This window comes from Pipra filicauda, unplaced genomic scaffold, assembly GCF_003945595.2.
Source record: "Pipra filicauda isolate LSUMZ 115617 unplaced genomic scaffold, ASM394559v2 scaffold811_size88088_pilon, whole genome shotgun sequence".
NCBI classification, from domain to species: Eukaryota; Metazoa; Chordata; class Aves; order Passeriformes; family Pipridae; genus Pipra; species Pipra filicauda.
Window position 1 is genome coordinate 1 of NW_024104989.1, and position 69,357 is coordinate 69,357.

A 69,357-nucleotide genomic window follows, 5' to 3' on the forward strand; every position below is an offset into this window, starting at 1 on the left:
ATTGGTAAGTATTTCTTCATTTTATCAAATATAAAGCTCCCCTATTTTAGTTCAAAACCATTGCCCCATGTTGTGCCACTACAGACCTTGGTAAAATGTATCCATGTAACTTAGACCATGTTTTCATCTGCAGACACCTTGGAGAGTGCTCAGAGATGTCCCAGGAAGGGGGTTGGAGGTCTCAAACATATGACCACTCTACAGGGGCAAAAGAGTCGTGGGTTCAGTGGTGTGCAGAGGACAGCAGAGAAGAACCCTGGGAGTGCTTGAAGAGTCTCTTCGGAGACGGGGGTTGCTTTTGTCGTAGCAGAAAACAGAACGAGAAAGAAAGAATTAATGCCAAGTGCAGCTGGGGAGGTCCCGAGTGGACATGAGGGAAAAGGAATTTCACTCCATGGCCTCCTTGTCCCTGCTCAGCAACCTGGCAGGTGCCACCCCATGGTCCTGCCCTTAGCATTGCACATCCCACATCCCAGTGCCCCAGGAAGAGCCCTGAGGAATGAGGCAGGGATAGGATCTGTCTTCCCAGGGGCTGGGGGTCAGGCCTTGGCCCATTGGATGAAGGGAACAAGTCAAGGTTTATTCAGCATTAGAGCCACCATTCCCTTGCTTGTCCATCCTTATCATCACTGTCTGCAGATTTCTGTTCCAGCTGGAACTTGGGTTCCATGTGACATCCCCAGTGATCATGAGAGCTGTCCCAAAGCAGCTCCATGTTGGCACTGCAGCAGAGCAAAGTTGAGTCCTCGGCAACCCATTGTCAGAGCTCCTGCTCCTCACAGCAGCCTCAGAGAGCACAAACCAGGGAAAAGAAATACCTTGACTTGGAGGGGATTTCCCTGAAAACTGCTCTGGCTTTGCTGAGAGGGGGCTATCTTAATTGTTCCCTGTGCTTTCCTTTTCTGAACAGACCTGTCTTAAGGAACAGCAAATGTGCAACAGCAGCTCCATGCCCCAGTTCCTCCTGCTGACATTGGCAGACAGGCGGGAGCTGCAGCTCCTGCACTTCTGGCTCTTCCTGGCCATCTCCCTGGTTGCCCTCCTGGCCAACGGCCTCATTCTCAGCGCCGTAGCCTGCGACCACCACCTGCACACCCACATGGGCTTCTTCCTGCTCCACCTCTCTCTCACAGACCTGGGTTGCCTCTGCACCACTGTCCCCAAAGCCATGCACAATTCCCTCCATAACACCACAACCATCTCCTACACGGGATGTGCTGCACAGGCCTTTTTCTTTCTATTCTTCATCTCAGCAGAGCTTTGTCTCCTCACCATCATGTGCTACGACCGCTACGTTGCCATCTGCAAACCCCTGCACTACGGGACCCTCCTGGGCAGCAGAGCTTGTGCCCACATGGCAGCAGCTGCCTGGGCCACTGGCTTTCTCACTGCTCTGCTGCACACAGCCAGTATATTTTCCCTGCCCCTGTGCCAGGGTAATGCCCTGGGCCAGTTCTTCTGTGAAATCCCACACATCCTCAAGCTCTCCTGCTCACACTCAGGCTACTTCAGAGAAATTGGGCTCATTGGGGTTAATGCCTGTTTAGCACTTGTTTTTTTCTTTTTCATTGTGTTCTCCTATGTGCAGATCTTCAGGGCTGTGCTGAGGATCCCCTCTGAGCAGGGACAGCACAAAGCCTTTTCCATGTGCCTCCCTCACCTGGCCGTGGTCTCAATCTTTGACAGCACTGGCACATTTGCCTTCCTGAAACCCCCCTTCATCTCCTCCCCATCCCTGGACCTGGTTCTGTCAGTTCTGTACTCAGTGGTACCTGCAGCACTGAACCCCTTCATCTACAGCCTCAGGAACCAGGAGCTCAAGGATGCCCTGAGGAAGATGATGACTTGATGCTCTTCAGGGGCAATAAAGTGCCAGTTTTCTGCTTTGTAGCATTCAGAATGGGACTCCTTAATGGCCCAGCCTTCCTTCTCAGGATTTTGGTGGCAGTCATCGGGTTCTTCTTGCAAGAATTTTCTGTGCAATTAATTATTATTATGCAGCTGCCTTCTAATTTAGTGTCTACCCATTGAGTTTGACCCAGAGATGTATAAATGATGAATTGTGCTGTCTGGCTATTTAAACAAAATAAAGGACCTTGCCGTGCCTTCTTTGGCCAAGACCCTTCTTCTTAGATGTTCCTAAAGGACAGCACACTGCAGGACAGGGTGTATTTGCAAATGGGAAGGGGACAAGAATCCCAGCCCAACAGCACTGCCAGGGAGCAGCAGTGCTTGGTCTTTCCAGAGCTGCTCTCTTGCCACTTGCACACCGTCCTCCTGAGGCCCTTTCTCGCTGTAAGGCCTGAGTGCTCTCTGAGCACAGTCCTGTGGGCTGGAAGCCCTTGGAGCACAGGCAGGGACAGGCACTCTGAACTTGTGAAGCAGAGCTGGGCTCCCTTCCAGCATCTCCAGGATGCTGTGGGATCTTCTGAGGCCACTGCATGGACTGGGTCACTTCTTCTGTGACCTTGCTCCAGGGCTGGAACTCTCCTGCAGTGACACCATGCTACTCCTACTCTCTGCTTCCCAGGTTTCATTTTTAGAACCAGCCTCCCCCTTCCTGTTCACAGGGACATCCTGGGAGTGCTTCAGAGCTGCCATCCTGAGGTAGCTCCTGCCCAGCGTGGGCAGGCACAAGGTCTCTCCACCTGCTCCTCTCACCTCCCCAGTGTCACAGTTTTCTGCAGCCTCCCCATCCTTGCCCAGCACAGCCCTCCTGGCACAGTTGGACACAGCCCTTGTTCTACACCCTCCTCAGGCACCTGCCCAACCACCTCAGCTCCAGCCTGATGGCCAGAAACCTTCAGGGCAGGGAAGCACTGGGGAAAATGCTGAGGAAACCTTTCAGTTGCCCTCAAATCCAATTGGAGGGGTTGGCCTCAAGGAAGAAATCCCTTCTCATTCTCCAGAAACACCAGGACAACTTGTGTTTTGTCCTGGGCACTCCTCTGGAAGTGTAGGATATGGAACAGGTTTTGGTGTCAGGGATATTGAGAAGGATAGGTAGTGTCACTGGGAGACCTCTCCCAAACCCTTGGAAAGGCCAGAGCCATCCCAGAGCTTCCTGGGGCCTTGGCAAAGGCAGACATTGAAGCAGTTTGCAAACAGGGCAGCAAGGAGGGTTGGCAGAGTTCCAGACTGCTCAGGCTCAGCAGGGAAGTGGATAAGGCAAGTCCTCCTGCAACCATTCCCAGGCATGGGAAGGACAAGGTAGGGATTGCAGAACCCCTGTGGGAGGGAAGAGAAGAGGATGTTGTGTGCCCAGACTTTATCAAGGCCCTTGATATGGTCTCCTGTGGCCTCTTAGAGCCACATTGGTGAGAACTGGACTGAAGAAGAGGAAGGTGTGGTGGGTGGGAAGTTGGCTGAATGAAGAGTGCCAAATAAAATCCATGATACCAAGTCTTCTTGGTAGCAAATCCCTCAGTCACCAGTCCTTGAACACCACTATAGAACATCTTTATTATCTCTCTGTACAATGGGACAAAATGTATTTTCAATTCCTTTGGGAATGATGTGAAATTTCAGGGAGCCCTTGAGCAACCTGTCCTGGTTTAAAGACACATATTGGGTCAGGAACTCCAATAAGATGAACTCACTCCTCTTTTATTCCCCACCAATACAGGGAGACAAAATAGAAGGAGGTGTAAGTGAAAAATATAACAGTTTTCTTACAAGAAATTTAGCAGCATAAGAACAATACCAACCGAAAGTTCAAAGCAACAGCAGAGACAGAAATTGCCTCCTCTCTCCCCCTTGCCCCAACTCCCTTTTGTAAACAGATAAAAACAGGGATCAACACGTGCCTCCCTTCCCTTTTTTCCCCCTGAATGAACAAAGAACAAAAAACAAAACCAGGGGAAAGAGAGGGCAAGCAAAACTGGGAAACTCTCTGGTTTAAGTTGTGCTGCCCAAGAACACGCTGGCTCCAGAGGTGTCCAAGCGGGGCAGAGCCGGCAACTCCGGTCCGTGCGGCGGCAGGGGGGAGGCAGCGGCTCTGCTTGATTCCATGGAGTTCTGGGGAGGCACAGTGGGTGCCATGAGACTCTTCACTGTCACTATGGCCCCTGGGTTCCATGAGGCTCTGAGATGTCTCAGGGTTCCTTTTGTTCCAAAGAGACCCCGTTGTCACAATGACCCCTTGGTTCCAGGAGATCCCACAGTGTCCCTGCATTCCTTTGGTTCCATGAGGCCCTGCAGGGTCACAGGGTCACTTGATTCCGTGACGTTGCAAAGAATCAGAATGCCCCCTTGACTTAAGGCCAACTGCACATGGGGCTGCCTTAGGGGGAGTGTGGGCACCCAGACAAGGGAGTTGTCACCCCCCTGGACTCAGCCCTGGGGTCTCCACAGCTGGACCGATCTGTCTGTCTGTCTGTGAGGTTCCCCATTGTGGAGGAATGAGGAAGAATGGGAGAGGGTCTAGAGGAGATCTGACAGGATGGAGCTTTTCTCCGTTTTAGAAATAGAATGAAATCTCCACAAAGAGTAGCATGGAAGGTTCAGACTGAAGGTGAGGAAAAAGAAATATCACTCAGTGGGAACCTTTGTGGTGCAAGAGGTCACCCAGAGGGAGTCAGGATCAGCCCGTGGCTTTTTGTTCCAGGGAACAGCCAGAGCTGGTGCAGAGCCATCAGGGAGGGTCTAGAAATGCTGCTGGGAGGGGGGTGGGAAAGCAGGAGGGGTGGGTGCAGCCTGCAAGGCCAGAGCAGCAGCAGGGCCAGGGCAGGACAGCCTGCAGGAGAGATGGTCAAGGGCTCTGGCAGGGCTGCAAGGCCCAAAGGCACCCAGGCCTTTGTCCCCTTGCCTCTGGCAGCTGCCTCTGCCACTCAGGCCACCACAAGCAACTTTCCTTTCAGGTTCTGCACTTGGTTTCTGCCTCACCCCTCCCTGAGGAGCCTGGCAGGGGTTGCCCAGTTTTGGGCCTTTGTTGTTCCTCCCCCTCCCATCCCAGTGCCCCCCAAACAGCCCTGAGCCAGCCGGGAGGGACAGGATCTGCTGGACCAGGGCCTGGGGCTCAAGTCTTGGCCTTTCTGCTCCACAAAACCAAGCCAGGTTTTGCTCAGCATTGCAGGGGCCTGCCCAGAGCCTTTGTCTGCCTGCACTCCTGGCCTCCAAGGAGCTGCTCCAAGGAGTCCCTGGGGAGGCTTTGTCAGTGCCTGCCCTCAGTGGGGCCCAGCAATGCTTCAAGGGACTTGGAGTTTGGTTTCTGACTTCTTGAGCAGCTTCTTCAATCTTCTCTCAGTACCTCAGGATCATGGGCTGGGCTGCAAACACACCGTGAGGCTCATTAAAATCCAGAAATCCCTCAGGATCTCTTTGTCTTCCTTTAATTGTTTTCAAGGCAATTTCAAAACAAGTCTTCAAAGTTTGTGCCTTTCTTTTCTTTTTTTAATTCAAGGATGGATATTTTTTAGTTCAGAGGAGAGGTGATAGAGGTGTTCTCCAAGTGATCTTGATGTTGAGTGTCTCCTCAGGAGATCCACACTGACCCTGGATGATCAACCTTGCTCCTCACCCCCCAACCTCCCCAGTTCTGACATGGCCCATCTTGGACTGACAGCTGATGCAGCTCCAAACACACCGTGGGGCTCATTAAAACACTGACAAACAAATTATTTCCCTTCCTTTCATTGTCTTCATGTCTTCAAGACATCAACAACTAATTAGAGTTGTTTTGCAGTTTAGCTAAGCAGGAAGATTTTAAAGTGGACGTCACAAAATCAACATTTTTTTTTTTAAAGGGAATGATTTAACCAGAGCCTTGGGATGCAAGAGGGTCAGGGTGCAAAGGATTTGGATCCAAAGATAAGGGAGCAAGAGATTAGTAGCATTTAATCATTGAGCAGTTGAACAGTTATCAAGTAATTCAATAGCATTTTCTACAATTTTAACAGTGACTGAATTATAGATTCACAATAACAACCTTCACACCACAGTCAATTCACACCCACACTCAGGCAGAGATGTGTGGACACATCAATAGCTGGGTGTGGAAAGGTCCTTCTCCGAAATTCCCCTTGTTGTCAGGGGAACACTCCCGCCAATCCCTTTGTGTTTCCCAACAGACAAGGGTCGCAGCTGGAGGAGTGTTTGTTGAGGGGGATCAGAATTGTCCTGGGCATCAGCGACAGTCTTTGGAGCCCACCAAGGCTCTCTCACTTCTCCTCCCTCTCCACTGCCCTTGGTGCCTGCAGGGTTGTTTCTCCCACATTTCTCTCACTTCTCTCTGGGTTACAGCACCCTGGATTTTATCCTTTCTCCAAAGGGTTATCACAGAGGTGCCTCTGGAATTGTCTTTTGGCTCAGTTTTGGGCACGGGCTGGTCCATTTTGGAGCCACCTGAAGCTGGCTCTCTCTGACACAGAGTCGACTCTTGATCTCCTCTTCCCTAGGGAAACCTGCAACCCCCTCCCTGCTACCAAACCTGATGCACAGGGTCATTCAAGTGCCCAGGAATACAGGAGATCATTGAGCCCATTTATTTCTCAGGCTGGTTAAACAAGACTTTGTCCTCTTGCTGTCCCTGACTGCAGGTTCTTTCTGTCAGAGCAGAGCTGGGCTGGACCTCAGTCGTGCTTCGCTCCAGAGCCTGCTGGGGTGGGGGCAGATGGCAATGAAGAGTTGGCTTGGGCTGGATGATCCTTGTGGGTCCCTTCTAGCTCAGTATATTCTGTCATTCTGTGTTTGTTTGGCTTTGGTTTGGTTGTGTTTGGTCTTTCTGCCCCCCTTTTGAATTCCCTTTCCTCTGACCCATGAGTTTTTTCTTCATTGTCTTGGGCCTTGGTGGGCACTTGATGGCAAGACAAGTTTATCCAACTCAGTCATCTTGACCACATTTTTTCTACGGTCACCATTAGCTAGATGAGGTTTCCCACAGACTCCCTGCAACTTGGTATCATCCACAAAGGAGTGGGAAGTGCATTTAATCCCATCATCCAGAGACATAAGAAAGATGTTCCAGAGGAATGGTCAAGGACTGGTCCCTGATGGATGTCACCTGAGAGTTGCTGCCAAGAGGAATTTGTTCCATGACTTTTGACCCTCATCAGTCGTTCAACTTCCCATTCACCACATGTTTCACTTGTCCGGTCCTGCTCTCACCAGTCTGACTCCGTCTAGGGAGACCACAGGAGACCATGTCAAAGGCCTTGCTGAAGTCTGGGCACACAACATCCCCTTCTTTTCCCTCCCACAGGGGTTCTGCAATCCCTGCCTTGTCCTTCCCATGCCTGGGAAGGGCTGCAGGAGGACTTGCCAGCCCTTCGCAGCCTGAGCAGTCTGGAACTCTCCCAACCCTCCTTGCTGCCCTGTTTGCAGACTGCTTCCATGTCTGCCTTTACCAAGGCCCCAGGAAGCTCTGGGATGGCTCTGGTCTTTCCAATTGTTTGGGAGAGGTCTCCCAGTGACACTGCCTATCCTTCTCAATATCCCTGACACCAAAACCTTTTCAATATCCCACAGTTCCAGTTTAGTGCTCAGGACACAACACATATTCTCATGGTTCTTCAGAATATTAGAAGTGATTTCATTAGAGAGGTCAACTGGTGGAGCAGCCCAGTCTGGTCTGGCCCCACAGCAGTGCCCAGTCCAGGGGGCTGCAGAGCTCTGGGCACTCCCCTCACAGCCCCAGCCCCTCTGAAGGGCACAGCAGCTCCTGGGGCACAGAGAGGAGTCTCAGCATCCCCATCAGATCAGGGGCTGGACACTCAGCATGGCAGGAGGAAATGCAGGTCAGGGAAACTGCAGGACCCCTGTTGTCACCTCCAGGAGATGCCCAGCACAGCCTGACTGTGCCCCTCAGTGCCAGTCCCTCTGCCCAGCCCAGCAGAGTCCTGGCCCAGGGACAGAGCAACCTGTCCCCGGGGGGGCTGCAGAAAGAGGTTTCTCTGTGTCATGGATTCCTCTCTGCAGGCCCAGAAATGCTCCCTTGCTCTTCTCCAGGGACAAACATTTCCCCAGCTCAGTGTGTCCAGGCTGTCTTGGCAGGGCCAGTTGCAGGGCCCTGAGCTGGAGGTGCTGCTCTGCACCGGGAGGGGCTGTGGTACCCTGGGCTGACCCTGCACTGGCCATACTGGTCAGGGTGGGGAGCAGACCTAGCAGGATTGGGATCACTCCTCTCCACCCTCTGCCATAGTCCTGGAAGGCTCAGTAGCCAAGCACAAGACTGGGCAGGACCATGGGCAGTTTCCAATGGCACAAAGGGCAGGGCAGGGCTCCACTCAATTCATCCTGTGGGCTGGAGGGTTCTTCAGGACACCCTCCTGGAAAGCCCTCCCTGAACTGGGGAGGCACAAGGGGAGTTCACTGCGGGTGAGACGAGTCACTCACCAGAGTTCTTTCTCTGTTCCTGCTGCATCCCCTGGGGTTCCAGAACTCTCCTTTACCAGTTCAGAGAGAAATTTAGTACTTGATCTCTGGTGACTCCACTCTGGGCAGGATTCTTCTCCAGGCCTCCATTCCCGGCTGACTGCATGGGCCGGGCTGTCCCTGCAGATCCTCAGACAAGTCCTCACCTGCCATCAGAGCCCTCAGAACTGCAGAGCCCCAGGCAGGTGACTTGGAGACCATCTGCCACTGGCCACCAGCACAGAACATCTGAGCCAGCCCTCAGTCCCTCAGGTACTCCAGTGAGTCGCTTCTCTCACTGCAGGGACTGAATGGGGAAACAAGCAAAGCAATGAGACTTTGGAGAGTCTATTCCTTGACCTTGTTCTTTACACCAACCTTTCAAAAAGAACAAAGTCTTCAGGAACTGCCCAGGGGGATTCCCTTTCCTGATGGAAATTGATGTTAAGGAGCCCAGCTCTGTCCCAGCAGTGCCCAGGGCCTGTCCCTGCCCATGGTCACAGGACTGACACACAGCAGGGACTGAGCTACCAGAGCACTCAGGCCTTGGGCAAGGAGCAGGAAGGAGAGGGAGGCAGTGGAAAAAGAGCATCTCTGAAAAGCCCAAGAGCTGCTGCTCCCTGGCAGTGCTCCTGTACCAGGACTCTTTGCCCCTTCTCCTCTGCACACAGGCACTGCCCTCCAGCTTCAGGGAAGTTCTTGGAGGGGGAATCTGGAAAAAAGAATTCAAGTCCTTTATTATACTCAGAGATTGTGATTCCTCATGTGCAGAATAACAAAGGCAGGATGTTTGACAAAGAAGTTGTTTTGTTTAAATGCACACAGAGAATGATTCCTCATTTACACAATTGAGGGTCAAAACAAAGAGTTAGAAAGTGAATTAGGTATGAGATGAAGAAAAAATTTCTGTGTTAACGACATTAAAAGAGGAAAAAAATATAGGAAACAGGTCCCCACCACCACTCTCAAAAGATTTAGAAAGCAGGTTGGGCCAGTAAAGGGTTACACAATGAGTATTCTGCAGAAGAAAAAAGGCAGGTTGTTGCTCTTGAGAAGCATCCAGTCATCATTTTCCATATGGCATCCTTGAGCTCCTGGTTCCTGAGGCTGTAGATGAAGGGGTTCAGTGCTGGAGGTACCACTGAGTACAGAACTGACACAATCAGATCCAGGGATGGGGAGGAGATGGAGGGGGGCTTCAGGTCGGAAAATGTGGCAGTACTGACAAACAGGGAGAGCACGGTCAGGTGAGGGAGGCACGTGGAAAAGGCTTTGTGCCGTCCCTGCTGAGAGGGGATCCTCAGCACAGCCCTGAAGATCTGCACATAGGAGAAAACAATGAAAATGAAACAACCAAACACTAAACAGACACTAATCCCAATGAGCCCAATTTCCCTGAGGTAGCCTGAGTGTGAGCAGGAGAGCTTGAGGATGTGTGGGAGCTCACAGAAGAACTGGCCCAGGGCATTGCCCTGGCACAGGGGCAGGGAAAATGTACTGGCTGTGTGCAGCAGAGCAGTGAGAAAGCCAGTGGCCCAGGCAGCTGCTGCCATGTGGGCACAAGCTCTGCTGCCCAGGAGGGTCCCGTAGTGCAGGGGTTTGCAGATGGCAACGTAGCGGTCGTAGCACATGATGGTGAGGAGGAAATACTCTGCTGACATGAAGAAGACAAAGAAAAAGGCCTGTGCAGCACATCCCGTGTAGGAGATGGTTGTGGTGTTATGGAGGGAATTGTGCATGGCTTTGGGGACAGTGGTGCAGATGCAACCCAGGTCTGTGAGGGAGAGGTGGAGCAGGAAGAAGCCCATGGGGGTGTGCAGGTGGTGGTCGCAGGCTACGGCGCTGAGGATGAGGCCGTTGGCCAGGAGGGCAGCCAGGGAGATGGCCAGGAAGAACCAGAAGTGCAGGAGCTGCAGCTCCTGCCTGTCTGCCAATGCCAGCAGGAGGAACTGGGGCATGGAGCTGCTGTTGGGCATTTGCTCCTTCCCCAGGGTATTTTGATCTGTTGAGGAGGAAAAGTTACTGCTGAGTTAGACCAGGCTTCTGCAGCCGAACATTACAGGTCTCACAGCCACCCCACTCTCAGGTTCTCTCTCCTCACTCAGACCTCCCTGCAGCTACCTCCCCTGAGCTCTGGTTTTTGCTGGCTGAGGGGACCATTGGAAGCAGGAACTCTGTGATGGGCTCCCAAGGACTCCTTCTTGCTCTGCTGGGAGAGGGAACTTGGAATGCAGGGTGATCTCAAATTAAATGTATTCATGATACATCAAAGAGCTTCTCAGCTTTGCTCTTTGCAATTTGTCCAAATGAAGGACTGAGCTGAGGGAATTCTTTTTATTTGTTCACCCAGTTGCACCTGCCACACTTAGGAGCGGTTGTGGAGGTTTGAAATCCCTGACATTTCCATTGCACTGCAGGCCAAGTCTTGTGGGTTCTGAGGGGCACAGGGATGGCCCCTTAGTGCAGAGAGAAGAGCTGCTCTGCCCATCAGTCCTGTGCTTGGTTGCCTTGTGCTGGCAGCTTGGAGCTGGAGGAGCATCACAGTCAACTGTTCCCCTACAGAGAAACTGCACAGATATCCAGGAATGCATGTCCAAAGAACAGACTGACACATTCCTCACCTTTTCATCTCTCCCCTCCCGGAGTGAGACACAAAATGCTCATTGCAGCTGCCCAGAGCATTTCCATGGAGTTAGCACTGAGGAGTTTTCTCCATGGGGATCTTGTGCAGCACAGAGATACTATGGCAGAGATACTGCAGGGCAATGCACAGCCCAGCCCCCGTGGGCCTGAGGGCACAGGTTCTGCTTAGGCTGGGAAAGGAGCCCAGGGAGGAGCTGCTCAGGGAAGGGGTCTGTGCCACAGGGACAGCAGGGAGGGGCCCACATCCCCCTGCCCAGCACTCGTGGCAGCAGCTCCCTTTCCCTGCCTGCCTGTCTCTGGGTGAGGAGCTGTTCCTGCCAGCAGCCCCTGCCAGTGCCCAGCTCAGTCAGCTCCCTACCAGTGCTCCCAGAGCCATCCCCAGCCCACTGCCCAGGGGCAGCTCTGCCTGAGCAGGGGCTGCAGAGCAGATCCCAGACACCCTGCGGTGGCTGGGGTGGGGGAGGTGTTCTGCAGGGATGTGCTTCCTGAGAAGGGCCCCTGAAACTGGAGGAGGTGGAGTTGAAGCTGTGAGGAGCCCTGACCCTGCAGCTGAAGGGCCCTGCCCAGCCCTGCCCTGCCATGAGGGGTCAGTCCTTCCACCAACACCTTCTCCCTGCAGGGCCGTGGCAGAGAGCTGGGCTGAGAGCTGACTCTGGCAGGCAGCAGAAAGCCCTGCCCCAGCACACAGAGCCCTGGGGGCAGGACCCTGCTCTACACCACAGCCCTGGGCACCCCTGGCTGCACCCCCACCTTCCCACCCCACAGCCAGCCCTGGCACAGGGAACCTTCTTGCCCTGGGCCTCTGAGGGGGCAGCAGCAAGTCCTGCTCTGCAGCAGCTTCTCCTGATGCACCCCAGCAAATCCAGCAGAGCCATCCTGACAGCTCCTGCCACTGGGGGCATTTGGCAGCTGGCAGAGGCACTTGCAGGAACTCACCTGCACTGCTCTGCAGCCACAGCCTGACCGTGGCAAAGGGCTGGCAAGGTTCCTCCCCTGAGCAGCTCTGCCCTGTCCTCCCACCCCAGGATCCCTTGAACCTCCTGCTCCCCTCTCCTCTGTGCCCTTGCTGCCTGCAGCTCCTGCCCTGCTCTACCATATGGCCACTTCCCCTGCACTGCAGCAACTGGGAGAGTCCTCCTGAAAGATCCTAGAAGCTGTGGGATGTGCCAGTTTTAGGAGATGCCTCCAGGAAGGGAAGTTGAACTTTCCTACAGCCAGAGAATTCTTCATTCAAATCCTGGGAAGGTTTCTCCCGTAGTGAGAACTCAGTCACCTCCCAGTCCAGGCTGCCTCTCCTCTCTCTCCCTTCTCTCCTGTGCCCTGGGTGCTGCAGGCAGTGCCCTCAGCCCTGCTGGGCTGTGCAGAGGAGCTGCTCACCAGCAGAGCTGTCTCTTTGAAGCTCTTCTTGCTTGCCAGGAGCTCCCTGTGTGCCAGGAGCCCGGCCCAGCTCAGCAGCACAGCAACAACCCCAGGCAGCCCTTTCTCTGCCCCTCTGGGCTCCCTCCAGCTCTCCCTGGGACTCCAGGAGAACCTGCTGGCACACAGCTGAAGGAAATAAGGATGTTCCTTCTCTCAGCTGGGCACAGACACTTCTTTCAGCAGGGTCATTTCTCCAGACAGACACAGAGTTAAGTCCAAGAGTCCCCTTTTCATGTCCCATCATTAGACAGGAAAGCCAGACAGTGCCCAGGAGGGATCTCCTTCACCTGCACTGAGGGAAGGGACTCAGCTGAGTCAACAGAGGTGTCTCCTTGTGGCTCTGCAGACCTGGGGCCAGAAGGACACTCAGCTCTCTCCACAACCCTCATGGTCTGGGATTCCTCCTGCCCCACTTCAGTGGGCCCAAAACAGGCACCTGCAGGTGACTCCTTGTCCCAGCTCCCATGGCAATGAATGAAGACCAAAGCCAGGAGTGACCTGCTGGGACACAAAGCCCTGGTTCCTCCTGAGGGGCCAGAGGTGACCGAGATTCCTGCTGGGAACTGCAGGCTCCAATGGAGCAGTTCCTAGGGACAGGGCAACAGCTGTGGGATCTTCTTGGAGGCTGCTGGGACATTGCTTTGGCCAACTTCAGTGGCAGAAGGTGCCCACATGTAGGACAGGGGAACCTGTCACTGTTCCTTCTGTCCAGGGCAGCCCATAGAGGTGTTCAGGTGACCAAATGGAGTCAGGTGGCACAGGGAGAGAGGTCTCTCTCCTGTTCTTTATCAGGGTATTTTCTACATGTCCTCAGAGTACAATGGCAGTTGTCTCCCGGGCATCCCTTCACTGCTGAACCTGATTCAGGGCAGCTGAGCCTGGATTGAATAGCCAAAGAGGGGCCTGTAGTGCCAGGGGAGGTGCCAGGGCTCTGCAGCACAAGTGCAGCAGCTGCCATGGACAGCACAGGGTCTGTGCAGGAAGCCCGTCCCCATTCCCAGCAGTTGTGTGACAGGCACCACCCAGGGCTTCTCAGACCCATTGGGGGCCTTTGGGGCAGGGAGTGAATCCCAGCCCTGCAGGGACACAAAGGCTGTCCCTTCTCTGCCCAGCCAAGGCCGGGCCAGGCACGAGTCCAAAGCACATCAGCCCAGGCTGTCCACACTTGTTTCCTCCCTCTGCTGGCTCTCCTCTCCCCCAGCATTTCAGCAGCATGTGCTGATCTCCTCAGGGATCAGGCCTGTGATTTTCCCCCTGGGCCTGAGTCCCAGCATGTCCACCCACAAGGCCACTGTCAGCAAAGCCTCTGCAAACCCCAGCTCTCGGGGCTTTCACAGCAGCTTTCCCCACTGCAAGTCTGTTCTTAGCCCCGGTGCCCCCACTGAGGGGCTGCAGCCAGACAGGCCCCAATGCCCTGCGTGTGGGCCACAGGCAGGAGGAGCTGCAGCCTCAAGTCTCTGTTCATTCCACTTGGAGGCAATAACAGCCCAGGCCTGCTGAGACAGTTCCCAGGTTGCAGGGCTGTGATGGGTTGGGAGAGAAGGACAAGGAGACACAGGATAGAAAGAGCAGGAGAGAGGTGTCCTCTGCGGGAAGGAGCTTCTTGGACCTGCAGAGCTGCTCTAGAGGATGAACAAATTGGGTGAACTTTTGTAGGTGAGGGTCAGAGGAGAGACTATTTGGGTGACATTGTGGAGCGAGAGAAAGAGCCCATTCAAGTTGGCTTTGCTAACCCTGGAATTCACTGGAAAGGCACCATGACAGGATGCCAAGAGTCCCAGAGGTTTGTGCAGGGTCTTGGTCAGGACCCCCCTTGGGACACAGGCCTTTAGAGCACAACTGCCAGGCTGGTGGACAACAGGGAGGCTCATTTGCATCTGCTTCTCTCCAAGAGGAACCAAGAGGTTATCATAGAAACTGACCGTAACGACGGGAATGTATGGTGGTTGCCATGGTAACTGACCATAGCAATGGTACTGTAGGATGGTTGCCATGGTAACTGACTGAAGCAACAGGAATGTGTAATGGTTGCCATTGTAACCAACTGTACCAGTGAGAAGTATGATGTTGCCATGGTGACTGACTGTAGCAACGGGACTGTATGATGGTTGCCATGGTAACTGACCATAGAAACAGAAATGTGTGATGGTTGCCATGGTAACTTACCGTAGAAAAGGCAATGTATTCTGTTTGCCATGGTAACTGACTATAGCAATGGGAATGTATGATAGTTGCCATTGTAACTGACCGTAGGAACGGGAATGTCTGATGGTTGCCATGGTAACTGACCGTAGCAATTGGAATGTATAATCGTTGCCATCGTAACTGCCACTAGCAATGGGAATGTGTGATGGTTGCCATGGTAACTCACCATGGCAATGGGAATTTATTGTGGTTGCCAAGGTAATTGACTGTAGTAACGGGAATGTATGATGTTTGCCATGGTAACTGACTGTAGCAATGAGAATGTATGCTGGTTGCCATGGTAACTGACCATAGAAAAGAGAATGTGTGATGATTGCCATGGTAACTGACCATAGCAACAGGAATGTATGATAGTTGCCATGGTAACCAACCATAGCAACCAGAATGTCTGATGGTTGCCATGGTAATTGACCATAGCAATGGGAATGTATGATGGTTGCCACAGTAAGTGACCGTCGCAATTAGAATGTATGCTGATTGCCACAGTAACTGACTGTAGCAATGGGAATGTACGATAGTTGCCATAGTAACTAATTGTAGCAATGGGAGTGTGTGATGATTGCCATGGTAACTGACCGTAGCAATGGAAATGTGTGATGGTTGCCATGGTAACTGACCGTAGCGATGGAAATGTGTGATGGTTGCCATGATAACTGACCATAGCAATGGAAATGTGTGATGTTTCCCATCGTAACTGACCGTAGCAATGGTTATGTATGCTGGTTGCGATGGTAAGCAACTGTAGCAACTGGAATGTATGATGGTTGCCATGGTAACTGACTGTAGCAGTCAGACTGTATACTGGTTGCCATGGTAACTGGCTGTAGCAATAGGAATTGTAGCAGTTTGAGCCACATTAGAAATCTAAAATCCAATTTTTAGGCTTCCCCCACCCCTTCTCAACAATTTATCCTAACACCGGAGAGAAACTTTCAGGCCAGAGGCTTCTGTAGGGGAAGGGGGAAGTATATACATTTATTTACACAAATAAATACTATACAAACTAAAGGCAACTATATATATATATATATATTACATTACTATCAGTCAGTCCTTTCAAGCCCCTCCTTTAACTTTAGTCCAGGAGTAGCCTTTAAGGCTGATATGTAACACAGTCTTTTGCTGTGGGAGTGTTCTGGGCTCCTGAACACTCCCCTCCTCACCAACTTCCAGCAGTTGTTTGTTGTAGTCTCTCCTCCTCATGAAGTCCAAGAAGATAGCTTTGAGTCCTTGCTCCTCTGCTGCTGTGTGATTTCTCCCTCTCGGGGTCTCCCCTCAGTCCGTAGGCTGCTGTAGTGTAGCTTATCAAGCGTACACGTCCTGGAATCTTCATTCCTCCACACCAGTTCTCAGCTGCCCCCAGTCAGCTTCGGCAGGCAACTCTCGAGCTCTTGGCTCGTCTCCAATTTCGCCTGGGACTCTTCTCCCAAGCAACGAGTTGATTTATCAGCCCGTCCACTTGGCTCTGCTCAAGTGCTGAGCCTCAAAATCCACCCCCCACCAGCCTAAATGCAGTGGGGGGAAAAAAGCCCCCTAGCCTTGGCCACAGGCACCTCAGTTCAGTTATGCACTGTCCCAAGCATCCCGCAGCTGCAGGGGGGAGAAAGAAGGCCTGGCCTCCTCCCTCTTACCTCAGGTGCTGTGAAATTTTTCTTTCACAGCACACACTCCAAATGCTGACTCTAACTCTAGCCAAAGGCTGAGCTGGGGGGGGTCACAGGGCTCCCCTCTACCCCTGGAGGGGAAGAGAGGGAGCCCAGCCACCCCCTGGCCTTGTCCACCTACAGGCAGCAGACACCAACAGCAAAAACAACCAAGACTGCACTGCCAACCATTTCCAGTGCTGTGATATATGATTTTGAGCAGAAGCAAACATGGACAGTGATTGGTTCTCCAGGGAACACTGCCCTGGCACCCAATCACCTCTGAGCCCCCCCCAGCCTCTCAGGGGGGCCAATTTCAAACTATGACAGAATGTATGATGGTTTCCATGGAAACTGACTGTGGCAATGCGAGTGTATGATGGTTGCCATGGTAACCCAGCAATCTATATTAGTTGCAGGGGCCGGGACCAGTTTATCACTGGGTGGGTGCAACCAAAACTGTGCATTCTACATCCTCTCTGTCATTTCTGATGGACTCTTAAGAATGGATCCTTTGCAGCAGCTGCCCAGGGCTCACCTGACACCTCAGGCTACAAGCTGGCTGGGAAAGAACTGTGCAAGGAGTGTTCCTTTATCTTCATACCCATGACTCAGCTGGGATAACTCCCCTCTGGGGAGACATTAGCACCTTCACCCCCAGCCTGAGGGGTCATCTCTGCCAATGGGCCGCCTTGGACTGGCAGAACAGGCAGCTGCAACACCCAGACCATCAAACACTCCAAAAATACCCTGTGACTCACAGAGTTAAACGCCCACTGGGAAACTCCCTGCCCTGGGAGAAGTGCTGCACATCCCCACCTGAACCTGAGCACATATACTCTTGGGGTTTGGGGACGTCTGCTACCACTCGTGGGATTGAGAGGAGGACCAGAACTTCAACAGGACTGCCACTGCCACTCCTGACAGGACTGTCATTGCTACTTCAACACAACTGCCACCATCATCTGGACCAACAGGTTTTCCTTTCCTTTTACTTTGCACCCTGGGAGACCACATGGTGCTCAGCACTGTTCTGTTCTTGTCCCAGGCTGCTGGGTTATACAGCTATTTTTGTGGGTTAAAACCAGTTTTCTCTGTATCATTGTATTTATTGTAATCTTCTTAGTAATTCTGACTTGTAATCCCTTGGGTGGGTTCATTTCTCCCTCCAGTTTACTTTTAACCCAGCACACAATGGGAATGTGTGATGGTTGCCATGGTAACTGATCGTGGCAAGGGGGCTCAGTGCCGTTGCCCACGGCTTCCACTTCTGTAAATTGGCTTCACTCGCCTTCTCCTTCAGCAGCCTCAGCCACTCGTCAGGGAGGCCCCCACACAGCAGTTTCCCACCTCCGTGAGGTTCAGCAGCAGCCCAGGGTTCCTTTGGCCCCAGAAGGTCCTGCAGTGCCCCGCTGGCCCCTCGGTTCCATGAGGCTCCACAGTGTCCCAGGGTCTCCCTGGTTCCATGAGTTTCCCCAGTGTCCCAGGTTTCCTCTGATTCCATGAGACCCAGATGTGAAGCTGTGGCCCCTCGATTCCACGAGGTTTTGCAGTGTCACGATGGCTCCTTTCTGCCATCAGGTTCTGCAGAGTCTCAGGGTTCCTCTGCTTTCAGGAGTTTCCGCAGTGTCCTGATGGCCCCTCGATTCCAGGACGATCCCAAACGTCCCAGGCTTCCTTTGGTTCTAGGAAACCCTGCATGTCAAAATGGCCCCTTGATGCCATGAGTTTTCACAGTGTCCCCATTTTCCCTTGGTTCCATGAGGACCTGCACTGTCACAACGGTCCCCTGATTCCATGAGGTTCCAGTCTCCCAGGGCTTCTTCATCTCCATGAGACTCCGCAGGGTCACAATGGTCCCTTGATTCTGTGAGATTCCACAGTGTCCCAGGATTCCTTTGCTTCCCTGGGCCCTGCAGAGTCAGAATGGACTGTTGATTCCATGAGATTCCACGGTGTCAAAATGGCCCCTTGATTCTGGGAGGCTCCACAGTATCCCAAGATTCCTTTGGATCCACAAGACCCGGGAGTGTCACAATGGCCCCTTGATTCCGTGAGGTTCTTCAGTGGCACAATGGCTCTTTGTTTCTATGAGGTTCCACAGTGTCCAAGGATTCCTTTGGTTCCATGAAGCCCTGCAGTGTCACAAGGGGTTGTTGATTCCATGCAATTCTGCAGGGTCACAAAGGCCACTTGGTTCCACGAGTTTCCTCAGTGTCCCAGGCTTCCCTTGGTTCCATGAGGTCCTGCAGGGTCACAAGCACCCCTTGGTCCCATGTGGTTTCCCAGTGTCCCAGGTTTCATTTTATTCCATGAGGCCCTGCAATGTCACAATGGCCACACAATTCCATCAGGTTCCCCAGTGTCACAATGGCCCATTGATTCCACGAAGTTCCAAAAAGTCTCAGGGTTTCTTTGCTTCCGTGAGGTCCCCTGTGTCACACTGGCCACTTGATTCCATGAGATTCTGCAGTCTCCCAGGTTTCCTTCAGATCCCTGAGGCCCTCCAGTGCCAGAATGGCTCTTTGATTCCATGAAGTTCCACGCTCTCCCAGAATTCCTCTGGTTCCATGAAGTTCGCAGTGTCCATGAGGTTCCTAACTGTCCCAGGTTCCTTTGCTTCCATGAGACCCTGAAGTGTCACAACAGCTCATTGATTCCCTGAGTTTCTCTGGTGTCACAATGACCCCCTTGATTCCAACAAAGTCACTGTATCTAAATTGGTCCTTTGCAAACTGTCCTTGCTGTCACCTCCTGGCAGTGGCTTCATGGCCCCTGGCAGAGCCAGCCCTGTCCCTGCACTGACCCAGCTCTGCTGTCCCACAGATGCTGGATCAGGAAGGGAAGGTCCACGGTGGAGAGCAGTGCACTGGGACTCATCCTGGAAGGGACCTCAGGAGGTTTCTTCTGGATCCCTTTCCCTACCCACGACGCGGGGAGGCCCAGTTCTAGTTCCATCTCCATCTGAAGAACCATTCTGACGTCTTGAGGGATGGGGAAAGGGAACTCCAGCACTAGGGGTTTCTCAGGCCCCGAGCCTGGAGGGGAGAGGTGCCCTCCCCTCCCCCCACGCACGTGGTCCCGTGGCAGGCACGGAGACAGCACACTGGTGTGGAGAGGAGGCAAGAGAGGGTTTATTGTTGGGGATGTTACATTTATAGGGTTAGGGAGAATCACAGGTTAACCAATTAGAAGTCTCAAGGGGCTTACAGGAACACCCAATCACAGGAAGGGTTTACACCTTCCCAGGATACTCCTGCATGGGATAACACTTGTCATGGGGGGTGTTGGGAAGAAGAAGCATGTGTTTGCAAAGAGACCACCAGAAGCCATTTTAAGACATGTTTAAACAACAGTTTTCCCATATAATGCAGGTTTAGTGCCACAGTTTCTGGGCCAAACCAAAGAACAGTCAGTGGAGAAAGGGACACAGGGATGGGCAGTTTGTGTGCTCTACCATGTCAGGGGCAGATGTAGAGCTACAGAGACAACCAGCCAATGTGGATTCTGTCCATATTTGCCCTTTGCACACAGTGAGTCACACACTGAAGTCACAAGTTCCCTCGATCCACAGAGGGATGAAAAGAGAAAAAATGAATGAATTTCTCTGCTGTGAAGAGCTAAATATGCACTCATCCCAATATTCTGGGCTTACAGGACCTTTATCAAACACATTCTGCAGCATCTGTTCACTGGGCAAACATCTGTGTGGATGGCCAGGCCCAAGGAATGGTGGGGAATGGAGTTCCATCCAGTGGTGTTCCCAGGGCTCAGCACTGGGCTCAGGGCACTTCAATCTCTTTCTCAATGATCTGCACAAGGGCATCGAGTGCAGCCTCAGGCAGTTCCCAGGGCACACCAAGCTGGGTAAGAGTGCTGATGTGCTGGAGGGCAGGAAGGCTCTGCAGAGGGATCTGGACAGGCTGGATTGATGGGCCCAGGCCACTTGGAGGAGCTTCAACAAGGCCAAGTGCCGGGTCCTGCCCTGGGGTCACAACCACCCCAAATCCCTGACCATGCCCTGCAACTGGTCCCCACAGCCTGTCCTGTGTCCTTAATCCCTCCCTTTCCAAGGACTTTGTGGGACAAGGGAGCTCTGTGCTCTGGGTACAGAGGGAGCTCCAAGTGCCATTGGAGTGGGAACCACAACTTCTCAGGTTTGTGTTCTTTGGGAGGTCTGGAACTGGTGAGACTTAGAGTCACAGAAAGTTTCTCTTCATTGCCCACAAACAAAAAGTAAACACGATACTATTTATAAACATAACAACTCTTCCCTCAGTTTTCCTCAGCCACAGTGACCTGGAGAATGCACGTCCTTGATGTCCTGGTCCCACAGCCCAGGTGCTCCTGGCCTCCCTTGCTGCCAGGGCACACGGCTGCCTCCTGCCCAGCTCCCTGCCCACCCACAGCTTCTGACAGGGCTGCTCCCAGCCAGGCAGCTCCAGCCTGTGCCATGGCCAGGCTGAGTGCCCTGCAGGGGCAGACACCGCCATTTGTCCCTCTGGCATTTCAGGAGGTTCCTGCCAAGACGTGCTCTCCTCCTCCCTGAAGCCCTTCCCCGAGCACAGAGGCCTGAGAGACCTTTCCAGGAAAGACTCAGGCAGAGAAGCCATGGAGTCCCTCAGCACCTGTGGTGGTTTGAACCTTGTTTTCCCCAGAGGCTAAGAGAAGTGGTAGACCCCAAGGGGTGGAAACCCCTGGAAGTTTTGAAGTTCTGCCCAATGGGCGCTCCTGCAGAAATGTAAACATATCACAACCAGACCGGAAAAGAAGAGTTGTAGTTTGGTTGTTGTAGGAGAGGTGGCCATGTTGTAGAGCCACGAGGAAGGGGCTCTGAGCCCCTTGGGGCCTCTGGCCCCCTCCCAGCCCCTGGCTGGGGGCTGCAGGGACCTGGAACAGCATAAAGCTGGGCTAGGTGCCTGTAGTTATGCCAGGAGATGTTTTCTCCATGGGCACAGAGCAGCAGCCGACACTGACCAGAGAAACGGTGGCAGAGAGCCAGAGATAAGACCTGAACTGAAGGAGTAGCAGAAACAACATGCAGCACTGCAGAGGAGACTCCTGGAAGGAGAGCCGAGGAAAGGAGAGCCAGCAGCTGAGAGCTACAGAGTTCTTGGGGGTAAGACCGTACCACACTCCCCCAAAACTCCCTTGAGACCCCTTTTGGAGAAGAGGGACATGGACTCCTATTTTGGAGAGCAGTTTTGGACATGCAGCACCGGAGAGAGAGGAGCTGAGAAGCTCAGAGCGTCCCGGAGCTGGACTGGGACAGCCAGATGGAATGCGGGGGGAATTGACCTTGGCTCCCCCCCCCCCTTGCACTGCTGCCACGGTGGCAGCCTGAGAGACAGGGCACAGAGGCCCTGCAAGAGATACCAGACCGTCACGAAGACCCCCCTGTGTCTTCGTGATATGACGTGGTGAAACGACCTTGTCTGGGGTTACGAAGTCCACGGAAGACCCCTCGGTTGTGAGGCGATGGGGCCGAGAGAGAGGCTTGGATACCTCCCTCGTGGATGCTGGCAGAAAGCCAGCTATCAGCTGCTGCATGCGTGAGATGAGGAGAAACCTGCTGCCTTAGAAGATCCTGCTGCTTAAGGACTGGAAGGGATCTGTCCTTCTTTCCCTCCTGGACTTTTATTTGGAGGGGAGAAGAGATCTGATCCATTGTAAATACTATATGTCATGGTAGAGATAGTTATGATCATGTGTATAATGTGATATGGTATTTATTTGTACAGTCATTGTAATATATTTCCCTTTCCCCCACTTTGGAGTCTGGTGTGTTTTGTCTGGAAAAACCTCTCTCACATTAGGTTGAGATGTGGGAGGGGGGATGGAGCTAGGGAATTGGATTTTGGGACTATCTCAAACCATGACAGCACCACATCAGTGTCTGCTGGAATTAAAGCCCCCTCCCTACTGCACAGCAGCCCTGCATTTCCCTCCTCCAGCCTTGGTGTCCAACAAAACCCTTGAATCTCTTTGGGCTCTGGACTTTTCCTGCATTCCCCAACTGCAGGGGAGCTTTGCCTTCCCCACAGTCCCCCCTGCACAGCCCAGGCCATGCCCAGCAATCCCTTGTCTGTCCCTGGCCTATAGAAAAGTAAACAAGGAACAAATGTAAAAAGAAAAAATTCCAAATAATGTGAAACTAAATAACCATGGATCAATTTAAAACATGTTTAGCCAGTCTAAACAAACTACTCAACCTATTCTCATTATTCCTTATCAGAAATTAACCTTTTTTAAGTTATCCTTTCAACGCTTTACCAGAGCTGACCCATAAGCAAATGGCCTTGAACCAAACCTAACAACTTGATGACCTCAGGGTTTGTGCTCCTTAAGTTTTGCTTAAAGGTGTTTCTAATACAGGGTTTGTTCGTGAGAGCTTTTATTCAATCTAAAAACACTTCTGTAAATGGAACTCCATTCAATCCAGGGTTATGTGTCTTCTGTTTTTTACTTAAGGGTGCTTGTGTATCTGTAAGCAAAACTAAAACATATCAATCATCATATATCCACATACATAAAAATTCTCACAGTGGCCACCACCATCCAAACATGTTTTCACACAAACATACTTCTGAGTTTCATGTCACTGTGTTTTATGAACTAAGAAATTATCATTCTTGTGTCTTGCTCTTAGATGAGTAAGATCTAATTATGCATTTCTGTTTTTATGAAAATATAACTTGTAAAACACAAACACACTTCTGCCTCACGTTTAACCCAAAATTCAAATACATATAAACATTCCTATAGTTCAAAGATAAATATATACTACTTCTGTTTCTAAAGCAAAACACACTTCCCCACGCTAATGGGCTTTTGGGCTTCAAAGAGAACCTGTCAGTAGTCACTGCAAAAAACTTCAAAAACTCTATTTCTCCACCATGTTTATGCATGTACCTTAAAACAATTTTTACTATTTAAGTAAGCAACTTCAAAAAACAGTAAGACCATCTCCTGAACCTGTCTTTCCTCACTCCCCTCCTTTTTTTTTCTTTTTTTTCTTTTAGTTGGAGGTGGGGGGTGAGGGGAAGAAGGGTTGTTGTGTTGTCTCCCCGCTGTCAGCGTTCATGCACTGAAATTGAACTGTTAGGTTAGTCACATGAATAAAAAGGCTTTACAAAAAATAAAGAATAGTTCTTAGTTTTGCTGCTCTGCTTTGGTTGCTGTTGACTTTGAGCTTGCTGTCCCGTGCAAGGACAAGTTCCATTCTGCTGTTCCCTAAGCATGAGCTATCTGCCTTTTTATATAATTTGCCTGTGACGTCTACCTGGGCAGGTGTGGCCAGCACCACCCAGCTAGAGGATTTCAGTCCTTCTCCCATTATGCAAGTGGTACTTCTTCTGCACCTGTGTGCTGTATCTTGGGAGTCTTTCCTAAATGAGTTTGGGGGCTTACTTCGTCATTTTCTTTTTCACTTTCTCTTTCAAATGCCTTTGGAGGGCTGTGTACTAATAGCGAGGTACTAATTAATTTAAGTTTATACAAGATGCTTGCTTCAGGGATGAAGTTCTTGTTTATCAGTGCTTGTCCTCTCGCAATCTGGCAGGAAAAGAATAAACCCTCACAAGTGGCTGGGCCAAACACAGACCAAAGTAGCATCATCTAATTAAGCACAAATACATTCCACTGCATGGTCTGTGGTTGGACCATGCCGCTGTTGAACAACTCAAACAGGACATTGATGAAAAACAAGGAAAACAACATAAAATGTTCATAATAAATGAGCAACGGTAAAAGTCTAGACAATAATATCTTTGTAATCATAACCATCTTTAGTGAAGAGATTCGAAGGGGTTCCAGTTGTCATTCATTTAGACTACTAAACAATTTTTATAAAAGAACTTCAAATTTTAGAGTTTTTGTAATTTGGTTGTATAAGAGGAATTCAGCTTTTATAGTATGAAGTGGTTGCCTGACAGTTACCAATAAAAGGCTGCAGAGAATCGTGTAGGACAAAGCAGGTAGTGCACTATAACCAGGCACCAGGCACTGTTGAAACGGAGCAAGGGCCTAAAGAGTTAACTCTGAATACTGATCCGGGGACCCTCCTGCTCAGAGGAATGTAATGCTTAGCTAGAATGTAATGCTTAGCTAGAGACAGAAACCAGGGCTTAGGGATTAGATGGTACTGTACACCAAAAGAATGCCTATACACCTACATAAATAAAGATAGAGTAAGAACACAAATAGATAAGAGGTAAAATAGGGGCTCGAGTCCAAAGTCTTGCAAAATTCACCATGGAGTCAGTGAAAATCAAGAAAGTTGAAGAGTTCAGCCGAGGAAGAAGAGTGAGGCTGAAGAAACAGGAACGACCACCAAACATCACTCCAAAAAGATTACTCCCCCCCAGACTCCGCCTATTATGAATATTATAACTAATGATGCAATTATATGAATATGTATGTGAAAATGTTGTAATCCCTTGTAGAAATTGTATATAATCATGTCTTTTCACTGAGAAGGCAGAGTAAGTTTGTCCAGGGTGACCTGGCTTGCTCTCCAACGTTGCCTAAATAAATACCCTGCTGTTTAAAGGCTAAATTCTGTCTCTAAACAGTTCCATTGCGCCTTTTTGGGCATCACTGTCACTGCTTGTGTTAAATGCTCAGAGCCTGTGTGTTATGAAGAACCCAAGAGCATTCACTGGACACATACAGAGCAGGAGCAAGCCAACTGGAAGACTTATTTCTTACGTTCATGTGGCTTTTACATGACAGTAAATGCTCCATATTTAAGTATAACATGAGAGCATGAAGGAAAGTATCCAGGACATGATCAAAATTCACTTAACTAGGGTATTCATTAAAGCAAGGCACAAGCTAGACAAAGCATTTAAACAACTTGAAAAAACCATCATGCTATAACGTTACCAGTCTAGCACAGAGATTGCAGGCATGATGTAAGCCAGGGCTCATGGGGGGATGGGGGAGAGGTCCAAAAAACATCAGCCCTTCATCTGCAGTCTTGCCAACTAGTTACTTTCTTGCTTTCTAACACAGGGTTCTTCTTCTGTGAGGCTCAGCACCTCACCCATTGTCACACAGAATCTTGTGTGGACTCGTAAACCAAAAGGTCTCTTTCATATGCTGCAGCAGTCAGAGAGGAGAGAGGGATATTCCAAACAAGTCTTGCCACCTGCTGTAAAACTACTGGGACAAAATATATACAAATATAAGCCCTGCAAAACAATCAGTGCAACAAAAAATACCCATTTTCATGAAAGGCAATAGAAATATAATAATTAATAATCATAGCATTGTCTGGTATTTTGACAGTATTATTCAAATTATACTAGCCGTCCACTCTTTTAAAGTCTTTCTAGTTTGGATACTATGAAGTAAGTTCGCTGAAGATATCTCTAAAGTCAGTAGGACATCTTCAAAAGTCACTTGATTTAGAATTTTGAGTTTGTTTTCAAATTTCAGCCACATTTATAATACAAAGTCAATTATATTATGACCTTCTTTACCAGAGCCAAATGTAAGTTTTGATTCCAATTCTGATTCTTGCTTACCAGCAATACAAACAATATATACAGAAAGAATAAGTTAAAATAGGCTAATGCACGGTCATGGTTGCTGTCTTGATTAACGCAAAAATGAGAAAAGCAATTAGAACAGTTTTCCTAATTTACTGTCCCTCATCATCCTCCCAGCCCCAGTCAAGCTCACTGGGAGCCACAGTTTGGCTCCACTGTTCATGAGAACCACCAGTGACAGATTGAGAATGGATACATTTTGATTTGTGATACAACTAAACGAATAAGGATCACCTGAAGTGATATTAAAAAGGCATTGTTAGTCACAGTAATCACAATATTAGGTGTGGCCACAAAGGCATACGAGTGACAGATGTACATCCTGACTGAGTTATTATACCAGTTAGTAAGAGTTAGTAGACACAATGAATTATCTCTAGGATATTTTCTTCTACGTGACATTTGGGCAGGCCTTGTGTTGCTCAGTATTCACTGGTTTCTTTCCAGGATTTTTAATAGACAGCTTCTGCATCGGCAGAAATGGAATGCATCTCAGGTCTTTCAATACAAAGCATACATCCCCCACACCTGGGATCAAATTAAGGATTTTGTTTTGTTCTCTTTCTCCTTTTCTCTTTTTTTCCTCTCCTTTTATTAATATTATTTTTATCTTTTTTTTTTCTTTAAATCTCAACTGTAGCATGCGTGTGAAGGCTTCTAATTGTACACATGCACTTAGGATTTGGTGTTTGTTGGCCTAAAGCACAAAATGCACTATATAAAGAATTTCCTTTTTTTAAAGTTATCAAAACTAAAGTTATAGATACTTAAATTATTAAATAGGTCTAACAGTTCCACTGCTGTGCGTCCACTCTGCAGAACATTCATTCATTCACTTCCCCACTTCTCTCTCTTCCCTTGCATCAAAGTTCTCCCCTTCTGCCGTGCAGTAGGGCTGCTGCTTTGACCTCGAGCAAATACAGTTGTGGCCTTGTAAGAGGACAAGTAAACATTATTAAGGAAGAAAGTGTGAAAAGGAGAGGTGGTTGCAGATAGAGGAATGTGTTTGGACACGAGAAACAGCCGAGAGCTGCCGCAGCTGCTACCAGTTCGCCCCCCCACCCTGCCTCCAGGGAAGGGGGGGGGAGAAACAGCCAAGTGGCACACGCTATCACTGAAGGGTCCAAGAAAAAAACCCAGCTTAACAGATAAGTTATTACGGTACCATTAGCAACACTCTGAGTTCACGACGACACATTGGACAGACAACACAATTAACACAAGAGTTAACAGAAATACAGTAAGGCAGGTACACTCCCTAGCCTGTCCCGCCTCTCAACAAGAAGTAACGCAGCCCCACAGGAGTTGTAGCACTTCTCCGGGGCCGCTCTGTTCCCGTTTCCCTCCAGGGCCGCTCTGTTCCTGTTTTTTTCTTGCATTGCTGCCACCGGGCTGCCCTCTCGTCAGCTCCTGGGTGCTCCTGCCTGTAGTGGTTTGAACCAGGTTTTCCCCCTGAAGCTAAGAAAGTGGTAACCCCCAGGGGGTGGTGACACTGGAGACTTGAACCAATCTGCGCTCCTGCGAAACATAAACATACCACAACCAGACCAGAAGAGACGAGCTGTAGTCTGGTTGGAGAAGTGACCACGTTGTAAGACCACGAGTAGAGAGAGCAGGAGCCCCCCTGGGGGGGCTCCAGCCTCCCAGCCCCTTGGCTGGGACTGCAGAGACTTGGAACAGTGTTAGACTGGGCAAAGTGTCTGTAGTTAAGCTGGGAGATGTTTCTCCACCGTGGGCAGCGGCAGGAGTAGCAGCAGCCAGCATTGACCGGAGAAAAAGCGGCGGCACAGAGCCAAAAGATAAGAGAGCAGCAAAACAAGCATGCAGCAAGAGAGAGAACTCCTGGAAGGAGAGTCAAGAAAGAGAGCTAGCAGCAGAGAGACAGAGTTTGGGGGTAAGGGCTGCAAAACTCCCCTAAACTTTCTTTGAGATCCCTCCAAAATGGAGGGGGTGGACTCTTACTGATTAGAAGTCCTAAATGGAGTAAAGGAGCTAAGAAGCTCGGTTGTCCCGAGAGCTCAGCCAGGATGGTGTGTAGGAGGTTGACCTTGGGGCCCTCCCTTGCTGCAAGCTACAAAGAAGCTCGCAGCCATCTTGAGGCAGGGCACAGAAGCTCTGCAAGGGGCTTGAGTCCCCTGAAGATACCAGACCGTCACGAAGACCCCCTGTGCTTCATGGTATGACCGTGGTGGAACGACCTTTGTCTGGGGTGAACATAGCCCATGGAAGACCCCTTTGCCTGCTTCAAGGGGCCGAGAGGGGCTTGGAGGCCTCCCTCGTGTGTGCTGGCAGAGATCCAGCTCCAACTGCTGCATGGAAGACACAGAGAACCTGCTGCCTTAGAAGATACTGCTGCTCAGAGACTAGAAGGGATCTGTCCTTCTTCCCTCCTGGACTTTTATTTGGAGGGGAGAAGAGATCTAATCCATTGTAAATACTTATGTCATGGTAGAGATAGTTGAGATCGTGTGTATAATGTATTATAATATATATTTATTTGTACAGTCATTGTAATATATATTCCCTTTCCCCCATTCTGAGTCTCATGTTTTGTCTGGAAAAAAATCATCCCACATTAGGTTGAGATGTGGGAGGGGGCTTAGGACTAGGGAATTAGATTTTTGAGGTTCTCAAACCATGACACCACCCTACCCACACGGTTGAAAAGTCCCATATTAGCAGCGAGGGGGAGGGGGCCTTCTCCCTTCACTGCCTCCAGGGGTGAATTGCTAGATTTTTCTTCATTTTCTGGCTTGAAGAGTGGTGACTTTTTAGAAGCGTCATCTTTTAAGGTTTCAAAGACAGTTAGCCACGGTTTCAGGATGCTGGCAGCATGCTTAAGAGAGTCAGTGGCCGCATCAAAAAGCACCTTCCCGATAGCCTGCCAAATGTCTATGCAAAATGCAGGCTGAGCATCTACCCCATTTCATTTGCACCAACTACGCAAGATGCAGAGTGCTCCTTCTTCATACTTAACACCACGTTTCTCTAGTATTTTAGTTAATACAGTTACAATTGACTTCTCCTCTGTAGTATTTTACGCTCCCATTATGTTTCCAACAGCTCACCTTCTCTCCAGGTGTCTGTAAATAATTAGGTCTGGACTTCGGCTCTCAGATCCGCCGACTATCGCTACGTTGGGCTCCGCTGTCATCGCTCTGTCTCTGCGGTTCTCTTTGCAATAAATCGCGTTAGGGTTTCACCAATTGACAACAGCCAAGAACGCACTCAGACAGTAAGTTAGCAGGCAAGGTACAACCACTACTTTATTTACAGCAGGCTTAGTTTCATAGTTTTTTCTTCTGTCCACGTGCAAATATACCATAGTTCATTGGTTATGTGTTCTTGTCCACGCATCCAAGCTCATCCCCTCGCGTGCTGGTAAATCTCTAAATAACAGCTGTTATTTACTGCAGTTCTTTCTCCTTTTCTGCTTACTCATCCTCAATGTTTACATTCTTTTACAACCTCACAGCTGTAACCGCTCAAATTCAAGGCTTAAGCTGTCTACAGTTCAGTCGTTTTCCCACACAGGATAAGCTAGGACAGTGCTCTACATTAAAGCAATTGTTGAAGCCATTCTACTAAAGCTGACACAAAAGCAATAATTCTTAATGAGAGATGGATGCAACTCCTCCAGACCAATGTTCGTGGGGAGATCTCTGCTCTCAACCTCCAGGACTGACCTTGGAGGGGTCCCCAGCCAAGGCAGGAATCTCCACACACCCCCCAGGAAGGGTTCTGTTGGAAGAACCTGCCCCTGTGAAAGGAGACTATCCCTTTCTGGTCGAAAGGGATGGACTGACAGTCACTGGACTCCAGGGGTTGCCTCACCATCAGGGGGTTCATTCAGGGTGGAAGCAGCGGCTGAAGCTCTTCCTGCAGTCGGGGCACTCGCAGGGCTTCCCTTACCGGTGGGTCCGTTGGTGTTTGTTGAAGTCAGACCTGTCGGTGAAGCTCTTCCCACATTCCTCACACTTGTAGGGCCTCTCACCGGTGTGGATGCGCCGGTGGGTGACGAGGTGAGAGTTGTGCTTGAAGCCCTTCCCACAGTCAGTGCAGCGGAAGGGTCTCTCATCCGTGTGTGTCCGCTCATGCATAAGGAGATCTGAGCTGGTTCTAAACCTCTTCCCACATTCCAAGCACGTGTAGGGCCGTTCCCCGGTGTGAATGCGCTGGTGGGGGAGGAGGTTGGAACTCCGGCTGAAGCTCTTCCCACATTCCCCACACGTGTAGGGCCGTTCCCCGGTGTGAATGCGCTGGTGGGTGAGGAGGTCGGAGCTTCGGATGAAGGTCTTCCCACATTCCCTACACGAGTACGGCCGTTCTCCAGTGTGGATGTGCTGGTGTCGGATCAGGCTGGAGCTGTCAGTGAAGCTCTTCCCACATTCCCCACACATGTAGGGCCGTTCCCCAGTGTGGATGTGCTGGTGTCGGATCAGGGTGGAGCTGTCACTGAAGCTCTTCCCACATTCCCCACAAGTGTAGGGCCGTTCCCCAGTGTGGATGCACTGGTGGATGCGGAGCTTGGAGCTCTGGCTGAAGTTCTTCCCACATTCCCCACACGTGTAGGGTCGTTCCCCGGTGTGGATACGCTGGTGGGTGAGGAGGTTGGAGCTGTTCCTGAAGCTCTTCCCACATTCTCTACATGTGTAGGGCCGTTCCCCAGTGTGGATATGCTGGTGAGTGAGGAGGTGGGAGCTCTGGCTGAAGCTCTTCCCACATTCCAAGCACCTGAAGGGCTTCTCCCTGCTGGGAGGCTGCTCAGGGACCACCAGGTTGGAGCTCCGGCTCAAGTTCTGGCCTCCTTCCCGGCACAGGCTGGGTCTTTCCTCCTCAGAGCACCCCAGGTTGGCTTTGGAGCCCCTCCTCCGGGGGGATCTCCGGCCCTTTTCCTCCCCGCTGCCTTCCTGCGCTGTGGAGCTGTTCAAAATGGCCTCTCCCACCAGGTTCTGCTGGGGGGATTTGTACTCTGTGCTCTCCGTCCTCAGCTCGGGGCCTGTGGCAGGAAGGAAGAAGGACAGGGAGGGGATTTGCCTCCAGCTCAGAGGGAAGGCCAAGGACATCCCCCAACTCCACCCTGGCAGGACGGCGGCGGGGTTGTCCTGCAGCCGGGGGCGATGTTCGGCTGCCAGAGGCAGCACAAGACTGGGACAAAGGGGCACTGACTTCCTCCTCACCTGCCTGGGGGGCCCGCAGCATCTTCCTCTTCCTCGCAGCCTTCTCCTCCATCCGCCCAAACTTTGGGAAGGAGAAATCCTGCTGGGGCGGAAAACAAGGGCTGAGTGCGTTGGCTTGGGGGTTCCTCCTGCCCAAGTCCACCTCTAGAACTCATTGGGCACCTTGTGCCCATAAAAACCTCCAAAACACCAAGATTCAGTCCAGAAAAATCCAAACCCCTGAGATTCAGGAAAAAAAATCCCTCAGAAACAGCAAGAAGACCCCTGTCCTTCCAAACTGCAAAAATTTGAGATTCAGCTAAAAAATACTCCAAAATATGAAGATTAGCTCAAAAAATCTCTCCCAGAAGTTCCCCCTCTCTGGTCTCTCCCCTCTGGGGTCGGAGGGTCTCCCCTGTCTGGGATGCTGGGGGTCCCACTTAGGGATGCTGGGAGTGTTGGGGGTCCCAAGGGTCCCTTCTCCTCTGACTCTCGCCTTTGGGTGCCGCGGTCCCAGACATTCCCCCTCTCCAGGTTCTCCACTCTGTTGTCCCAGGGATCCCAGGGGTCCCCACTGTCCAGGTTTCCCTTTCTCCACACCCTCCATTTTAGGTTCCCAGGGGTCCCGGGGTTCCCCCCTCTCCGGGCTCCCCCCTCCAGGCTGCCGGGGGTCCCCCAGTTCTGGCATTGCCCCGCTCTGCCCTCCACACTCGGCAGCTCCCAGGCTCCACACCCACCCCCGGCTCTCCCGAGGGGGCCCCAAACCCGCTGTGTCCCCCCCACTGGCACCAGGCTGACAATGGAGCCGGTGGGGACTGACCCAGCAACACCAACCCCCACCATGGGGGGGGAACCACATCCCCCCTGCCCACTGCCAGGGTTCTGCCCCCAACCCAGCCCAGCACCCCCAAAAAACACCTCCCGCCCACCCCAAAGAGCCCCCAAGGGCACAGCCCTGCACAAGGGCTGGCTGTGCCCAAGGCAACCAAACAGCCCCACAGGTGGGGGGACACCAGAGGCTGCCCCAGGGCAACGAGAGCAAGGAGTGGAGCAGGCCCCCTGACACATGGGTGGGCTCTGGGTTCAGCCTGATGGAAATCTGGCACCAATAACACGGCCCCGACCACTGGCTCGGCACAGGGAGCCCGAGCTCCCCCCTCTCCAGGTTCTCAGGCTCTTGCAGCTCCCCCCTCTCTCCAGCCTCCCCTGCTCTCCAGGGATCACGGGGACACAGAGGGACCGCCACGGCAACCCCGCTCCCACTCTCCCCCCTCCTCCCACCCCTTTCCCATCAGCCCCCCCAAGCCCCAGTTCCCCCCAGCTCCCTTTGGGGGTGACCCACCGCCCCTCACGTTCCATTTGGGGGTCCCACCTGCTCTTTTCGTTTCTCTTGCCCCTTTCCCATTGTGGCCACTCCGCTCACCCGACAGCGGCAGGAAGGGCAGGGACAGGGGCGGAGCAGCAACAGCAACAGCAGGAGAACAATCGCACCCCCATCCCACGGGTGCTCAGGAAGGGGGAACTCGTCCCAAATATCCTGGGGGGAGCACAGGGGGTCGAGACATACTCAGGCTGCCAGCACAGACTTCCCTGCAAAGTCTGCAGTGAGTCAAGTTCTGGAGAGGAGATTGTGCCCCATGGATGGGATTGCAGAGGCTCCCTCAGATCCCCAGCAGGAATCAGCAACCAGGAATAGACACAAAAGGCCCCTATGAAGATTTCGGGGGCAGTGTCCTGTAGGGAGGGGACAGTGTCACCCCACCAGGGTGGGGCTGGCAAGTGGGAGGCTGCTCCAGGGGTCTGCAAGAGGCCTCGTGCTCTGCTCGGCCCCCCCAGTGGCTGGTACCAACATTCTTGGCTGCCCCTGGCTCTGGGCAGCTCTGCTGCCACAGGCTGTGCCCTCACTGTGTCCCTGCAATGGCCCTGCCTGTCCCTCACCCGTGGCCCTGCCCACATGCCTGTCCCTTGGCTCTCTCTCTGCCAGCTCAGTGTGGGGCACACGGGCTGGGGGTCCCTCCCGCACCCCCCGGGCAGTCGGCGTTGGCTGGGGGATGTGAGGGCTGGGCCTGCTCAGCACAGCCCCGGCCTCGTGCCCAGAGCCTCTTTCCTGCCCCACACAAGAGCTTCCCGGCCCCCCCAGTGCTCCCCTGCTGCTGCCTCTGCTCCTGGCTCTGCCTTTGCTGCTCCCTTGGCTGTGGGAGCAGCTGCAGGGGGGGATGGCAGCAGCTTCAGCTCCAAGGCAGTTCCTGGGGGGAGCTCAGCCTGGGGGGGACGGGCAGGGACCTGATGGTGATGGACAGGGGCCCAGCAGGGACAGCCAGGGCCTGCAGGGGAAGGCACAGGGACAACCTGGCCCCCCACACTGCCAGGGCTGTCTCTGCTCCTCCTTGTAGGCTCCGTGGCCAGGCACAGTTTGTGTTCCTGGGTGCCCACCATCTCAGCACTTGGAGCCGCTCAAATCAGCACCCGCAGCTCTGCAGCAAAGCCCCAGCTCACCTGGCACACAGGGGATGGAGAGCACCTTCTCGGGGCTGGGTACTCACAGCTTTGTCTCTTCCCCACCACGGGGCTCTCCCTCCTCAGCAGCACCTCTGCCTTGCACTTATTCTCAGGCTCACCTCAGGGACAGCTCTGGGCTCACCTCCAGGCCACTTCTCAGGCTCATCTCAGGGCTTGGGCTCAAGGACATGAACCTGCAGAGAGGGGAGATGATGTGCAAGCTGAGGGTTGCCTGTTTGGACTGGGTTGTGAGCTTCTTTCTCCTTCTAGAACCATCCCAGAACTTATTCTACTTTTCTAACACCGCACATTTACAGACTAACTTTGTAGATATATATGGACAGACACCTCTGTCACCCCGTGCATAGAGCCTCAAGCATGTGCTGCCACAGGAATGGGAATCAGAGAATCAGCCGGGTTGGAAAAGACCTCCGAGATCATCGAGTCCAACCCTGGATCCAACCCCGCTGTGCTTCCCAGCCCATGGCACTGATGCCACATCCCGTCTCACCTTCAACACCTCCAGGGACAGGGACACCACCCCTTCTCTGGGCAGCCCATTCCAATGGCTGATTACTCTCTCGGGAAAGAATTCCTTCCTAATAGCCAACCTAAACCTCCCCTGAGCTCAGCTGAAGACCCAGCCCTCTTGTCCTGCTGCTGCTTCCTGGGAAAAGAGACCAACCCCCACCTGGCTACACTCTCCTGGCAGGGACTTGCAGAGAGTCAGGAGGTCTCCCTTGAGCCTCTTCTCCAGCCTCAACACCCCCAGCTCCCTCAGCCTCTCCTCACACCACTTGTGCTCCACTCCCTTCCCCAGCCTCGCTGCTCTTCTCTGCACCTGCTCCAGCCCCTCCAGGGCCCTCCTCAACTCAGGGGCCCAGAGCTGGACACAGCACTCCAGGGGTGGCCTCACCAGCGCTCACTCCAGCCCAGCAATCCCTTCCCTGCTCCTGCTGACACACTCTTCCTCAGCCAGGCCAGGATCCATTGGCCCTCTTGGCCACCTGGGCACACTCTGCCTCCTCTTCAGCTTCCTGGCAATCCACCCTCCCAGCTCCCTTTCTGCCTGGCTGCTCTCCAGCCACTCTGTGCCCAGCCCGGGGGGCTGCTGGGGCTTGTTGTGGCCAAAGGGCAGGACCTGGCACTTGGCCTGCTTGAACCTCATCCCCTTGGAATCAGCCCATGGATCCAGCTTGGCCAGATCCCTCTGCAGAGCCCTCCTGCCTTCCAGCACATCAACACACCCCCAGCTTGGTGTCAGCTGCAAACTTGCTGATGAAATGCCTGGTTCTGCAGCAGCTGCAGATGCTCAAGGGGCAGCAGGACCAAGTCAGGGGGCTGGGGGGGCCTGGGGGGCTTTGGGGTCCAGGAGGGTCCTGGGGGAGCTGGGGAGGAGCTTTGGGGATTGGGGGTACAAACCAGGACAGACCAGGACAGACCAGTACAGACCAGTACCTCCTCACTGCTCCCCAGATCTCTCCTGGAGCTGGGCCACGTTGCCGTGGGACACCTGATCCCCCCCAGTGCCCTCCCAGTACAGCCCAGGGCCCCCAGTACAGCCCACTGTGCTCCTGTCCCAGGGTGCCGGGTGATCCCTCTTTGGGGGGGGGTTGGAAGGGATTTGAGGGGGGGCTGGGGGAGATTCGGGGGGGGTCTTGGGGGGATTGGATGGGGATTAGGAGGATTTTGGGTGCATTTAGGGGAGTTAAAAGGGGTTTTGGGGGATCAAAAGGATCTGTGGGAGGAGGGGATTAAAGGGAAAATGAGGGCTAAGCGACATTTGGGGGGGGTTAAAGGGGCCCGAGGGGGAAGAGGATGAGCTCCACCATGAGCAGCTGAGTCCTAAGACCCCCCTGGTGTTCCCAAGACCCTCTTGGTGTCCCCAGTTTCCCTCTTGACACCCCGAGACCCCCCTGGTGTCTCTAATGTCCCCAGGGCCTCCCCATGGCCCTAATTTCCCCCTTGACGCCCCCAATTCCACTGTCCCCAAACCCCTCCCCACTGTCCCCACTGTCCCCAAATCCCATTCCTGATGTTCCCAACTCTCCATCTCACCCTTGGACCCTCTGACACCAAAATGCCCCCCCCAGCTCACAGAAAGGCCATGGGCATCTGGGGACATGCTGGGGACAGTTGAGGGGCTTTGCAGGGCACTGGGGGATTACTGGAGGATACTGGGACACACTGGGGGGAACCGGGGCACTGGGAGGGACTGGGGAGTTACTGGGGGATTACCAGGACACACGGGGGGACACTGGGAGGTTACTGGGCCATACTGGGGGTTAGCGGGTGCTCACTGGAGGATCACCTGGACACACTGGGTAGTCACTGAGGGGGTTACTGGGCCGTACTGAGGGTCACTGGGAGGTCACTCGGCTATACTGGGGGCACTGGGATCCCCTGACCCGGATGTGGTACATCTCCCCCCCCAGACTTTGGGGGGGCACCTCCAGAACCCCTTCCCTGGGGGCTGGGAGGTCCCCTGAACCCCACTGCTGGGCTTTAGGGAACCTCCGGGCCCCCCTCCCTGTGGGGTCTCTGTGTGCTGAGTGTTGGGGGTCTCTGGGGTCCGGGGGGGTATAAGGATCCCCTTCCCTGGGGTCGGTCCGCCGGGCCGGCAGGGGCGCTGTGGCAGGACGGGTAATGGCGGACCGCGCGAGGCCTCATGGGAGTTGCAGTTCTCTCATGAGTACTCCGCCCGCGCGCCTGCGCAGTGCAGCCAAGGCGGTGGCACAATTCCCCCCCCCCCCCGCGGGTTCCAGGCCCAGCGCTCTGACCCTCGGGAACGCCCGAACCCCTCGGCTAAACCCTCCCGAGCCCTCCAGCCTTTCCACCCACAGCCGCGCTCCTCGCAGCCCTCGAGGGGATCCCCAGAGCCCCGCTCTCCCGCAGGCCCCGCCAGCTCTCACACGAACCGCAGGCCTCGCCGCCGCCATCGCTTCCCGGCAGCCAACACGGCGCTCTGCGCGCGCAACGCCTTTACTGACCCTCGCCGCAGCCAATCAGCGCGCGCTCGCGCCCTCCGCCCGCCCACCCGCCGCGCCGCGCGGGGCACCATGGGAGTTGCAGTCTTTGCGGGGCGTCATAGTGGCCCTTTGCTTTTGAGCGGACTGAGATTTCTACCAGAAAGGGCCAGTCCCCTTTCACAGGGGCAGCTTCTGCCAACAGAATCCTTCCGGGGGGTTGTGTGGAAATTCCTGCCTTGGCTGGGGACCCCCCAAGGTCACTCCTGGAGGCTGAGAGCAGAGATCTCCTCACCAGCGTTGGTCTGGGGGAGTTCCATCCATCTCTAACTAAGAATTATTTCTTTTGTGCCAGCTTTAGTAGAATTGCTTCAACAATTGCTGTAGGGTAGAGCACTGTCCTATCTTATCCCATACTACTGGTAGTTTTAGTGTTTCTACTGTGCAGTAAATAATTCTGATGAAGATCCTTTGTCTGATCATTTGTAACCCTAAATAATTCATTTCTATCAATAGATCTGTTTTGCCATCATTAAAACCTGGGGGAAAAAAGTGCTTCAGTCACATCTCTATAATTCCTCTAAGTTGAAGCTGTTGGCATAACCCAAGGTTGAGATTGGATCCAGCAGCCCCCAGCACCCCACAGTAAGTTGGGAGCTCAGTGGGGCCACCCCCCTTTGCCAACCTCCCTGTGCCCGAAGACCCCCATGGGACCGTCGGACCTGCCAGACCACCCACCCCTTTCCACCCTTCTCCCTGTTCCTCCCACTTTTCCATTACCCCTTCAATCCCAAATTTCCCCCCGAGCAGTTTTAGGGTCCCAACCCCCACGTTTTGCCCCCTCTCTTATGGGTGATGAAGGAGAAAATGAGGCTGCACACACAGAGTTCCATTGCGGGACTTGTCCACCCATCTTTCTGGTGTCCCCCTTTCATTGGGGTTCCTTTGGAAACAGCGCCTGGGCTTTGTCTTTTAGTCCACTGGAATTCCCAGCATGGCCCCAAAGCAGTGCCCTGATCCCACACATTCCCCTCCCCTCATGTGCTGGCTGTGTTCAGCCACCAGAGGAAAACACAGGCTACCATGCAGACCCTTCCAAGTGGTTTCCACTTTGGCAAACAGCACTCTCTGGATGGAAAACACCAGTCAAGGCCAAAACACTCCTGGTTGATCCTGATTAACTGAATGCAGCTGTTGGTGCCTTAACTTGTTCCCACAAAAATTCTCAGGGTTCCTTTGGTTCTGGGAGACCCCACATGTCACAATGGCCCCTTGATTCCATGAGCTTCCACAGTCTCCAAAGGTTCCTTTAGTTCCATGAGGCCCTGCAGTCCCAAAATGCCCTTTGGATTCCAGGAGATTTCCCATTGTCCCAGGGCCCCTAGTGCCTTATAAGTAGCTGCAGTGGGACAGTGGCCCCTTGGTTCCGTGAGCTCTGCAGTGTTCCAGGAATCCTTGGGTTCCAGGAGAGCCTGCAGTTTCACAAGGAGCACTTGAATGCAGGAGGTTCTGCAGGGTCACAATGGCCCCTGGATTCTGGGAGGTTCAGAAATATCTCAGGGCTCCCTTGGTTCCAGGAGGACACACATGTCACCAGGAACCCTTGGTTCCCAGAGGTTCGACAGTGTCCCAGAATTCCTTTGATTTCATGAGGCCCTGGATTGTCCCAATGGACTCCTGATTCCATCAGCCCCCTCAATGTCACAATGGTCCCTTGGTTCCATGAGTTTCCGCAGCGTCCCAGGGTTTCTTTTGTTCCATGGGGACCTGCAGTGTCACAATGGGCCCTGAATTCCAGGAATTTTCCCAGGGTGACAGTGCTGCCTTGATTCCATGAGACTGCAGTGTCCCAGGGCTCCTTTGGCTCCAGAAGGCCCTGCAGTGTCCCAAGGGTCCTTGGTTCCATGAGGTTCCACCATGTCCTTGCTGGAACATGCGTGGCTGTAATGCTGCCCCACCTGCAGAGCTGCCTCCAGCTCTGGGCTCCAGCACAGGAAGGACATGGACCTGTTGGAGCGAGTCCAGAGGGGACCAGCAAGAGGATCAGAGGGCTGGAGCAGCTCTGCTGTGAAGAAAGGCTGAGAGAATTGGCATTGTTGAGGCTGGAGAACAGAAGGCTTTGGGGTGACCTAATTGTGGCCTTGCAGTGCCTGAAGGGAGCCAACAAGAAAGATGGAGAGAGACTTTGGACAAGGGCCTGGAGGGACAGGACGAGGGGCAGTGGCTTCACATGGAGTGAGGGAAGGGTTGGAGGAGATAGTAGGAAGGAATTCTTGACTCTGAGGGTGCTGAGATGTTCTTTAAGGCCCCTCCCAAGCCAAAGCATTCCATGATTCTGGGACTGGTGGGTGAGGTGATGTTCAGCGCTGTCTGGGGCACAGGGACACAAAATGAGGGAGTTTTCCATTGTGGGGGAAGGAAGGAGGGGGCAGCAGAACTGACCCCTTGGACACCTGGCAGGTGGGCTTTGGCTGGAAGCTGCTGATGGAGAGCTGAGTGAAGCCCCCACAATCCAGGAGGAAATGGTCAGTGACCTGCTCTGCCAATGAGACCCCCACAAGTGCCTGGGCCCACATGGGATGCACCCAAGAGTCCTGAGGGAGCTGGAGAAAGAGCTGGCCAAGCCACTCTCACTCATTCCCCAGCAGTGCTGCACAACTGCACAAGTTCCAGCTGACTGACAATAAGCAAATGGGATACTGTAACAGGGAGGGGTTACTGTATCAGGGAAAACAGGTTCGAGAGATTCTGGAACGTGAAAAACTAAACACTGTTGCTAGTTAACAAAGTAACTATTTATTATGAAAGGTGGCAAACAGGGAAAAGGGGATAAAAAAACAGGCGCCTGAGGGAAAAGGATTAGGGCGGAGGAAAAAAGTGAACAAAAGACCCTAGAAAGAAGGCTCGACACCCATACTCACCCAGGTGTCACCTATAAGAGAGTCTTACCCACTCTAATCAGTAATAAAGCCTCTCTGCAGCAGCTGCGTGTTCCAAAGGGTTGGCAGGCTCCCACTTCAAGCAGGCGTCCCCGCTAAAAGCAACTTGGTCCTTTGTGAAGAGCCAGCCCCCAACAAGGAAAACATGTCTGCTTTTATAAAGTTCATTGAGAACACCTGCCCCGGGGAGGTGTGGCCAGTACCGCCCTGTCAGGGGTTCTCAATCCCACCCCCTTGGTTATGTAAGTGCACCCCTCCTGCGCACGCGTGAGCACTTTGGAAATCTCCTCACACAGGCGCAGTGAGTCCTGAGGGGTCTTTCCCAATTGAGGCTGGGGGAGAGCCTTCATCATGTCATCGTCACTTTCTCCTCCAAATGCCCTTGACGAGCCATTGACCAATCACAAAAGACCCATTAAAACAGAAGTTCTCCCTCCAAGGCCAAATTCACTGTTTTATCAGGGAACTTGGCAGGAAGAACTATAAACTTCTGCAGGTGGCTAAGGCCAAACACAGACCAAAAATATCATCCCAATTCCGTCCCAATACAGATGCCCATGCACAGGAAGGGCCAAAAGGAGGACTCCTGGCCTCTCCCATTGACCTCAGGACCAGGGAAGTCCATGCAGCAGATCCTCCTCAGTGCCATCCCATGGCACGGGCAGGACAATCAGGGGATCAGGCCCAGCCAGCGCGGGGTTGGGAAAGGCAGGTCCTGCCTGACCAACCTCATCTCCTTCTCTGACAAAGGACCCCCTCAGTAGCTGAGGGAAAGGCTGGGGATGTGTCTCTCTAGATTCAGGAAAGCCTTTGGCACCATCTCCCCCAGCATCTCCTGCACAAACTGGCTGCTCATGGCTTGCCCGGGGAACTGTTTGCTGGGTGACAAAGTGTCTGATGGCCCAGGGAGCGGTGGGGAATGGAAGGAAATCCAGGATGGGCTTGTCACTAGTGGGGTTCCCAAGGGCTCAGGGTTGGGGCTGATCCTGTTTCACATCGTTCTTGATGATCTGGGCCAGGGGATCGAGTGCCCCCTCAGTAAAGTCGTGGACAACACCACGTTGACTGTGAGTGTGGATGTGCTGGAGGGCAGGAAGGCTCTACAGAGGGATCTGGACAGGCTGGATCAATGAGGTCAAGTGTCAGGGCCTGCCCTTGGGTCCCAACAACCCCCTGGAAAGCTCCAGGCTGGCGGCAGAGGGGCTGGAGAGCTGCTCAGCAGGAAGGGACTTGGAGGTGCTGCTTTACAGTGGCTGGATATGAGCCAGAGTGTGCCCAGGGGGGCAAGAAGGCCAAGGGCATCCTGGCCTTTGTGGAGAAGAGTGTGGCCAGCAGGAACAGAGAACTGATTGCCCCTCTGTGCTGGGCACTGCTGAGGCCCCACCTCGAGTGCTGTGTCCAGTTCTGGGCCCTCGGTGCAAAAAGGCCCTTGAGGGGCTGGAGTGTGTCCAGAGAAGGGAACAGAGCTGGGGAAGGCTCTGGAAAACATGTCTGCTGAGGGACGGCTGAGGGAACTGGGCTTGTTGAGTCTGGAGAGGGGGAGGCTCAGGGGGGACCTCATTGCTCTCTACAATGACCTGAAAGGAGGTTTTAGTGGGGTGAGGGTTGGTCTCTTCTGCAAAGCCTTTAGTGACAGGAAGAGAGGAAACATCCTTAAATTGCATCAGGCAAGGCTCTGATTACACATTAAAAAAACCTTTTTCCACTGAGAGAGTGTTCATCCATTGGAACAAGTAGCCCAGGGAGGTGGTGGAGTCTCTGGAAGTGTTCAGGTGGCACCCGGATATGGCATTTTGGGGTGGGGTTTAGGGGGGATTCTGGTGCTGGGTTGACAGTTAGACTAGAAGATCTTGAAGGTCTCTTCCAACCTTGATGATTCTGTGATTCTGTGACCTGTCATCCCTGTTTCCAGATTTGTGCTCTAAGAAGACCCTGGGGATGTTTTCTCAATTGGGTCCCTCAGTGAGACCCATTGGCACTACAAGAAACTTTACGGTTTGAATCTCACTTTGGTTTCTCAAGAGGTTCCTGAAACTTTCCTCAGGGTCTGATGTTCAGGGACTCATCCGCAAAGCTACCGAGGGTCATGAAATGCCTGGGGCAGTTGCTGTGCTGCTGAGCTGGGCCGGGCTCCTGGCACACAGGGAGCTCCTGGCAAGCAAGAAGAGCTTCAAAGAGACAACTCTGCCCAGGAGCAGCTCCTCTGCACAACCCAGCAGGGCTGAGGGCACTGCCAGGGCAGCTCAGGGACACCAGCAGGGCACAGACACAGTTTCAAGGGACTCAGCACTGGCAGGATGGCTGAGAGCTCCCTGCAGGAGGAATCTTGGCAGGGTTGCTCAAGGTGAGGCTGTGGCTGCAGGGCAGGGCAGGGGCAGCTCCTGGAGGCATCTCCTAAAGCTGGCTCAACCCCAGCTGATGGGATGGGTGAGTAGGGGACTGTTTGGGGGCAGTTTGGAAGAACTGTGAAGCTGGGGGTGCAGCCAGGGGTGCCCAGGCTGTGGGGCAGAGCAGGGTCCTGCATCCCAGGGCGCTGTGCTGGGCAGGGACTCTGCTGCCTGCCAGGGGCAGCTCTCAGCCGACCTGGGGAGCTGCTCCCAGGGCTGGGGCAGAAGGGCTGTGGGCAAGGAGCAGCCTCTGACAGGAAAGGGCAGGGTCCTTGACCTGTTGACACGATGTTGCAGGTTGTGAGGGCTGCTCAGAGCTCCAGGTTATCACACAACATTTCCCAGGGGAGCTTTCCGGAAGCACAGGAGTTGAGGAGCTACTAAAAGGGAAGGGTCCTGTTCTTTCAGTCTCCCAGTCTGTGTTTTCTGGGTGGGAAATGGGACATCAAAATGTGTATCTCAGTTCAGGAGGAGGAAATTAAACTCTGAATCAGCTTCTCTCAGAGCTGAATAACCCAGGCAGTGTCAGAACTCAACACCCCGTGGCTCACAAGCAGCATCACTGTCCACTTCTCCCATCTCCTCGGGGTTGCCCTGCCATTGCCATCAGAACCTGCCCAGCCAGAGTTGCCCCTGGACAGTGCCTTGTGCTGGGAGGGCTCTTCAAGACAGAGCTGAGCCCCCCGGGGCTGGGATGGGCTCTGGCAGCACTGCCAGGGCTCAGCCCTGGGCACAAGGAAGCAGCTGCTGGCAGGGACTTGAACAGTGCTGCCCTGCTCTGAGAAACAACCCTTGGTTGTGGGTTTTTTTAAGACTACTTTCTGTGTGAGGTCCTCGTCAAGGCAGTACAAGGGAAATCCAAGGGTAGATGGAAAGCAGACTCTTGGATCCTTCAGCTCTCCTGGGCTTGCAGTAAGCCACCCAGAGATGAACTGTCTTCTCTGTATCAACTCGTTTTCACTCATAAAATTGAGGATTTCTGCCCCTACAAAGAACACTCCTGGCACATTTTTCTGCTCTCATCTTTTCTTTCCCTTACTTTCCCTTACTATTATTGTGTCTTTCCTTTCTCTCCCTTACACATTCTCCCTAAAGGTTATCATTATGCCATATTGCTATAGATGAGAGATACAGATGATAACACCCAAAATGGCAACATAATTGTTTACCTTTGAAAAAAAATTGTTCTAAAATAAACCCTACATATATATGTTTTCAAACACTGATTATTTAGTGTCGTTTCACTCTAATTGCCCCAAGGGATTTATCAATGAGAACCTGGGTTATCCCCCCTTTCTGGGGAGGGTCGAAATATTTACTCAGAAGAGTCCCTTCTTCCTTTTCTGCTTTTTCTGATTCTCAGACTCCTTTTTTAACAGGACCCTATGCCGTGAAACAGCAAATGCCCAACAGCAGCTCCATGCCCCAGTTCCTCCTGCTGGCATTGGCAGACAGGAGGGAACTGCAGCTCCTGCACTTCTGGCTCTTCCTGGCCATCTCCCTGGCTGCCCTCCTGGTCAACGGCCTCATCCTCAGCGCCGTAGCCTGCGACCACCACCTGCACACCCCCATGGGCTTCTTCCTGCTCCACCTCTCCCTCACAGACCTGGGCTGCATCTGCACCACTGTCCCCAAAGCCATGCACAATTCCCTCTGGGACCACCAGGCACATCTCATTCCAGGGATGTGCTGCCCAGGCCTTTCTGCTGTTCTTCCTTGGAACAGAGTTTTCCCTTCTCACCATCATGTGCTACGACCGCTACGTTGCCATCTGCAAACCCCTGCACTACGGGACCCTCCTGGGCAGCAGAGCTTGTGCCCACATGGCAGCAGCTGCCTGGGCTGCTGGGTTTCTCTATTCTCTGCTACACACAGCCAGTACATTTCCCCTGCCCCTGTGCCAGGGCAATGCCCTGGGCCAGTTCTTCTGTGAGCTCCCACACTTCTTCAAGCTCTCCTGCTCACACTCAGGCTACCTCAGAGAAATTGGGCTTCTTGTGGTTAGTGTCTGTTTGGAGTTTTATTTTGTTTTCATTGTGTTCTCCTATGTGCAGATCTTCAGGGCTGTGCTGAGGATCCTCTCTGAGCAGGGACAGCACAAAACCTTTTCCACCTGCCTCCCTCACCTGGCCATGGTCTCCCTGTTACTCAGCACTGCCATATTTGCCCATCTGAAGCCTCCCTCCATTTCCTCCCCATCCCTGGATCTGGTGTTGTCATTTCTGTACTCGGTGGTGCCTCCAGCACTGAACTCCCTCATCTGAGGAACAAGGAACTCAAAGATTCCATGGCAAAATTAATTACTGACTTTTTTCAAAATCAATGAAGTGTCTGTTTTCTTCTGCAGAGCATTCAGAATTTAATTCATTACAATCTCAGACTTTTTTGTCTTGTTTTTTTATTTGTTCATTTTCTTATTCCTTTTCTACTGTTATGATGAATTCGACAAATTAATATCATAGCATTGCTACATCAGTATCTACCATTCTTTTGTAAGTCAAAGACTTTCCAAAGGTTTGTTCTCTGTTCATTTAAATTAAATAAATACCCTACCCTGATTTCTGTGTACCCAAGATTCTTCTGGCCCCTGACTTCAGGGGCAGTACCTGTGTGTAGAAGAGACCCCCAGCCCAGCAGCCCAGCCAGGGACAAGAGCACTCAGTCTTTCCATGTTCCTTCTTTCCAGCTCCACACTGTCCTTCCAAACCCTGCTGTGGGTGCAAGGCCTGAGTGCTCTGGCACCTTGGGCACAGCCCTGCTGCATGTCCATGCTGGGATCACAGGCAGGGACAGGCCCTGGGAACTGCTGGCACAGAGTTGGGCTCCACATCAGCAGCTCCATCAGCAAAGGGCATCTCCTGAGGGCAGGGCAGGAGGGTTTCAGGCTCTTCCTCCACAGTCACTGTCAGCAATGAGCTCCAGGAATGCCCTGGCAAAGCAAATGCCAGTGCCCAGCTGGGAGTGGGAGTGTGCAGGGTGGGGGCACCCAGCAGTGTCCTTGCACAGCCAGAGCTCCTGGCCCAGACCTGAGGGACCAGCAGAGCAGGGGCTGGGCTGTGTCTTTGTTCCATAGACAGCCTGGGAAGGTGCCCCAGGGCCACTGTCACAGAGCAGCCCCTGCAACCCCCATTCCCAGCCCTGGCCTCTCCCCCCACCTGCAAGAGGTTGGTTGTCCCTCCATTGGGGGACATCAAGTGATCAAGTCAGAAGTCCACGTTTGCTTTGTGCTGAGGACACTTCAGCATGTCTGCTCTGTCCATGCCCTGCCTTCAGACCCGTCCCTTTCCCTGCCCAGCAGGAAAGCAGCCCGGCTGGGCAGCATTGCCCCTGTGCAGGCAGGAAGGGCTCTGCAGGCAGGAGCGGCATTGCTCTCCAGCAGAGGCACTTCTGCCCTTTCCCAAAGCACAGAGCACAGCTGGGCACTGGGATGCAGCCAGAGGCACCCACAGCTCCATGGGTCACCCTCTGAGCTGCCTGCCCAGCTTCAGTGAGCACCAAAGAGAGAAAGAAATGCTCTCACTCACAGGAGTCCAAACAGGGGAGAGGGGACATGTAGAGTTAAATATTTCAATAGAAAATTGAAAATCAGACCTCATCAATGGAGTTTCACCTCATGGGAGTGGGGCATGTCCCCAGACTTCAGTAAAAATATTTTCTTCCTCTCTCTCATGTCCTCCTCCATGACTGGGGATGGGAACAGCCCCATCATGTGGCTGCTGGAGGAAAACTTGGAAACCTGATACAGCACCACTGCCCTGAGTGATCCCTGACTGGGGACAGCAGAGTCTCTACTCCCAGCAATGTCATTGCCATTTCCTGCACCTTTGGCATATGCAGACTGTTTCCTGCTGTGGCCCCCAATATTGCATATGGACGAAGATTCCTCCCAAACCAAAGGTGCCACACCAGAAAGCTCTCCCTGCCCACCGAGTGTCCAGGCTGACCCACCAATTGCACCTGAAAACCAAAGGATACAGGCTTTCCTTCCTGAGGGAAAGGGCTGCGGTTCCCTTTTTTTCAACCCTGCGATGCAATTGTCAGTCCAACTCCCAAAATTCCATAGGGATCAAGATTCCTCCCAGACCAAAGGTGCCATACCAGAAAGCTCTTGCTGCCCGTGGAGTGCCCAGGCTGGCCCACCAACTGCACCAGGAAGCCTAAGGTTGCAGCCTTTCTTTCCCGGGGAGAAGGGCTGTTGTTTGCTTTTTTCAGCCTTGCGCTGAAGCTGCCAGCCTGACTTCCAAAATTCTAGACTGTGTGGGTGCTGCTGCTCCTGTGCAGAGCCTGCTGGGGTTGTCTGTGGCTTGGGCAGCAGCAACTGCACACCCCGCCCAAGGTGCCCCGCGCCCTCCCCATGGTGGCCCCAGCAACACACAGGCAGGCCACAGATGCTGCTTCCTGGCTGGCACAAGGCTTGTGGCCACCTCCGAGGACCAGCTTCTCAGGGATCCCCACAGCTCCAGGCTCTGCCCATCCACACTGCTGGAAGTGTTGAGGCTCCAGCAGAAACCCCAAGGCCGAGGGCCTTTGGGGCACTTTCCCTTCCCCGCTGCACGTTTGGGCAAGTGTTGTGGAGCACAAGGGCCCTTTTTCCCCTCTCCCCAGATGCCCTGTGGACACCGGGCACCAAAAAAACTCCTGAGCCTCTGTGTATGCTAAGAGGAATTTCATATTCTCATGTTGGGGTAAGAGGAACTTGTTGCAGAGAGGGGTCTTTCCCGTAGGCTCAGGGAAAGCCTGTCCCATCAGACAGGCTTCCCAGGATCAGTTCTCTGCTGACTTCCGGCAGCTGCCCCACAGAGGAGCCTCCCTATTCGGCACATTCTGGAGCTGATCTTCAAACTGCTGGAACCTGGAGAAGACTCAGGTCTCTGGACAGCTCTTAGGATTTTCTGGGTTTGAAGTGCCAGACTTTTGACAGCAGCACTGTCGTGAGTCATGCCTTCAATAACTGGAAGAGAAAAGAATGGAGCCAAAGTCAGAGACCAGATCTCTGGCGAGCCAAGATCTGGCGAACCCTCCTGCCAGGACCATCCCACCCAACTCTTGCCATGGACAGGACAGAGGTGGGCCCAACGGGATCAGCCAGGAGGTGCTGGCCACCAATACCCCCCGTGCCCCTGGAATCTCTCTCTGCTCTGCCCAAGCCGTTGCTCATCTCTGCAGGGAGCAGAGCCCTCCACAGCCAGGGAAGGATTGCAGCTCCCTGCCCCGGGCTCTGTGTTCCATTCAGCAGCCCCACTGCCCTGACTCACCATCAATGACGATCTGCAGGTCTACCTTCTGTCCCTTCAGGAACCTCCCGGCCACCCCTGGGAACACAGATGCTGTCACGGCCCCAGCGGCACAGCTCCCCCCCAGCAGCGCTGCCGGCCCAGCCACATGCCCTCCTGCCCTGGCAGGGCTGAACCCGGGGCCTTCCCGCCTCGGGACGCACCAGGGCTGGGTTGGCACAGGCCGGCAGCAACCGCCAGGGCACTCGGGGCTCCACAACACATCCCTGGCTGCATCCTGCTGCCAGGGTGGGGAGGGACCGCGAGCTTGTGGCTCACCAATGAACCTGAGGGCCGCCTCTCGCACGAGCTCCTGTGGGCTCTCCAGGTATGGTAGGGCCTGGCACAGGTACTTGGCCACTCTTCTCTTGTCCTTTTCCAGCTGGAGAGAGCGGTAGGGCACAGAGGGAAGGGTTGACTGGGGCTCTGCCCCTTGGCCGGCTGCTGCCTGCACCCAGCACTGGGCTCCAGCGGCACCCTGGCTCGGGGGCAGAGGAGCCTGCAGAGGAGCCCGCACGCCCCAGGCAAGGCGGCAGCCTGTGGGGCGCAGGCTGCTGTCCCACAGGTGGCTGCAGCAGTGGGCAGGGGCACAGTGCCAGCCCCACACTCTGGGCATTGGGGGCTGGGGCTGTGGGGTCGTCCTTACCAGGCACTCGCCGAACCTCCAAGACTGCTTTGTCTTCAGCAGCTTCACAAGATCACTCCTCTTCAGAAACCACGCTACACCAAGCAGCGCTTCCCTAGAGGCCTGCAGAGCAACAGAGAGCAGGACATGGCATCGCAGCCCAGGGCACAGGACCCGTGTCCCTGGACCAAGGCCAGGAGGAGAGACTAGAGCCTTTGAGGTGCCAGGGCACGAGGCAGACCAGCCCCCTGCCGTGGGGACAGCAGACCCCACAAGTTCTCACTTCTGCCACATGCTGGTTCTCATTATGCCAGTGGAAAAAAAGTGGGAGCAGGCTGTAGACCACGTGTGTCTTCAGGGCTTGTTTTCCCTCATCCACTCCCAAGTCCATCACCTTTCGGAAGAGTTGAATGGAGAGCAGCTGCACGTGGATGTTGTCCTGATGGAAAGGAAGAGGAAAAGACCTCAGCTCCAGGCCTACCAGGGCACAAGCCTGCAAGTCCACAGGCCACCGTTTCCTGGTAGCAACCAGTGCCTGGGGCAGGGGGGGCACAGAGCCTTACATTGCCAAAGAGGGGCTGGAGCACCTCAGCCAGCTGCAGGGTAGTGGGGGTGGAGATTAGGATGTCTCTGTCCTGGACTTGATTGATGAACACAGAGAGGGCCATCCTGACCAGCTCTCCGTCTGTATCCCACAGTACGTCCATGAGGCTTTGTGTCAGGCTCCGCATGCCGTCAGCCTGTGTGGAACACAATGCTGTGCTGTGAAGCCACGAATCATGGAATCCTAGAATATCCTGAGTTAGAAGTGACCCCCAAGGATCATTGAGTCCAACTGCTGGCCCTGCACAGGACCATGCCCACCAATCCCATCGTGTCCCTGAGAGTGTTGTCCTTGAGCTCTGGCAGCCTTGAGGCTGTGACCTCTTCCCAGTGGGGCCTGTTGCAGTGTCAGAGCACCCTCTGAGTGAAGAACCTTTCCCTACTCCCCAAGATAGACTTCCCCTTGGCCCAACCAAGCCCAAGCAATTGCGCTCCCCAGCCCCAGGCTGTCAGCACAGCTTCAACCAGTTGCCCCCTCCTCACCATCACAGGATCCTTGCTCAGCACCACGAGGCCTCTCAGCACCAGGCGACGCATCTCTGTGCACTCGCTCCACAGGCGCCTGGAAAGGATCTCCAGGAAGCTGTCACTCCATTCAGTCATGTCTGGGCAGTCCAGGACCTGAAAAGCACGGAGCAGTGACCGGGTGTCCGGCCGGCAGGAGCCCAGAGCCGCACAGGGCTGTGCCCAGGCAGCAGCACAGGGCGCGGCACCGTCCCAGGCAGCTGCGGCTGCGAGAGGGCAGAGAGGTAGAGGCAGGTCAGCAAGGCGGTGTTCGCCATCAGGCTCACCTCCACAAGGAATGCCACGGCGGGAAGCTCCCAGCCGGGCTTCTCCCTGATGAGCAGCCCTAGCAGGGAGAGGGCAATCCGGTGATACAAGGGGCTCGAGGCACGGCGCATCTCCCTGCCAGGGGGAAACAGGCACCATCAACCCTGAGCCGGGTGGGCAAAGCTCTCCCAGGACAGTCTCACAGAGTCCTGGTCTTTCCCCAGCACCCCGGCAGGGGACGAGGGCACTCTGACCAGTGGCTCCTCCTGTGCAGCTGCCTCTCCCAGCCTTTTCCACTCTGCTCGGCCATCCCTCAGTGACAAGGCCCTCTGGCCCATGACCACGGGCACTGTGTGGGGTGCCGCATGCACAGGCAGAAATGACAGGGGCAGCGGGGACAAGGGAGTCTCACCTGGCCAGCAAACCCACTGCATAGTGGTGGGTGTCAGAGTTGAGGAGCGTGTCCCAACCACGCTTCCGTTCCATTGAAACCACCACATCTTCACACTCAAGACGACAAAGCAGGGCCTTCACGGTCAGCACTACAAAGCTGTGTGCAGAGCAAAGCCCAGGTCATGCTGGGAACCCTGCTCAGGGCATGAGAGGGCATGAGAGGGACAGGACTGGGACTGAGCACCTCTTGGAGTTTGTGGGAAGGCTGTGTTGCTCCTGGCATTCCCTCCACAAGGCGTCAATTTCCTCTGGCATCTGCTCTGTGCTGATGAAAATCTGGAAGAGCAGATCCACGAGGAGACGGGGGGAATACTCTGTCAATGGCTCTGGGCACTGGAGCATCTGGAGAATCTCCCAAATCACCCTGGTTGCCTGCAAAAGATAAAGCACCTGCACACAGCTCTCAGTGCCCAGATGTCCATATGAAAGGGCCCAAGTGTGGGAGGGAGAGGTCAGGGAAGACGCAGGGGCAACCCCCAGCCTGGTGTCCCTGAACCTGCCCCTAAGCCAGGTTTGCAGCCCAGCACCTGAGGCAGGGAGATGCAGCGCTCGGGGAGGATGGAGAGCTGCTGGAGAAGCGACCTGTCGGCAAGTAAAGTCCAGTTCCAGAAACTCACAGCCAGGGCAAAGACATCTCTTTTGTCCCCGTCGGAGGTGGACGTGCTGTGCAGTGGCCAGTCCTCCATCACGCAGAGCAGCTTTGGCAGCACCTTCTCCACTGTCATTTCCGATGAGGCTATGGTCTTCCACATGATGGCAGCAGCTCTGCGGGGCCAGAGTTCTGTGTCAGGGGGGTGCCAGCCAAAGTGCCTTGAGGAGCAGGGAGGGACCATGGCAGCAGGATCGGGGCTGACATGGCAGGGCTGGGAAAGAGAGGGGCCAGAGGGTCCCAGAACTCTCCATCCCTCTGGCAGACCACATGGGATGGATGGACAGGGTAAGGGACTCAAAAGGCTGGTAAGCCCCAAACCCTGAAGTCAGGGAGGCCACGTACCTGTCACAGGATGGGGCACAGTGCAGGAGGGTCACCACAACATCAGCAGGGTGTGCCTCAGTCACCCTCAGAAACTCCGCCAGCAGCTTCTCTTCTGGAGTCGCGTTGGCTGTCAGTCTCTGGTGCATGTTCCTGATGAAGGCTGGCACCTGGAGGAGGCATGGGGGAAGAGCTGCCAACTTGCCCAGCTTCCCTGACAAGTGCTTCCCTTCCCACTGCACTGTGCTGGCCTCAAAGGCTGAGAGAGCCCAGGGGAGCTCACTCGAGGGGCCACAACCCCTGGAGTGGTTTGAGCCCTGGACACAGGCTGCTTACTTGCTTTGGACTGGAGACACCATTCTCCTCAAAAATATCTGGAGTGGGAGCATCATTCACACTCTCCGTGGGCATGAGGTCAGTGTCTGCAGTGCCCTCGGTCATTGCAGCATCGGCCTCCACAGCAAGATCAGGCAGTGCAGCGTCAGAGTTTGTCGGTTCATCACTCAACACGATGTCAGAGATTGCAGTGTGATCAATCGATGGGCTCTCAGTGTCTGTTGTATCATCAGTCAAAGCAGGGGCAGACTTTGTTGTGTGAACAGTCGACGACACGTCACAGTTTCCTGTGCCATCAGTCAGTGCGGTGGTGACATCAGGGTCCGCCTTGAGTTCAGTCGGGCTGGGGTCCGGCTGTACCATGACCTCAGTTGGGCTAGTTGTGGTCCTTTTACGCCGAATGCCCACGAATTTCAGAAAGGTCTGCAGAAGAACGGAGAGCAGGGAAGAGAGGGACGTGCCATGGTGAGCTCTGACAGCGGTGCCAACCTGAGCAGTGACAGCAGGTCCAGCCCAGGAGGCCATGGCTGCAGGTACCTGTGCTGCCCTGCGGAAGCGACCATGGGCACGGTCCTGCTCTTGTGTCCGGTCCCGGTCTGGGTCTGGCAAAGAGCGAGCACGGTCAGAGCTGAGGGGCTGCGGGACAGGCCAGAGAACACAGCCCAGCCCTGCGCTCCACAGGCAGGGCCAGCCCTGGCATTCCCAGTGCATGGAGCTGTCGGCCCTGAACAGTCCCGGGCCCTCTTCCCCCCTCCCTTTCCCTGGCCATGTCCCCAGGAGACGGGATGGGATGAGGCACAGTCAGCTGCAGCCACCAGCCCTGTAGCCCAGCCGTGCCACTCACCTTCCTGCAGGGGATGCAACTGCTCCATCTTCTCAGGGTGCTGGGATGGGGCAGCTCCAGGGTCTTCCTTCTTCATCCGAAAGGGCCTGAGCAGGTTCAGGCGTCTTCCTGCCATCCCACGGTCTAGCCTTGAGAGTACCTGCAAGAGAGAGACACCTCGGAAGATCTCCGGGTCACCGAGTCCGGCAGGCTGCCCTCGAGGCCACCTACCGCAGGGATTGGAGACTCCGGAAAATTTCCGGGTCCCCAATCCTGCGGTCTGGCCTCGAGGGCACCTGAAAGAGGGAAAAGCCTAAGAAATGGTATGGGTCAGCAAGTCCTGCAGTCTGGCCTCGAGGGCACCTGAAAGACAGAAAAGCCTAGCAAACACTAGGGGTTAGCAAGTCCTGCAGTGCGGCCTCAAGGGCACCTGCCGCAGGGATTGGGGACACCTCGCAAAAGCTCTGCGTCACCAAGTCCCACGGTCCAGCCTCGAGGACGCTCGCAGCACAGAAAATCCACCAAAACACTCCGGGTCAACAAGGAAAGAGTTGGCTGCACGGGGGCTCCGCACAGCACAGCTCCATCCCATCTGTCCCGTCACATGCTCCGAGGAGCACTGAGCCGTTGCCGTGTCACCACCGGTACTAAGTCATCACGTGTCACAAAGGACCCTGTGACACCCTGCCCCATACCATGCCATGGGCGATGCCCACCCTGTCACAAAGGGCCCTGTGACACACTGCCACACGCCCTGGGGGACTCCCCCAGCCTGGCCAACCTGCCCCAGGTCGGAAGGAGTCCATTCTCCAAAGTATCGAAGACAGCTGGACATGAACTTTAGGCGCAGCTCAAAAACTAAGCAGAGGGAGCCCCCTCGGCTGCCGACGCAGCCACAGCAGGAAGGGTACGGGGCCTCCACACAAGCTGGCACGGGCTCCTTGGGAGAAGTGTCGGCTGGTGGCCCTCCCAAACATGGGGCTGTGACACACAGAAGGAACATGGGGGCAAGGGCACCAATGCTGCTCCCACCCCATTGCCTGGGGCTGCACCAAAATCAGCATCTCTTGCAAGTCCTCGCCCAAGGAGACCTGCCACCGCCCTAAGTCCTGGCAGGGCTGGTGCCCATCTCCTGCCCCAAAGAGTTGTGCCCCTGAGGGACTTTTCTGCCAGAGGGCAACCAAAACCAATGGGCACTGATGTCTGTGCTCTTGCAGGGGGCTGTTGGGAGCGGCAACTGGAGCAATTGGTGGCCATGCTCGGCAGTTGTCACAGGGCAGAAGCGGTTTCTCCTTGTTAGAATGATTTTTGCATGGAAGTGATGACCTGCAGCACCAAACCACCCTCACTTCCTGAGTTTCACAGGAAGATTAGATTGGTCAGAGATCCTGTCAAGTTTCCTTGTGTTATTTGGACTTTTTCTCTTGCATTCTGCAAAATAAAAGCTGCCCAGTCTGATGTTCAAAGCTCCAGTTGCTGTGTGTCCGGCTGAGACTCTCAGCTGATATCCAGGACATTGGGGAGAAGTGAAGGGCATAGGGAGAACTCTGGGATCCAAACCTGTTCTGTGCCTCTGATTAAGGTGCCACCCCACTGAAGGAGCAGCCAAGACAAGTGACGGCAGCAGACGTCTTCTGCCAGTTGCTGCTCTCGCATGGACACAGGGCACACATGTTCCCACGGGTGCAGAACACTTGATGCAAGAGCAATGGGGGGCCATGCGTTGGTAGGGAATGGGCTCCAGAAAGCCCAAACCCTGATCCTCTAGCAGCAAAAGCTGAGCTCGTGAACTGGGCCATTTTTGCAGCAGACACCACAGTGCTGACTTCCCTCCGTCCTGGAACTTGAGCCATATGAGGCCTTCCTTCAGCTTCTGTTGCTTTTTCTTTTGTTCCCAGTTCACCAACTGGAATCCCAGTTCACAAACGAAGATTCCTTCCAGACCAAAGGTGCCACACCAGAAAGCTCTCCCTGCCCACCGAGTGTCCAGGCTGACCCACCAATTGCACCTGAAAGCCAAAGGATACAGGCTTTCCTTCCTGAGGAAAAGGGCTGCGGTTCCCTTTTTTCAACCCTGCAATGCCAGTCCAACTCCCAAAATTCCATAGGGATCAAGATTCCTCCCAGACCAAAGGTGCCATACCAGAAAGCTCTTGCTGCCCGTGGAGTGCCCAGGCTGGCCCACCAACTGCACCAGGAAGCCTAAGGTTGCAGCCTTTCTTTCCCGGGGAGAAGGGCTGTTGTTTGCTTTTTTCAGCCTTGCGCTGAAGCTGCCAGCCTGACTTCCAAAATTCTAGACTGTGTGGGTGCTGCTGCTCCTGTGCAGAGCCTGCTGGGGTTGTCTGTGGCTTGGGCAGCAGCGACTGCACACCCCGCCCAAGGTGCCCCGCGCCCTCCCCATGGTGGCCCCAGCAACACACAGGCAGGCCACAGATGCTGCTTCCTGGCTGGCACAAGGCTTGTGGCCACCTCCGAGGACCAGCTTCTCAGGGATCCCCACAGCTCCAGGCTCTGCCCATCCACACTGCTGGAAGTGTTGAGGCTCCAGCAGAAACCCCAAGGCCGAGGGCCTTTGGGGCACTTTCCCTTCCCCGCTGCACGTTTGGGCAAGTGTTGTGGAGCACAAGGGCCCTTTTTCCCCTCTCCCCAGATGCCCTGTGGACACCGGGCACCAAAAAAACTCCTGAGCCTCTGTGTATGCTAAGAGAAGTTTCATATTCTCAAGTTAGGGAAGAAAAACTTGTTGCAGAGAGGGGTCTTTCCCGCAGGCTCAGCTGGTCCCATCAGAGAGGCTTCCCAGTATCAGTCCTCTGCTGACTTCCGGCAGCTACCCCACAGAGGAGCCTCCCTATTCGGCACATTCTGGAGCTGATCTTCAAACTGCTGGAACCTAGAGAAGACTCAGGTCTCTGGACAGCTCTTAGGATTTTCTGGGTTTGAAGTGCCAGGCTTTTGACAGCAGCGCTGTCGTGAGTCATGCCTTCAATAACTGGAAGAGAAAAGAACGGAGCCAAAGTCAGACACCAGATCTCTGGCGAACCAAGAAGCCCCTCCAGCCAGGACCATCCCACCTAACTCCTGCCATGGCCAGGACAGCCAAGACGGCCACAGTTGGGCCCGGATAGCAGCTCTACCCGTCGACACGCCGCCTATCTAAAGAGACTCCGAGCTACTAGCAGCCCGACTGGCAGAGCGGGTCGAGCCGCTGAGCCCGGACAACAGGTCTACCCGCAGCGCTACGAAACCACGTCTACCCGCTGGGCGCGGACACCACGTCTACCCGCGGGAATCCGATCGGATACCACGTCTACCCGGGACACCAGGTCTACCCGCCGGCCCGGGACGCCAGGGCCACCCGCCGGGCCCGGACAGCGCCTCGACCCGCCGGCACCTCGGCGGCCGAGCCGCGGCGGCCGCGGACACGCCGCCTACCCCTTAAGAGACTCCGAGCTACTCCCCTCTTTACCCGCACCGCACACACTGCCTTTTCGTTCCCGTGCACACCGCTGCCCGCAAATCACGCCTTCTCAGCGCGCCCCGAGGGCCCTGCAGAAGCCCCGAGACCAGCTCCGGCCGCCAAGCTCGGGCGACAGCTCGGCGCGCCGACAGCCGCGCCGCCCAGCCACCTTAAGAGAGTCCGGGCTACTCCCCCTCTTTACCCGCGCTGCACACACTGCCGGTTCTTTCCCACTCCGAGCCCGGGCACCAAGGGCAGCGGCTCGGCGCCCGCCGGCGGCCTCGGCTAAGCCCGCAGAAGCCGCTCGAGCCGCCCGACTGGCACAGCGGGTCGAGCCGCTGAGCCCGGACAACAGGTCTACCCGCTGCGCGAGGACACCACGTCTACCCGCTGGGCGCGGACACCACGTCTACCCGCCGGCCTGGGACACCAGGTCTACCCGCCGGCCCGGGACGCCAGGGCCACCCGCCGGGCCCGGACAGCGCCTCGACCCGCCGGCACCTCGGCGGCCGAACCGCGGCGGCCGCGGACACGCCGCCTACCTTAAGAGACTCCGAGCTACTCCCCTCTTTACCCGCACCGCACACACTGCCTTTTCTTTCCCGTGCACACCGCTGCCCGCAAATCACGCCTTCTCAGCGCGCCCCGAGGGCCCGGCAGAAGCCCCGAGACCAGCTCCGGCCGCCAAGCTCGGGCGACAGCTCGGCGCGCCGACAGCCGCGCCGCCGAGCCACCTTAAGAGAGTCCGGGCTACTCCCCCTCTTTACCCGCGCTGCCCACGCTGCCGTTTCTTTCCCACTCGGAGCCCGGGCACCAAGGGCAGCGGCTCGGCGCCCGCCGGCGGCCTCGGCTAAGCCCGCAGAAGCCGCGCGAGCCGCCCGACTGGCACAGCGGGTCTAGCCGCTGAGCCCGGACAACACGTCTACCCGCTGCGCTAGGACACCACGTCTACCCGCTGGGCGCGGACACCACGTCTACCCGCCGGCCTGGGACACCACGTCTACCCGCCGGCCCGGGACGCCAGGGCCACCCGCCGGGCCCGGAGAGCGCCTCGACCCGCCGGCACCTCGGCGGCCGAGCCGCGGCGGCCGCCGACACGCCGCCTACCTTAAGAGACTCCGAGCTACTCCCCTCTTTACCCGCACCGCACACACTGCCTTTTCTTTCCCGTCCACACCGCTGCCCGCAAATCACGCCTTCTCAGCGCGCCCCGAGGGCCCTGCAGAAGCCCCGAGACCAGCTCCGGCCGCCAAGCTCGGGCGACAGCTCGACGCGCCGACAGCCGCGCCGCCGAGCCACCTTAAGAGAGTCCGGGCTACTCCCCCTCTTTACCCGCGCTGCCCACGCTGCCGTTTCTTTCCCACTCGGAGCCCGGGCACCAAGGGCAGCGGCTCGGCGCCCGCCGGCGGCCTCGGCTAAGCCCGCAGACGCCGCTCGAGCCGCCCGACTGGCACAGCGGGTCTAGCCGCTGAGCCCGGACAACACGTCTACCCGCTGCGCTAGGACACCACGTCTACCCGCGGGGATCCCATCGGACACCACGTCTACCCGCCGGCCTGGGGCACCACGTCTACCCGCCGGCCCGGGACGCCAGGGCCACCCGCCAGGCCCGGACAGCGCCTCGACCCGCCGACACCTCGGCGGCCGAGCCGCGGCGGCCGCCGACACGCCGCCTACCTTAAGAGACTCCGAGCTACTCCCCTCTTTACCCGCACCGCACACACTGCCTTTTCTTTCCCGTGCACACCGCTGCCCGCAAATCACGCCTTCTCAGCGCGCCCCGAGGGCCCTGCAGAAGCCCCGAGCCCAGCTCCGGCCGCCAAGCTCGGGCGACAGCTCGGCGCGCCGACAGCCGCGCCGCCGAGCCACCTTAAGAGAGTCCGGGCTACTCCCCCTCTTTACCCGCGCTGCCCCCGCTGCCGTTTCTTTCCCACTCGGAGCCCGGGCACCAAGGGCAGCGGCTCGGCGCCCGCCGGCGGCCTCGGCTAAGCCCGCAGAAGCCGCTCGAGCCGCCCGACTGGCACAGCGGGTCTAGCCGCTGAGCCCGGACAACACGTCTACCCGCTGCGCTAGGACACCACGTCTACCTGCTGGGCGAGGACACCACGTCTACCCGCCGGCCTGGGACACCACGTCTACCCGCCGGCCCGAGACGCCAGGGCCACCCGCCGGGCCCGGACAGCGCCTCGACCCGCCGGCACCTCGGCGGCCGAGCCGCGGCGGCCGCGGACCCGCCGCCTACCTTAAGAGACTCCGAGCTACTCCCCTCTTTACCCGCACCGCACACACTGCCTTTTCTTTCCCGTGCACACCGCTGCCCGCAAATCACGCCTTCTCAGCGCGCCCCGAGGGCCCTGCAGAAGCCCCGAGACCAGCTCCGGCCACCAAGCTCGGGCGACAGCTCGGCACGCCGACAGCCGCGCCGCCGAGCCACCTTAAGAGAGTCCGGGCTACTCCCCCTCTTTACCCGCGCTGCCCACGCTGCCGTTTCTTTCCCACTCGGAGCCCAGGCACCAAGGGCAGCGGCTCGGCGCCCGCCGGCGGCCTCGGCCCTAGCCCGCAGAAGCCGCTCGAGCCGCCCGACTGGCACAGCGGGTCTAGCCGCTGAGCCCGGACAACACGTCTACCCGCTGCGCTAGGACACCACGTCTACCCGCGGGGCGCGGACACCACGTCTACCCGCCGGCCTGGGACACCACGTCTACCCGCCGGCCCGGGACGCCAGGGCCACCCGCCGGGCCCGGACAGCGCCTCGACCCGCCGGCACCTCGGCGGTCGAGCCGCGGCTGCCGCCGACACGCCGCCTACCTTAAGAGACTCCGAGCTACTCCCCTCTTTACCCGCACCGCACACACTGCCTTTTCTTTCCCGTGCACACCGCTGCCCGCAAATCACGCCTTCTCAGCGCGCCCCGAGGGCCCTGCAGAAGCCCCGAGACCAGCTCCGGCCGCCAAGCTCGGGCGACGGCTCGGCGCGCCGACAGCCGCGCCGCCCAGCCACCTTAAGAGAGGCCGGGCTACTCCCCCTCTTTACCCGCGCTGCACACACTGCCGTTTCTTTCCCACTCGGAGCCCGGGCACCAAGGGCAGCGGCTCGGCGCCCGCCGGCGGCCTCGGCTAAGCCCGCCGAAGCCGCTCGAGCCGCCCGACTGGCGCAGCGGGCCGAGCCGCTGAGCCCGGACAACAGGTCTACCCGCTGCGCGAGGACACCACGTCTACCCGCTGGGCGCGGACACCACGTCTACCCGCCGGCCTGGGACACCAGGTCTACCCGCCGGCCCGGGACGCCAGGGCCACCCGCCGGGCCCGGACAGCGCCTCGACCCGCCGGCACCTCGGCGGCCGAGCCGCGGCGGCCGCGGACACGCCGCCCACCTTAAGAGACTCCGAGCTACTCCCCTCTTTACCCGCTCCGCACACACTGCCTTTTCTTTCCCGTGCACACCGCTGCCCGCAAATCACGCCTTCTCTGCGCGCCCCGAGGGCCCTGCAGAAGCCCCGAGACCAGCTCCGGCCGCCAAGCCCGGGCGACGGCTCGGCGCGCCGACAGCCGCGCCGCCCAGCCACCTTAAGAGAGTCCGGGCTACTCCCCCTCTTTACCCGCGCTGCACACACTGCCGTTTCTTTCCCACTCGGAGCCCGGGCACCAAGGGCAGCGGCTCGGCGCCCGCCGCCGGCCTCGGCTAAGCCCGCCGAAGCCGCTCGAGCCGCCCGACTGGCGCAGCGGGTCGAGCCGCTGAGCCCGGACAACAGGTCTACCCGCTGCGCGAGGACACCACGTCTACCCGCTGGGCGCGGACACCACGTCTACCCGCCGGCCCGGGACACCAGGTCTACCCGCCGGCCCGGGACGCCAGGGCCACCCGCCGGGCCCGGACAGCGCCGCGACCCGCCGGCACCTCGGCGGCCGAGCCGCGGCGGCCGCGGACACGCCGCCTACCTTAAGAGACTCCGAGCTACTCCCCTCTTTACCCGCTCCGCACACACTGCCTTTTCTTTCCCGTGCACACCGCTGCCCGCAAATCACGCCTTCTCTGCGCGCCCCGAGGGCCCTGCAGAAACCCCGAGACCAGCTCCGGCCGCCAAGCTCGGGCGACGGCTCGGCGCGCCGACAGCCGCGCCGCCCAGCCACCTTAAGAGAGTCCGGGCTACTCCCCCTCTTTACCCGCGCTGCACACACTGCCGTTTCTTTCCCACTCGGAGCCCGGGCACCAAGGGCGGCGGCTCGGCGCCCGCCGGCGGCCTCGGCTAAGCCCGCCGAAGCCGCTCGAGCCGCCCGACTGGCGCAGCGGGTCGAGCCGCTGAGCCCGGACAACAGGTCTACCCGCGGCGCGAGGACACCACGTCTACCCGCTGGGCGCGGACACCACGTCTACCCGCCGGCCTGGGACACCACGTCTACCCGCCGGCCCGGGACGCCAGGGCCACCCGCCGGGCCCGGACAGCGCCTCGACCCGCCGGCACCTCGGCGGCCGAGCCGCGGCGGCCGCCGACACGCCGCCTACCTTAAGAGACTCCGAGCTACTCCCCTCTTTACCCGCACGGCACACACTGCCTTTTCTTTCCCGTGCACACCGCTGCCCGCAAATCACGCCTTCTCAGCGCGCCCCGAGGGCCCTGCAGAAGCCACGAGACCAGCTCCGGCCGCCAAGCTCGGGCGACGGCTCGGCGCGCCGACAGCCGCGCCGCCCAGCCACCTTAAGAGAGTCCGGGCTACTCCCCCTCTTTACCCGCGCTGCACACACTGCCTTTTCTTTCCCACTCGGAGCCCGGGCACCAAGGGCAGCGGCTCGGCGCCCGCCGGCGGCCTCGGCTAAGCCCGCCGAAGCCGCTCGAGCCGCCCGACTGGCGCAGCGGGTCGAGCCGCTGAGCCCGGACAACAGGTCTACCCGCTGCGCGAGGACACCACGTCTACCCGCTCGGCGCGGACACCACGTCTACCCGCCGGCCCGGGACACCAGGTCTACCCGCCGGCCCGGGACGCCAGGGCCACCCGCCGGGCCCGGACAGCGCCTCGACCCGCCGGCACCTCGGCGGGCGAGCCGCGGCGGCCGCGGACACGCCGCCTACCTTAAGAGACTCCGAGCTACTCCCCTCTTTACCCGCTCCGCACACACTGCCTTTTCTTTCCCGTGCACACCGCTGCCCGCAAATCACGCCTTCTCTGCGCGCCCCGAGGGCCCTGCAGAAGCCCCGAGACCAGCTCCGGCCGCCAAGCTCGGGCGACAGCTCGGCGCGCCGACAGTCGCGCCGCCGAGCCACCTTAAGAGAGTCCGGGCTACTCCCCCTCTTTACCCGCGCTGCCCACGCTGCCGTTTCTTTCCCACTCGGAGCCCGGGCACCAAGGGCAGCGGCTCGGCGCCCGCCGGCGGCCTCGGCTAAGCCCGCCGAAGCCGCTCGCGCCGCCCGACTGGCGCAGCGGGTCGAGCCGCTGAGCCCGGACAACAGGTCTACCCGCTGCGCGAGGACACCACGTCTACCCGCTGGGCGCGGACACCACGTCTACCCGCCGGCCCGGGACACCAGGTCTACCCGCCGGCCCGGGACGCCAGGGCCACCCGCCGGGCCCGGACAGCGCCTCGACCCGCCGGCACCTCGGCGGCCGAGCCGCGGCGGCCGCGGACACGCCGCCTACCTTAAGAGACTCCGAGCTACTCCCCTCTTTACCCGCACCGCACACACTGCCTTTTCTTTCCCGTGCACACCGCTGCCCGCAAATCACGCCTTCTCAGCGCGCCCCGAGGGCCCTGCAGAAGCCCCGAGACCAGCTCCGGCCGCCAAGCTCGGGCGACGCTCGGCGCGCCGACAGCCGCGCCGCCCAGCCACCTTAAGAGAGTCCGGGCTACTCCCCCTCTTTACCCGCGCTGCACACACTGCCGTTTCTTTCCCACTCGGAGCCCGGGCACCAAGGGCAGCGGCTCGGCGCCCGCCGGCGGCCTCGGCTAAGCCCGCCGAAGCCGCTCGAGCCGCCCGACTGGCGCAGCGGGTCGAGCCGCTGAGCCCGGACAACAGGTCTACCCGCTGCGCGAGGACACCACGTCTACCCGCTGGGCGCGGACACCACGTCTACCCGCCGGCCCGGGACACCAGGTCTACCCGCCGGCCCGGGACGCCAGGGCCACCCGCCGGGCCCGGACAGCGCCTCGACCCGCCGGCACCTCGGCGGCCGAGCCGCGGCGGCCGCGGACACGCCGCCTACCTTAAGAGACTCCGAGCTACTCCCCTCTTTACCCGCACCGCACACACTGCCTTTTCTTTCCCGTGCACACCGCTGCCCGCAAATCACGCCTTCTCAGCGCGCCCCGAGGGCCCTGCAGAAGCCCCGAGACCAGCTCCGGCCGCCAAGCTCGGGCGACAGCTCGGCGCGCCGACAGCCGCGCCGCCGAGCCACCTTAAGAGAGTCCGGGCTACTCCCCCTCTTTACCCGCGCTGCCCACGCTGCCGTTTCTTTCCCACTCGGAGCCCGGGCACCAAGGGCAGCGGCTCGGCGCCCGCCGGCGGCCTCGGCTAAGCCCGCCGAAGCCGCTCGAGCCGCCCGACTGGCACAGCGGGTCTAGCCGCTGAGCCCGGACAACACGTCTACCCGCTGCGCTAGGACACCACGTCTACCCGCTGGGCGCGGACACCACGTCTACCCGCCGGCCTGGGACACCAGGTCTACCCGCCGGCCCGGGACGCCAGGGCCACCCGCCGGGCCCGGACAGCGCCTCGACCCGCCGGCACCTCGGCGGCCGAGCCGCGGCGGCCGCGGACACGCCGCCTACCTTAAGAGACTCCGAGCTACTCCCCTCTTTACCCGCACCGCACACACTGCCTTTTCTTTCCCGTGCACACCGCTGCCCGCAAATCACGCCTTCTCAGCGCGCCCCGAGGGCCCTGCAGAAGCCCCGAGACCAGCTCCGGCCGCCAAGCTCGGGCGACGGCTCGGCGCGCCGACAGCCGCGCCGCCCAGCCACCTTAAGAGAGTCCGGGCTACTCCCCCTCTTTACCCGCGCTGCACACACTGCCGTTTCTTTCCCACTCGGACCCCGGGCACCAAGGGCAGCGGCTCGGCGCCCGCCGGCGGCCTCGGCTAAGCCCGCCGAAGCCGCTCGAGCCGCCCGACTGGCGCAGCGGGTCGAGCCGCTGAGCACAACAGGTCTACCCGCTGCGCGAGGACACCACGTCTACCCGCTGGGCGCGGACACCACGTCTACCCGCCGGCCCGGGACACCAGCCAGGGCCCACCCGCCGGGCCCGGACAGCGCCTCGACCCGCCGGCACCTCGGCGGCCGAGCCGCGGCGGCCGCGGACACGCCGCCTACCTTAAGAGACTCCGAGCTACTCCCCTCTTTACCCGCACCGCACACACTGCCTTTTCTTTCCCGTGCACACCGCTGCCCGCAAATCACGCCTTCTCTGCGCGCCCCGAGGGCCCTGCAGAAGCCCCGAGACCAGCTCCGGCCGCCAAGCTCGGGCGACGGCTCGGCGCGCCGACAGCCGCGCCGCCCAGCCACCTTAAGAGAGTCCGGGCTACTCCCCCTCTTTACCCGCGCTGCACCACACTGCCGTTTCTTTCCCACTCGGAGCCCGGGCACCAAGGGCAGCGGCTCGGCGCCCGCCGGCGGCCTCGGCTAAGCCCGCCGAAGCCGCTCGAGCCGCCCGACTGGCACAGCGGGTCTAGCCGCTGAGCCCGGACAACACGTCTACCCGCTGCGCTAGGACACCACGTCTACCCGCTGGGCGCGGACACCACGTCTACCCGCGGGGATCCCATCGGACACCACGTCTACCCGCCGGCCTGCGGCACCACGTCTACCCGCCGGCCCGGGACGCCAGGGCCACCCGCCGGGCCCGGACAGCGCCTCGACCCGCCGGCACCTCGGCGGCCGAGCCGCGGCGGCCGCGGACACGCCGCCTACCTTAAGAGACTCCGAGCTACTCCCCTCTTTACCCGCACCGCACACACTGCCTTTTCTTTCCCGTGCACACCGCTGCCCGCAAATCACGCCTTCTCAGCGCGCCCCGAGGGCCCTGCAGAAGCCCCGAGACCAGCTCCGGCCGCCAAGCTCGGGCGACAGCTCGGCGCGCCGACAGCCGCGCCGCCGAGCCACCTTAAGAGAGTCCGGGCTACTCCCCCTCTTTACCCGCGCTGCCCACGCTGCCGTTTCTTTCCCACTCGGAGCCCGGGCACCAAGGGCAGCGGCTCGGCGCCCGCCGGCGGCCTCGGCTAAGCCCGCAGACGCCGCTCGAGCCGCCCGACTGGCACAGCGGGTCTAGCCGCTGAGCCCGGACAACACGTCTACCCGCTGCGCTAGGACACCACGTCTACCCGCTGGGCGCGGAAACCACGTCTACCCGCGGGGATCCCATCGGACACCACGTCTACCCGCCGGCCTGGGGCACCACGTCTACCCGCCGGCCCGGGACGCCAGGGCCACCCGCCGGGCCCGGACAGCGCCTCGACCCGCCGGCACCTCGGCGGCCGAGCCGCGGCGGCCGCCGACACGCCGCCTATCTTAAGAGAGTCCGGGCTACTCCCCCTCTTTATCCGCGCTGCCCACGCTGCCGTTTCTTTCCCACTCGGAGCCCGGGCACCAAGGGCAGCGGCTCGGCGCCCGCCGGCGGCCTCGGCTAAGCCCGCAGAAGCCGCTCGAGCCGCCCGACTGGCACAGCGGGTCTAGCCGCTGAGCCCGGACAACACGTCTACCCGCTGCGCTAGGACACCACGTCTACCTGCTGGGCGAGGACACCACGTCTACCCGCCGGCCTGGGACACCACGTCTACCCGCCGGCCCGAGACGCCAGGGCCACCCGCCGGGCCCGGACAGCGCCTCGACCCGCCGGCACCTCGGCGGCCGAGCCGCGGCGGCCGCGGACACGCCGCCTACCTTAAGAGACTCCGAGCTTCTCCCCTCTTTACCCGCACCGCACACACTGCCTTTTCTTTCCCGTGCACACCGCTGCCCGCAAATCACGCCTTCTCAGCGCGCCCCGAGGGCCCTGCAGAAGCCCCGAGACCAGCTCCGGCCGCCCAGCTCGGGCGACAGCTCGGCGCGCCGACAGCCGCGCCGCCGAGCCACCTTAAGAGAGTCCGGGCTCCTCCCCCTCTTTACCCGCGCTGCCCACGCTGCCGTTTCTTTCCCACTCGGAGCCCGGGCACCAAGGGCAGCGGCTCGGCGCCCGCCGGCGGCCTCGGCTAAGCCCGCAGAAGCCGCTCGAGCCGCCCGACTGGCACAGCGGGGCTAGCCGCTGAGCCCGGACAACAGCTCTACCCGCTGCGCTAGGACACCACGTCTACCCGCTGGGCGCGGACACCACGTCTACCCGCGGGGCTCCCATCGGACACCACGTCTACCCGCCGGCCTGGGACACCACGTCTACCCGCCGGCCCGGGACGCCAGGGCCACCCGCCGGGCCCGGACAGCGCCTCGACCCGCAGGCACCTCGGCGGCCGAGCCGCGGCGGCCGCCGACACGCCGCCTACCTTAAGAGACTCCGAGCTACTCCCCTCTTTACCCGCACCGCACACACTGCCTTTTCTTTCCCGTCCACACCGCTGCCCGCAAATCACGCCTTCTCAGCGCGCCCCGAGGGCCCTGCAGAAGCCCCGAGAGCAGCTCCGGCCGCCAAGCTCGGGCGACAGCTCGGCGCGCCGACAGCCGCGCCGCCGAGCCACCTTAAGAGAGTCCGGGCTACTCCCCCTCTTTACCCGCGCTGTCCACGCTGCCGTTTCTTTCCCACTCGGAGCCCGGGCACCAAGGGCAGCGGCTCGGCGCCCGCCGGCGGCCTCGGCTAAGCCCGCAGAAGCCGCTCGAGCCGCCCGACTGGCACAGCGGGTCTAGCCGCTGAGCCCGGACAACACGTCTACCCGCTGCGCTAGGACACCACGTCTACCCGCTGGGCGCGGACACCACGTCTACCCGCCGGCCTGGGACACCAGGTCTACCCGCCGGCCCGGGACGCCAGGGCCACCCGCCGGGCCCGGACAGCGCCTCGACCCGCCGGCACCTCGGCGGCCGAGCCGCGGCGGCCGCCGACACGCCGCCTACCTTAAGAGACTCCGAGCTACTCCCCTCTTTACCCGCACCGCACACACTGCCTTTTCTTTCCCGTGCACACCGCTGCCCGCAAATCACGCCTTCTCAGCGCGCCCCGAGGGCCCTGCAGAAGCCCCGAGACCAGCTCCGGCCGCCAAGCTCGGGCGACAGCTCGGCGCGCCGACAGCCGCGCCGCCGAGCCACCTTAAGAGAGTCCGGGCTACTCCCCCTCTTTACCCGCGCTGCCCACGCTGCCGTTTCTTTCCCACTCGGAGCCCGGGCACCAAGGGCAGCGGCTCGGCGCCCGCCGGCGGCCTCGGCTAAGCCCGCAGAAGCCGCTCGAGCCGCCCGACTGGCACAGCGGGTCTAGCCGCTGAGCCCGGAATACACGTCTACCCGCTGCGCTAGGACACCAAGTCTACCCGCTGGGCGCGGACACCAAGTCTACCCGCCGGCCTGGTACACCACGTCTACCCGCCGGCCCGGGACGCCAGGGCCACCCGCTGGGCCCGGACAGCGCCTCGACCCGCCGGCACCTCGGCGGCCGAGCCGCGGCGGCCGCCGACACGCCGCCTACCTTAAGAGACTCCGAGCTACTCCCCTCTTTACCCGCACCGCACACACTGCCTTTTCTTTCCCGTGCACACCGCTGCCCGCAAATCACGCCTTCTCAGCGCGCCCCGAGGGCCCTGCAGAAGCCCCGAGACCAGCTCCGGCCGCCAAGCTCGGGCGACAGCTCGGCGCGCCGACAGCCGCGCCGCCGAGCCACCTTAAGAGAGTCCAGGCTACTCCCCCTCTTTACCCGCGCTGCCCACGCTGCCGTTTCTTTCCCACTTGGAGCCCGGGCACCAAGGGCAGCGGCTCGGCGCTCGCCGGCGGCCTCGGCTAAGCCCGCAGAAGCCGCTCGAGCCGCCCGACTGGCACAGCGGGTCTAGCCGCTGAGCCCGGACAACACGTCTACCCGCTGCGCTAGGACACCACGTCTACCCGCTGGGCGCGGACACCACGTCTACCCGCCGGCCCGGGACACCACGTCTACCCGCCGGCCCGGGACGCCAGGGCCACCCGCCGGGCCCGGACAGCGCCTCGACCCGCCGGCACCTCGGCGGCCGAGCCGCGGCGGCCGCCGACACGCCGCCTACCTTAAGAGCTACTCCCCTCTTTAAGAGAGCCTCTCGCGGCTGCACTCCGGCCCTCTTTTACCTACTCCCCCTCTTTACCCGCGCTGCCCACGCTGCCGTTTCTTTCCCACTCGGAGCCCGGGCACCAAGGGCAGCGGCTCGGCGCCCGCCGGCGGCCTCGGCTAAGCCCGCAGAAGCCGCTCGAGCCGCCCGACTGGCACAGCGGGTCTAGCCGCTGAGCCCGGACAACACGTCTACCCGCTGCGCTAGGACACCACGTCTACCCGCTGGGCGCGGACACCACGTCTACCCGCCGGCCTGGGACACCACGTCTACCCGCCGGCCCGGGACGCCAGGGCCACCCGCCGGGCCCGGACAGCGCCTCGACCCGCCGGCACCTCGGCGGCCGAGCCGCGGCGGCCGCCGACACGCCGCCTACCTTAAGAGACTCCGAGCTACTCCCCTCTTTACCCGCACCGCACACACTGCCTTTTCTTTCCCGTGCACACCGCTGCCCGCAAATCACGCCTTCTCAGCGCGCCCCGAGGGCCCTGCCGAAGCCCCGAGACCAGCTCCGGCCGCCAAGCTCGGGCGACGGCTCGGCGCGCCGACTGCCGCGCGAAGCCACCTTAAGAGAGCCGGGCTACTCCCCCTCTTACCGCGCTGCCACACTGCCGTTTCTTCCCATCGGAGCCGGGCACCACGGGCAGCGGTCGGCGGAGGGCGGCCTCGGCCGCCCGCAGAAGCCGCTCGAGCCGCCCGACTGGCACAGCGGGTCTAGCCGCTGCGCCCGGACCCCGGCAAAACGGTCTACCCGCTGCGCTAGGACACCACGTCTACCCGCGGGCGCGGGACACCACGTCTACCCGCGACCGGCCCGGGACGCTACCCGCGGCCCGGGACGCCAGGCCACCCGGCCGGGCCCGGACAGCGCCTCGACCCGCCGGCACCTCGGCGGCCGAGCCGCGGCGGCCGCCGACACGCCGCCTACCTTAAGAGACTCCGAGCTACTCCCCTCTTTACCCGCACCGCACACACTGCCTTTTCTTTCCCGTGCACACCGCTGCCCGCAAATCACGCCTTCTCAGCGCGCCCCGAGGGCCCTGCAGAAGCCCCGAGACCAGCTCCGGCCGCCAAGCTCGGGCGACAGCTCGGCGCGCCGACAGCCGCGCCGCCGAGCCACCTTAAGAGAGTCCGGGCTACTCCCCCTCTTTACCCGCGCTGCCCACGCTGCCGTTTCTTTCCCACTCGGAGCCCGGGCACCAAGGGCAGCGGCTCGGCGCCCGCCGGCGGCCTCGGCTAAGCCCGCAGAAGCCGCTCGAGCCGCCCGACTGGCACAGCGGGTCTAGCCGCTGAGCCCGGACAACACGTCTACCCGCTGCGCTAGGACACCACGTCTACCCGCTGGGCGCGGACACCACGTCTACCCGCCGGCCTGGGACACCACGTCTACCCGCCGGCCCGGGACGCCAGGGCCACCCGCCGGGCCCGGACAGCGCCTCGACCCGCCGGCACCTCGGCGGCCGAGCCGCGGCGGCCGCGGACACGCCGCCTACCTTAAGAGACTCCGAGCTACTCCCCTCTTTAGGACCCACGTCTACACACTGGGCGCGGACTTTCCCGTCTACCCGCCGGCCTGGGACACCACGTCTACCCGCCGGCCCGGGGCGCCAGGGCCACCCGCCAGCCCGGACAGCGCCTCGACCCGCCGGCACCTCGGCGGCCGAGCCGCGGCGGCCGCCGACACGCCGCCTATCTTAAGAGAGTCCGGGCTACTCCCCCTCTTTACCCGCGCTGCCCACGCTGCCGTTTCTTTCCCACTCGGAGCCCGGGCACCAAGGGCCGCGGCTCGGCGCCCGCCGGCGGCCTCGGCTAAGCCCGCAGAAGCCGCTCGAGCCGCCCGACTGGCACAGCGGGTCTAGCCGCTGAGCCCGGAATACACGTCTACCCGCTGCGCTAGGACACCACGTCTACCCGCTGGGCGCGGACACCACGTCTACCCGCGGGGATCCCATCGGACACCACGTCTACCCGCCGGCCTGGGACACCACGTCTACCCGCCGGCCCTGGACGCCAGGGCCACCCGCCGGGCCCGGACAGCGCCTCGACCCGCCGGCACCTCGGCGGCCGAGCCGCGGCGGCTGCCGACACGCCGCCTACCTTAAGAGACTCCGAGCTACTCCCCTCTTTACCCGCACCGCACACACTGCCTTTCCTTTCCCGTGCACACCGCTGCCCGCAAATCACGCCTTCTCAGCGCGCCCCGAGGGCCCTGCAGAAGCCCCGAGACCAGCTCCGGCCGCCAAGCTCGGGCGACGGCTCGGCGCGCCGACAGCCGCGCCGCCCAGCCACCTTAAGAGAGTCCGGGCTACTCCCCCGCTTTACCCGCGCTGCACACACTGCCGTTTCTTTCCCACTCGGAGCCCGGGCACCAAGGGCAGCGGCTCGGCGCCCGCTGGCGGCCTCGGCTAAGCCCGCAGAAGTCGCTCGAGCCGCCCGACTGGCACAGCGGGTCTAGCCGCTGAGCCCGGACAACAGCTCTACCCGCTGCGCTAGGACACCACGTCTACCCGCTGGGCGCGGACACCACGTCTACCCGCGGGGGGACACCACGTTACCCGCCGGCCGGGACGCCCACCACGTCTACCCGCCGGGCCCAGCGCCTCGACGCCACCTCGGCGGCCGAGCCGGCGGCCGCGGACACGCCGCCTATCAGCGAGCCTCGGGCTACACGCCGCCTATCTTAAGAGAGTCCGGGCTACTCCCCCTTTTTACCCGCGCTGCCCACGCTGCCGTTTCTTTCCCACTCGGAGCCCGGGCACCAAGGGCAGCGGCTCGGCGCACGCCGGCGGCCTCGGCTAAGCCCGCCGAAGCCGCTCGAGCCGCCCGACTGGCGCAGCGGGTCGAGCCGCTGAGCCCGGACAACAGGTCTACCCGCTGCGCGAGGACACCACGTCTACCCGCTGGGCGCGGACACCACGTCTACCCGCCGGCCTGGGACACCAGGTCTACCCGCCGGCCCGGGACGCCAGGGCCACCCGCCGGGCCCGGACAGCGCCTCGACCCGCCGGCAGCTCGGCGGCCGAGCCGCGGCGGCCGCGGACACGCCGCCTACCTTAAGAGACTCCGAGCTACTCCCCTC

The 69,357-nt window shown here is 57.8% G+C and overlaps 3 protein-coding genes across 3 annotated transcripts; all 3 read right to left on the minus strand.

The window, feature by feature from the left end:
* Nucleotides 1-9,323: 9,323 nt before the first annotated feature.
* Nucleotides 9,324-10,325, minus strand: LOC120325065 (olfactory receptor 14J1-like). The gene has a single exon (XM_039390357.1). The coding sequence runs from the start codon at nt 10,323-10,325 to the stop codon at nt 9,324-9,326; it is 1,002 nt and encodes a 333-aa protein (XP_039246291.1).
* Nucleotides 10,326-29,053: 18,728 nt separating this feature from the next.
* LOC113996668 (zinc finger protein 239-like) lies at nt 29,054-30,884 on the minus strand. Its single transcript, XM_027737870.2, has one exon. It carries the CDS (start codon nt 30,877-30,879, stop codon nt 29,722-29,724), a length of 1,158 nt encoding a protein of 385 aa, XP_027593671.2. The 5' UTR covers nt 30,880-30,884; the 3' UTR covers nt 29,054-29,721.
* Nucleotides 30,885-46,412: 15,528 nt separating this feature from the next.
* LOC113994311 lies at nt 46,413-52,208 on the minus strand. The gene is made up of 15 exons (XM_027733215.2): nt 51,642-52,208; nt 51,335-51,399; nt 50,798-51,220; nt 50,483-50,631; nt 50,106-50,253; nt 49,673-49,860; nt 49,448-49,585; nt 49,056-49,170; nt 48,748-48,885; nt 48,225-48,401; nt 47,945-48,100; nt 47,683-47,784; nt 47,316-47,418; nt 47,019-47,075; nt 46,413-46,714 (listed from the first exon to the last, which is right to left on the minus strand). The coding sequence occupies exons 1-15, from the start codon at nt 51,754-51,756 to the stop codon at nt 46,509-46,511; spliced, it is 2,280 nt and encodes a 759-aa protein (XP_027589016.2). The 5' UTR covers nt 51,757-52,208; the 3' UTR covers nt 46,413-46,508.
* Nucleotides 52,209-69,357: the final 17,149 nt, after the last annotated feature.

Excerpts from the sequence above, each read along its gene's own strand:
- LOC120325065 (XM_039390357.1), bottom strand. The coding sequence starts at position 10,325 with ATGCCCAACAGCAGCTCCATGCCCCAGTTCCTCCTGCTGGCATTGGCA.
- LOC113996668 (XM_027737870.2), bottom strand. The coding sequence starts at position 30,879 with ATGTCCTTGGCCTTCCCTCTGAGCTGGAGGCAAATCCCCTCCCTGTCC.
- LOC113994311 (XM_027733215.2), bottom strand. The coding sequence starts at position 51,756 with ATGGCAGGAAGACGCCTGAACCTGCTCAGGCCCTTTCGGATGAAGAAG. Across the intron at positions 48,886-49,055 it reads CCGTGGCATTCCTTGTGGAG|GTCCTGGACTGCCCAGACAT; the intron begins GTGAGCCTGATG and ends CGTGCTTTTCAG. Across the intron at positions 48,101-48,224 it reads TCCAGCCCCTCTTTGGCAAT|GACAACATCCACGTGCAGCT; the intron begins GTAAGGCTCTGT and ends CCTTTCCATCAG.